Below are 72,089 nucleotides of genomic sequence, written 5' to 3'. Positions count from 1 at the left end.
GCGCGCGTGATGTGCGTCTGCGCTGAAATTCTAATCAGTTGCATATCTCATCGCTGCAAACCCATGGTGTAAATTTCACTTGATTCGGATGCTTCCTTCAGGGTGTTGCATTTACGGTGGCCAGCAGTGTACAAACGGAAGTGGCCAGAGGGGCAGCTTCCTATACCAACATGACAAGCGACGGACAGGACCATACTAAGGATAGAAACCTCTTTGCTTTTAGAAAGCGTAGCTACCTGTTCTGACGTTGGTTCTACTGTTGTCTAGCAGACAGGCTTGTCTGCTACCCTCAAGCATGCAACTAGAAATACATTTGCTCATTCATCCTCTCACAGAGAAGGGAAGGGGGATGACAGTATCTTATCATATACAGTATATAAAAGAAAGCGGATGTAGGTTCCGTATGAGACAGTGTGACATGAATTACATATAAACTGTGTTTTAAAGTGTAGTAGTGTGACAGATCGTTCTTGTTTATGTGTAAAAGTAACACGTTCCACTACTCAGTCTCCTCCCAGATAGTCAGAAACGCCACAGTAAATTTAGAAGAGGAATTTGTGCCGTAAATGACAACAGATTTAAGAAATTAAACATGAAAGGAATCCAACAGAGACCTTTCAGGGTGGTTGTAAAAATCACGTGTAATCAACGGAAGGAATCGCTCGGAGTTCCAAAGCGCTACCACCAGTTCAGCCAATACAATGGCTGTGTCCAGGGAGCTGAGAAGAATGGCTTACAATGATAGAGCAGCTCCTCATAAGCCATATGCTTCTGCAGTCAGTGCAAAGCAACGCTTGAGGTGATGCAAGGAGGGACGCCACCGGACAATTGATGATTGGAAACGAGTGATCTGGAGTGATGAATCACTATCTATCCTGTAAAAATCCAGTGGGACGGTTTGGGTTCACACGAATGCCTGGAGGACGTTACCTGCATTATTTGCAGTGCCAATAGTGAAGTATGGAGGAGTTCGTGTTATGATATGAGGTTGTAATTGGGGTATGGTCCTCTTATTCCACTTAAGAAAACGTTAAATAGGGAAGCATACGAGCACACTTTATAACATTGTGTACTGTGTACAGTAGTGGAACAATTCGGAGATGATGTCCCAGCATGGCAATACATCCTGTTATGAAGCAGCATGAATGAGACGATGATTTACGAGAATAGTATTTCTGAAATGGACTGGCCTGTCCAGAGTCCCAGTCTGTGCCCAGTGGAACATCTTTATGGTGAATCAGAACGTTGACATCGCTCCAGAATGCAGTGTCCACGTTCTCTTGTTTCCGCTCTTGAGGGACATTCAGAAACTCACTGTAAGAGTCCCCGTTAGAGTTCAAGCTGCCGTAAAGGTTGGTTCACCCCATAATATCTCCACTAATAGCACACTACGTACTTTGGATCAGATAGTATGTCACCATGTCGTAGTGACGTCGTTCAAACTAATCCTGAATTTAGTGGTGTTTCAGTATACTGCTGTCAACGGCCTTGCCGCAGTGGTAACACCGGTTGCCGTCAGATCATCGAAGTTAAGCGCTGGCGGGCTTGCCTAGCGTTTGGGTGGGTGACCGTCCAGATCTGCCAAGATCTGTTGGCAAGTGGGGTGCTCTCAGCCCTTATAAGGCCAATTGAGGAACTGCTTGTTTGAGGAACAGCGGCTCTGGTCACGAAAGCTGACAATGGCAGGGAGAGCAGTGTGCTGACCACATGTCCCTCCATGTCCGCATCTAGTGACGGCCATCAGTAGAAGATGACACGGATGTCGGTCGGTACCGTTGGGCCTTACGAGGCCTGTACGGCGGGAGTCAATGTACTGTTGTACCAGGACATTCCTACAGCTATACGCGGAGGAAAGGGGAACAGGAAAAATTATGGAGCCATCTTTTTACGAAGAAGCCAGGGAGCCAATCCATTTGCAAAAGCATTTGTCAAAGACCACCTAAAATCTACACTCATGCTGGCCTATGTGTCAAACTAGCAGTCTTCACTCTAGTACGTGGGTTCGGTGCTGCTCCCCCTTACCTCGTAGAGTAGCGATATAGCAAACTCTATGCGCTGAGCGCCTCACATCCCTGCAGGACTGCTATTAGTCTGTGCCTGAGAAATGAGTTAAGAAGACACACCGGCGTGCGAACTGCGCCTCCCGCAATGTCCGACATGACAGCAGACAGAGCAGACAGACAGACGACCCGGTTCCTCTTTCCCAGTCACAGCAATCTGAGGAGAATTTTTTAAGAGTCGGCGGCACACGCCCCGCTTCCGTGTGCCCGCCTAGCGGTAGTCCGGCCATCCCGTTGTGTAATTGGACACTTGGCCACAGCAAGGCGTAATCCAGCTGTTCGTGCTCCATTACTCACGCGGTTCCTCACATTAAGTTAAGCCGATCTCTTTTTACATCTTAAACCAGGTAAAACTGGTGTAGTGAATAACTATAACTTTAGTAGTGCAGCAACCTCCTACATTGCTCGTAGGAAATACTATGTTTAAATTTGGTTCCGCTACCACTGATACCATTGCTAAGCTCTAATTATAAGTATCCTGTGTCATTATCATATTAATGGTGGACCATGCAGTCTCTTTATTTATTTCTTTATTTATTAGCCGGCCGCTGTGACCGAGCGGTTCTAGTCGCTTCAGTCCGGAACCGCGCTGCTGCTACGGCCGCAGGTTCGAATCCTGCCTCGGACATGGATGTGTGTGATGTCTTTAGGTTAGTTAGGGGACTGATGACCTCAGATGTTCAGTCCCATAGTTCTTAGAGCCATTTGAAACATTTTTTATTTATTCTTCACAGTTACAGCCTATTATCTGAAAAGCCAAAATAGGCCATACAAATCACGTTTTCTTAGACAATAATGAATGTATGTATTAAGTATTTACTTCTAATTCTTAATTTTTTAAATGCTACCACTACTTCTACTATTCCAACTAGAATAAAACCTTTAACCCCTTACTCAACTACTTCACTTATTTTGGTGCATTTAATATGGACATGTTTTTTCCCACTACTGGATCCGCCCTCATGCTACACCTGTCAACAGCCATTGTCTTCTGAATTCCTTGGGCTCAGGCAGCAGGGTTTCCACTACAACCATCCTTTTCAGCAATCGCTGTTACGTCTTAAAGCCCACACTTCCACGATCACCTGCAACAACGCAATGTAAAATATTGAGAAACTTTTTCATTTGTTGGTCGCCGACCTCAGCTATTTTCTTTCCATTTGCAGCGTTTGTTATCTAGCCTTGATGGAAACTTGCTAACTTAGGATTGAATGCCTCGTGAAGCCTTCTTTGGCCTTTCTAGATACTGCGGCTCCAGTATTGTCCAAGAAGTGCCATGTCGACTCTCTCCTTAGTGCTGCTTTGGGATCCAACATCCTTAACATCGGACGCCGATTACCCGCCGCATTTTCGACAGTGCGCAGTCCCACAATGTGTGTTCTGGTGTGCTCACCCTGTTGCAGGCACACCTGTCATTCATTTGTCCCTTGATTTTGTGCAGATATGTTTGCATACGGCATATGGCCAGTCAGGTGATATATCAATCCACTCGACTCTGGATAAACTCGCATGTTCTCCTGCCTGTGTGTAATGTGTCCTATTCATTTTGCCACAGTAGTAATATGCAATTTGTCAGCTTTTTCGTATTTGGCCTCAGTTCCAAGTATCCTTTGTACTTTACCTCTTTTTAACCAGTAAGAGGCTCCACTTTTCCTCATTTTCAAACCCAGTGGGCATATTCCTAGAATTAAAAACGAAGCATCATTCAGGGTAGTGTGTTACGCGCCCGTAAATCTTAGTAGCACTCCTCGTTTAATTTTTCTCAGTAATGAGGCTGGCTTCACTAGCTGCAATGAGTCCAAACGCTCGTACCGTATCCTACGACTGATGCTAGTATAGATTGGTGGTATGATATGATTGTTTTCAAGGGAAACCGAATGCAGTGATTACAATTTTATTAATCATGTTTGTACCTTTTTTGCCTGCTTCCTCTATATGATGTGCAAAGTTACGACGTTCGTCCAGAAATACAAGTCGATATCTCGTTACTGCCCTTCTCCTAATCGTTACATCATTTAATTTTATTTTACGGTTTCTTTCTAGGTTCCCTTTCAGCAGGATTTTTTTGTTTTGTGAGGTGCTAGTGAGTTCGTGGAGGCCGCATTACATTTGTCTTCTTTAATTCTTCTGGCGTCATCACTTACAATGAACATCACGTCATCTGCAAATGCTACCACTCCGCGTTACCGCTGTCATGTAACTTCTGTGGCGTCTCTAGTTCAGATTGCAATTAATTTTCATGCCTTTTCTCCATGGACGTCTATCACCTTATCGGTTTTTAGAGTAAAACGATTTTAGCACGCCATTTGTAAGAAATGTTCGTACCAGTTGCATTTCTGTTCTATCTTTTCATTTACATCAGATATCTTTAATACATGACTAATTTTTTCATTACAATTTGTCTCTAAGGATATACCTATTCCATTAGCAATCTTCTCCTGTCTCCTGAAAGTCCAATTCTCACAAACATGTAACACCTTTTATATTAAGTTAGGTTTTCCTTCTTGGTTATAGTGCCAAACATCAGATAGAATTCAGTTACCTTACTTCTCAGATCATCTCGGTCCTGTGAAAAGAATACAGTTACATTTATACTGCTTTATTGTTTCTGCAACAATAAAATATGATAACATACATGTCGATACAACAGAGAATTATAAACGGAAAAGGTACTGTAATGACATGACATATTGGCAATGGTTTCTGAGGTGCTGCTGTTTGAATCTATCAGAAAACGCAAAAAGAGCAAGAAAAGGCCGTTTTTGAAGTCTCGACAAAGCCAACAAGGACGGCATTAACTCAGCTGGATAAACGTTGCAGAACGAATCGCTCGCAGACCGTTTAAGGCATTATGCTAGTAGTCACCTCGACTGACTTAAGAAAAACATGGGAAACGTAAATGATAACGGCCGGACGAGATTATGATAGCTGTTTCCTCAGAACAGATCACCTGTGAGTTAGCCTAGTTGGCCGCTGCTCCACCTCGCTTCGTGTCAAAAGCTGTAGCGGCACAACTCACTGAAAATGATCGGACCAGCTACTTGTCCAGCCACAGCTTCCACTTTGCAATACAGCACCTGTCTACATGAGCCTATAAATGCAATTAAATTGCTTGGGCCATAATTTAAAAGGGAAAGAACAACGAGTAACTGTCTCCTAATTTGCTGCCTGCGTCATTCCCATTCATTACAGCTTCAAATACGCTATTTGATCGCACGTGTCAGGATACTTATGAAAAGGCTTTAGTATGGGTTGTGACCATCAATTCCGCAATATATAGGGGTGTTCGGGTACCTCTGATTAGGTAGTGTGGTTCTCCCTTAGAAACCAATGCGTGAAGAGCAAATGTTTGTGCGCCATGTCCTATTAAGAATGGTCAGTTTTATAGCCTTTTAACACTCTGCATTTCTAGAGACACCATGCCATCACCACCAACCAGCAGTTTCACGACTATTCTTGAATAGATGCCTCCTCCAGACTTTTCCATGCACTATATTCATGCTATGCGCACCTATTCTCCTCCTATGAGTTGTCTAACGTCACCTGCCCACATTCCATGAGCTTATCGTTTCGGTTTTTTACGATGTCTTTGAGACCAGCATACAACTTGCTTGGTTCGTCTACTAATCATTCAGTGGGTTACATGTCAAATCAACGTCCATGCTTTGTTTCCTGTCTCTCCTGTAATCCCAAACATGCGTGTTTCATGTTATCTGTTGTGAAGCCATAGTGCACCTCTATCATGACGCCAATAGGGAGATCCCGAAACAGGTTGTGTTCTTTAAACTGAATAAATAGCACATCCGAACAACTGCCGCGTCATAATCTCCCTACTGAGACGCACCTCTCTCTTGATCTCTTAGCAACACTCCACCTTAGAGCGGTTTGCGCATTAAAACTTCGTGTTTCACACTTCATAAGTCAAAAATAGTAGTACACTCTGTAGGCTTTCCGTTCCAGGCAAATGAGAAGTTCATTTTACCAAATGTACTTCCTTTCGTGCTTCATCTGTAATGAACACAAAAACTCATTAACTGCTTCGTCGACTTCATTGTGATTTTTCCTATTTTCCTTTCAATGTTTTGGCTATACATGGTTGTAACCAACATATAGGAGATAAAGGACTGTTTCCTGGAAATGAGACAATGAACACCCCAGGAACATTGGATGTAACTGACGGTGAAACTAAACGCTGTAAGAGGTCTATTTCTTTCTTTCTTTTTTTCAGCGACACGATATTTAGTTCAACAGCTCCATTGTGAGTGAGGTCCAACAAGTTGTAGCACTCATTATCCTACCTCTACAGCTGTCTTTTTCAACCACAAAAATTTGGAATCGCCTTTTGGTGTCCAGACATCCTACTTCAAACCTGACGAAGGGACTTCCAGTTCCGATGTGTACATGTAATAACGTACCATTGGAAATTTATATGTCACGTACCAGACAAAGGAAGGAGAAAACGTTGAGATACGACCAGAGTTAACTTACGAAATAAATGCGTGTACTTTTTATCATGGTAACTAATCATATGACCAAACATTAATCTTCGATTTTTTGAACTTGTGCCGATTGTTGTGCTCTTGTTTATAATTATTACTGTAAGAGCAGGTACCTCGTGAGCGACTACTGGGGCACTCTGTGACATGCGCACAGAGGAGTTCATTGGGTCGGACGAGTTCCCGTTAGTCTTGCGGGGCTACACCAGGAACTATGGTCGCTGGGACATTAATCCAAAGGCTGCGGCCCGCCTGCTGCTCGCAGCTCGTGCACTCGATTTGGGGCTCCCAGCGACCTCCTTCAGGCCTTCCCCCGGGGCGTTCTCTGTTGCAATAAAACGTACGCTACATGTGGATCCGAATATAACGGCATTAATAATAAGTTACATGTCGAGAAAAGGTCACTGTGTACTTAGAAGGGTGGTAAATACGAAACTTATTGTAATTTTTAAATTAAAAAAGGAAAGCAAGCAGCAACTCAGATTAAAGTCTTTAGCATAATACTACAATAAAGTGAAGATTTACTTAGAGCGATGAATTCACGAAGGAAGAGTAAAAAAATAACATTTTAGCTTTTATCTCTGCTGCTGTCGGCGTTGTTTTGTCCCTCGTGTGTAATCTTCTTTCTCATAGGAGAATTCTTACTTTTATTCTTTCATAGTGCATTTTCGAATCTTGATGGTCATAATTAGCAACGTTCTCTGCTGCCTTTCTACATAACTTATGTGCCTACTATCTCAACAAAAATTTTGCTCTACATGAACACGGAACCAAATTCTACAGCTCCTATAGTTTTCAATCCTTATTTCCCCACCTACCAGCTCTATTAATTTCCTTTCATTTCTGTCACTTGTGCAGTGAGATTCGAATTAAAAAATACTGGCGGTAAGCAACACTCTGAATTTCTACTCTTCTTAAACCGCACTAGTTTTCCTTCATTTACGTCTTTCATTTCCCACCCATTTCACCTTACAGTGGCAAAGCGTTTCTCTAATTCCTAAACGAAACGATTACTATATATGTAGTAATAAAGGAGATAGATTGTTTGCAAAACGTCACATTCATTTGTTCAAAATCTTAAGTCTTCGACAGTTCTTCACCGATTTGTTTGAAATTTGAATACTGCCAGGCAGTATTTGTTTTCTTTTTTTTGCATTGTGTTAGATAATTACGTGTTTACATTGAGGTAGTATTCATTATTTTTTTCCGGTTTCACGGTCTCTGCTGGTTAATTGCAAAGTGCAGTGCAACAAAAACCTACCGTATAAGCTTCAGAATTGCACCACTACCAGTAAATTATCTACGAATTTTCTACTAAATAAATTCTGTGAACGAACAAAGGAGGGACAAAAGGAAAGAAACACAAAATAAAAACAGCATTTGCTTGGTTACAGCGAGAATAATAATACTGTAACTTCCACGTTTACAACAGATCATATTTACAAATGGTGGCCGAAAACTGAGTAGCCTAGCGGAGCGATGGGCAGCACTACCTCGTACTGGCGAGTATAGGATCGACTAGCCCAATCGCTGCATATGTGGCGAGGTACGTCATTTGGTGACTTAACATGTTCAACATTTGTTGTCCACTTTTGGGGTACATCCCAACATTTGTGCCCCCATGTGTCTTATATCAAACAGGAAAGTTGTATTAATTCCTTATCGGCTAATGATTAGAATACTAATACAAAATTTGTGTATGCAACACAGCTCAGTGACAGAGACGGTGTAAGTGGAGGTGGACAGATGGGAGGAAATGATTCCGCCTCGATAGCTGAGTGGTCAACTCGACGGAATGCCATGCAAAGGGGCGCGGGTTTTATTCCCGGCTGGGTTGGAGATTTTCTCCGCTCAGGGACTGGGTGTTGTGTTGTCTTCATCATCATCATCTCATCCCCACCGACGCGCAAGTCGCCGAAGTGGCGCCAACTCAAAAGACTTGCACCAGGAGACCGGTCTACCCGACGGAGGCCCTACCAAGGTAATAGTTCCGATGGCTGCAGTCTCTGACATACATGTATACATAGGAGTCTCTTTGCAGTTAGCCACACGACATTTCATTTCATGGGAGGAAATGGAGACAGCGGAAAGCTGGAGATGGACAGAGAGGGGGAGGGGGGGCAGGAGGAGACAGAAAGAGAAAGAAGAGAAGGTAGACATAGAAAAGAGGAGGAGGTGATGGACAGAGAGAGGGAGAAAGGGGGAAGGAGGTGCAGATGGACAAAGAGAGGGGGAGAGGAGATGGACAGAGACAGGGTGAGAGGAGGAGGTTAGGAAGTATATAAAATTGTAGAAATAATTCAAAAGCCAAGATCGCTTAAATACTGTTTACTGGATGACCGGTTTCAGCATACTAAAGGTGCCATCATTGGATCTGAATGTAGCTTAAAATTTATAAACCATTTGGATATAACGATACATGAGGCAGACCAGCTGATGGCACCTTTAGTGTGTTGAAACCGGTCATCCAGTAAACAGTATGTAAGCGGTCTTGGCTTTTGAATTATTTCTACATTAGAGTGGCCGCCCCACTACACACTATGTGTTCACTGCAGTATATGAAATTCCCATACATGTTAGAAACGTGTGCTTTTAACTGGAGAGAGCCACAGCAAGTTGTGTCCTGGAACAGCGAGTATATTTTTTTCTGTGCCCCAATACTAACCGTTATTTCAGAATTACTCGCCTAATACTTCTAACTTTTCTGAAACGAAATCAGCCATCATGCAGCTCCTATTCCATTTATTTTTAGTTTTACCGTGAAATATGTGCACCAGCAAATTAAAATGCAATATCAGACTGATCCTCAGAACTGTAGTAGTTATCTGTTTGTTTATGCATCGGTATGCGATGAGAAGGCTTTTAAGTTTGGCAAAGAAATATTGCAAGAAATGTGTATAAAACTTATTAATAGCTCACGAACTATGAAGAATCTACAGAAAAAAGTACCTTTGGGTAATAGTTGACACTCCGAACATTTCGCACGCGTCGAACATTTTATGAGTCCTCCTGTATTAAACTGGAGGTCTTTATGAAATTCGATTTGCATTGTCACGTTCTCACACTACTTTCTATTTCCACTTCCTTTAATTATTATCACTTCTGTTTTCCTTTTCATCTTATTTTTACTAATTCTTATTTTCATTTTCACAGAGATCTTTTCTGTATTCCTATTCCAAACGCAATAAGCCCTATCGTTAAGTCTTAGAGTATGAAGTCTTTACAGTTCACTTCTGTGCTTTCGTGATAAAAGTACTTCTTCAAAACACCGATCCTTAACAGTGGTGGTTGCAAGAGCATGTGAACACCCCAACTTTCGACACCTTGCAGATTTATTGGCTATTTTTCTTTGAATGCTGTTATACATAACATAGATGCTGCAATCTGAAAGATACGGCGCGTAGATCTACCGCGCTATTGCTCCTCTAGACACCATGAAACTTGGCATCAAGATTGCGAGCACACCTTCAGTTGTGCGCTCTTTAAGCAGCTTTTGCGTTTGCGTGATGTAATTGTCTTATCAGCCAAATACATACGGATTTGACAAACAACGTGCACAGTTCACGATGTGCACAGCTAGACCTTGTGACTCAACTAGAAGTTTACATCACTGAGGCAGACCTTTTTCCTCATCCGCTCGACATAAATCTTGCTAGATTACAGCACAGTCCTCAGTTATGCTAATTCACTCACTACATAGTAAAATTAGATCGGACGTCAGTATATGTTAAAGCTGTACTGACAATAAACCTATTTTGCAGATTTTGGAAGGAGTTACAATATGTCAGGATAGGAATTTTATCATACAGTAACCCATTTGAGATTACCTAAAGCACGTCATGCTTCTGAAATCGGTTGATCTTAAGGAGAATCAGGTTTATCTGTGCTGTAGGCCACCAATGTATACATGAAAATTCACGAAAAGCTGTATCACTGGTTTCTCTGATATTCACTTAAATGTGGGATCGACGACGGAGTGCTTTAGGCTGTTATGGATCTCACTGCCTCATTTGTATTCTAGCCAATTCACCATTTTGGTAGACATTACTACTCAAGTTCAATCACTTCCACAAACGGCACTTCTTATTTGGAACTGCTTGTTTACTGTGCTGGAATCGTCTTTTGTGTGCAGTGTAAACATGAACTATGTCACTCTTCAGGCTTTCCCGGCGAGATCTTGACATGTGGAATAATCGGGTCTACTGCCGGATGTTTGTGTCGCTCTGGCACAATATTTCGGCCACGTAACTCGTTGCCTTCTTCAGGTGTTACCTGAGACTGCCCTGTTGGAGGATCTTGTCCAGTATTTATGCCCAGAGGGCGCTGGGTGCTCTCTTTGCCGTCCGCGCCCGTCTGGCGCTGCTTGTAATGTGTTCTCTCTTCCCCGGTGTTCCCTCGGACGTCCGCGCCCGACTTGGGCGCCATCTGTGACAGCTCTCTGAGGCCTGTCCTGTGTCGGACGTTCCGTTCGCGGTCCGCGCCCGCCAGGTGCTGTCACTGTCACTGTCACTTATCCATACGGGTCTGGCTGGCTCTGAGCACTATGGGACTTAACATCTATGGTCATCAGTCCCCTAGAACTTAGAACTACTTAAACCTAACTAACCTAAGGACATCACACAACACCCAGCCATCACGAGGCAGAGAAAATCCCTGACCCCGCCGGGAATCGAACCCGGGAACCCGGGCGTGGGAAGCGAGAAGGCTACCGCACGACCACGAGATGCGGGCGGCCCATACGGGTCTGCCCTGACCCGTGTTGGGAACAGGCTAAGCATATACTGCTGTTCCTGCATAATCCTGTATCTGTGGAGTGGCTTCCTCACGGTCCAAATTGGCTTGAGGTGTTTGCTGGGGTGGAGTTGTCCTCACTCTGCCATGAGATATTAATCTCGTAACAGGTCAGGCCAACACATGGTTGGCCTGAGGTGAATAGGATGGCCCAAGTCCCTAATGAGCCTATTGTCGGACTGTACAGTCCGCTCATAGAAGACCCGCGCCGATTGTTTAAATCGGTCGCGGAGGAAGAGGATGCTGGTTTGGCGGTGTAGCCGAGAGGTCGAATAGAGCCTCGGTAGGCGCAGAGCGAGCTTGAGCGCCCTGTTCTGCACCCTCTGCAGCTTGTTGATGTGTGTGTCGGCTGCGTTGCCCCACACCACGGCCGCATATTCCAGCACTGGACGAACCAGTGCCAAGTACAGCGTGATGCCGTGGTGGAGAGGCAAGGCAGACGACGGGTTGAGCAGAGGGTACAGAACGCGTAGGCGTCCTATTGCTCTGCCCCTGACGTCCTCGAATGTGGACTTTCCACGTTAGCTTCTGATCGAGAATGACTCCCAGGTAATGGCCAGTCCTGCTCCATGGGATGGGGCTTCCAATGACGGTGACTGGCGGAAGATCTGGTGGCAGTGGGCTTCGGGTGAACACCACTGCCTGGCTCTTCGCCGCATTCTGTTTCAGGCGCCACTTTGTCGACCATGCACCAAGGACCTCACATCCACGCTGGAGCAGGCGGCACATCTCGACTGCCTTCATACTCCGCACAAATAGCGCTGTGTCGTCGGCGTAGAGTGCCAACTCCACCGGCGCCACGCGCGGAGTGTCGGCCGTGAATAAGGAGTAGAGCAGGGGGCCGAGAACGGACCCCTGCGGCACTCCAGCACGGATGGGTCGGTGCGTGGACGTCCCCTCGTCCAGGCGGACGTGGAAAGTCCTGTCGGCCAGATATGACCGGAGTAGGACCCCGTGCGACGTCGGGACCCCGTGCACAAAAAGGTTGTACACGAGGCCGTCGTTCCACACGGAGTCGAATGCCCTGGAGACGTCGAGGAACACCGCCTCAAGGTATTCCCGCGTCTCCAGGGCGTGCATGGCCTTTTCCACCAGCCGCATCAGCTGATGAACCATGAAGTGACCCCTCCGGAAGCCGAACTGCTCATCCGGTATCACTCCTTCTGCTGTCATGTGGCGAAGCAGGCGCCTGGCGTAGAGGCGCTCGAACACTTTGGAGAGGGCCGGTAGCAGACTGATGGGTCTGTAATTGGCAGCGTCCCGTGGGTCCTTGTTCGCTTTGGGGATGGCCACCACCTCTGCATGTTTCCACACAGAGGGGTAGATGCCCGAGCGAAGGACCTGGTTGAAGATACCCGCCAGCAGCGGATGGGCCCCTGCTTGAAGGTTCCTCAGCAGGTGGTTGGTGACCCCATAAGCGCCTCCGACCTTCCTAGTATTGAGCGCCTTCAGCTGTGAGGCCACCTATGCCTCGGAGATGGCTTCGATGACGTCCCCATCATCCCTTGCCTCCAGGAACACTGGGAGTTGCTCGGCTACCCACTGGACGTGGTCTTCATCCAGATTGTCGTCCACCGGGGTGAATGACGATTGGAACTGGTCCGCCAGGACACCTGCTTTTCCGTCTGGGCTGCAGACGATGTCTTGCCCAACCAGTATTGGTGATATGCGCTGTCGTCGGCGCAGGAACGACTTCACCGTGCGCCAGATGCTGCCGTCCTCTGGCCCGCCAGGTGCTGCTACTGAGGTTTTTACCCCTCCCTGGTGCTCCCACGGACGTCCGCGCCCTGCTCGTCCACCATATGTGGTCGTGGCAGTTGTTTGGGCCGGACTTGCATGTGGCGTTCCGTTCGTGGTCCGCGCCCGCTTGGCGCTGCTCCCGAGGTGTTGCCATTTCCCTGGTGCTCCGACGGACGTCCGCGCCCGCCTAGTCCACCATCTGCAGTTGTGACAGCTGTCTGAGGCCCGTCTCGCGTCGGGGGCTCTATTCGCGGTCCGCGCCCGCCTGGCGCAGAGCTCCCGACGCGAGACGGGCCTCAGACAGCTGTCACAACTGCAGATGGTGGACTAGGCGGGTGCGGACATCCGTCGGAGCACCAGGGAAATGGCAACACCTCGGGAGCAGCGCCAAGCGGGCGAGGACCACGAACGCAACGCCACATGCAGGTCCGGCCCCAAACAACTGCCACGACCACAGATGGTGGACGAGCCGGGCGCGGACGTCCGTAGGAGCACCAGCGAGGGGTAAAAAACCTCAGGAGCAGCACCTGGCGGGCGCGGACCGCGAACGGAACGCCCGACACAGGACAGGCCTCAGAGAGCTGCCACAGATGGCTCCCAAGTCGGGCGCGGACATCCGAGGAAACACCGGGGAAGAGACAACACATTACAAGCAGCGCCAGGCGGGCGCGGACGGCAAAGAGAGCACCCAGCGCCCTCTGGGCATAAATACTGGACAAGATCCTCCAACAGGGCAGTCTCAGGTAGCACCTGAAGAAGGCAACGAGTTACGTGGCCGAAATATTGTGCCAGAGCGGCACAAACATCCGGCAGTAGACTCACATGTCATGAACTATGTCGACTCTGTTTTAAATGCTAACAGAAAAGTAAAGCTGTGAGGACGGGTCGTGAGTCGTGCTTCGGTAGGTCATTCGATAGACCACTTGCCTGTGAAAGGCGAAGGTCCTGAGTTCGAATCTCAGTCCGGCACACAGCTTTAATTTGCCAGGAAGTTTCATATCAGCGCATACTCGGCTGCAGAGTGAAAATCTCGTTCTGGGAGTAGAAAAGTAAATTATCAGGAAAAGTTAGCAGCAAACGAACGAGTACCTCAGAGAAGAGATCCTTTGATTCAGAGAGTCACGAAGTCATATAAGTGTGACTACAAGCGAACATTTAACAAGGAAGTGTACAGTTAGCACAAGTTGTTGTGTGGGTGCAGTGTTAAGCCTATCTGATTTTCAGCCTGGAAGTAAATTTGTGAACTAATACAACTGTTAGAAAATTGAAAAGCGCGAAAACTCTCACATGCACAAAAATGCGAAATGGAGAGTTGCGAGAGTTTACACATTATTTTTTATTGTTCTAAAAAGTACTAAGTTATGTACAAAACAACAAAATCCCAGCACACTGGACTCGTATTCGGGAGGACGACGGTTCAATCCCGTCTCCGGCCATCCTGATTTAGGTTTTACGTGATTTCCCTAACTCGTTTCAGGCGAATGCCGAGATGGTTCCTTTGAAAGGGCACGGCCGATTTCCTTCCCAATCCTTCCCTAACCCGAGCTTGCGCTCCGTCTCTAATGACCTCGTTGTCGACGGGACGTTAAACACTAACCACCACCACCACCACAAAATCCCACAAAAGCAATTCTTTCTTTTGTCAGATAACCCATGTATCTTATTATTGTTATTGTTATTATTATTATTACTGTTGTTTTATTATTGGTAGTGGCTATAGGTGCATAAAATTGCTGATAAGCATGAGTGTTATATAGCAGATGCTATTAATTTTGCACTCTCAAGTTTAACACAATCTAAGAATTTGTGAATACCCAGAATGTAAACTGACAAGCGGCCACTGATCCTTAACCACCTCATACTCTCTGTAGAACCACTTTTAACTAGGAAGGAAGGAAAATTAGGATTTCATGTTCAGTCGACAACGGTCTGGCACTAGAATAGCCAAGAGCTGCAGCTCATAAATAACGTCTTGCTTAATGTATATGGGTTTGTTTCCAGTCGCAGATATGGTTTTCGTTGATCTCTACTTTTTCTGTTACACTCGTTCTTTTCATCATCAATTTATAATGCTTAAACTCTGAGCTCCAACAGTGGTATTGAGGCCTACACCAACTAGAACTGATGCCGTACTTCTACAGCATAAGAGTTTCCGTGTCGACTTTGAAGGCCTGTGGCAGCAAGGTAGATGCAGCCTAAGAGCTGCAAATGTGAAGTGAGAGCGAACTTCAAATCTCAAACTGTCAAATAGCTGCAAGGTCGTCGGACTTTGCTCCCTCCCGAGCTCATTTAGCTCTTATTTTCTATTAAAGCTTATTTTTATTTACAAAATACGTTTTTTGCCGTGTCTTGTAATCGTTCATTGCAAAGTTGATTTGCGGTAAAATAAATTTTGTTGTATAAATAAATGATCTAGCAACAAATTTACACGTGATGTTGTTATTCAAAAATGATATGTATGCAAACTCCACATCTGCTTCCAACTCAGGTTCAAATGGCTCTGAGCACTAAACATTCTTGGGGCTCAGTAGAATCTGGCAGGCAGTATTTGTTTTCTTTGTGTTTGCATTGTGTTAGACAATTACGTGTTTATGGCTCTGAGCACTATGGGACTTAACATCTGAGGTCATCAGTCCCCTAGAACTTAGAACTACTTAAATCTAACTAACCTAAGGACATCACACACATCCATGCCCGAGACAGGATTCGAACCTGCGACCGTAGCGGTCGCGCAGGTCCAGACTGTAGCGCCTAGAGCCACTCGGCCACTCCGGCCGGCTGTGCAGCATTCGATTCCGACTGGAATGACGATGAAACAGCTATGTTACAGCATCATTTATGGTAGTTACCGATGGACACTAAACGTGAAACGTCACGTTGTCTGTCAGCATAGCAACACAGTATTCAAATTAAAAAGAAACTAAGACTTAATTTATTCATTAACTTCCTGGTGTGACTGCTCCAACATTTAGGCTAATACGTGTATGATTTAGTATTACCGTCATTGGAGAAGTCGTTTTCTGTTGTACAAATTTGCTTTGGAAGCTAAACAAAAGAAAAAAATATTTTGTTTGTTCTTACCATATTTCATAAAAGAAGGTTGTATACCTGGAAGAATCCTGGAGATACTAAAAGGTATCAGATAGATTATATAATGGTAAGACAGAGATTTAGGAACCAGGTTTTAAATTGTAAGACATTTCCAGGGGCAGATGTGGATTCTGACCACAATCTACTGGTTATGAACTGCAGATTGAAACTTTCTGAAACTGCAAAAAGGTTGGAATCTCAGGAGATGGGACCTGGATAAACTGAAAGAACCAGAGGTTGTAGAGAGTTTCAGGGAGAGCATAAGGGAACAATTGACAGGAATGGGGGAAAGAAATACAGTAGAAGAAGAATGGGTAGCTATGAGAGATGAAGTAGTGAAGGCAGCAGACGATCAAGTAGGTAAAAAGGCGAGGGCTAATAGAAATCCTTGGGTAACAGAAGAAATATTGAATTTAATTGATGAAAGGAGAAAATATAAAAATGCAGTAAATGAAGCAGGCAAAATGGAATACAAACGTCTCAAAAATGAGATCGACAGGAAGTGCAAAATGGCTAAGCAGGGATGGCTAGAGGACAAATGTAAGGATGTAGTGGCTTGTCTCACTAGGGGTAAGATAGATACTGCCTACAGGAAAATTAAAGAGACCTTTGGAGAGAAGAGAACCACTTGTATGAATATCAAGAGCTCAGATGGCAACCCAGTTCTAAGCAAAGAAGGGAAGGCAGAAAGGTGGAAGGAGTATATAGAGGGTTTATACAAGGGCGATGTACTTGAGGACAATATTACGGAAATGGAAGAGGATGTAGATGAAGACGAAATGGGAGATAAGATACTGCGTGAAGAGTTTGACAGAGCACTGAAAGACCTGAGTCGAAACAAGGCCCCGGGAGTAGACAACATTCCATTAGAACTACTGATGCCCTTTGGAGAGCCAGTCCTGACAAAACTCTACCATCTGGTGAGCAAGATGTATGAGACAGGCGAAATACCCTCAGACTTCAAGAAGAATATAATAATTCCAATCCCAAGGAAAGCAGGTGCTGACAGATGTGAAAATTACCGAACTATCAGTTTAATAAGTCACAGCTGCAAAATACTAACGCGAATTCTTTACAGATGAATGGAAAAACTGGTAGAAGCGGACCTCGGGGAAGATCAGTTTGGATTCCGTAGAAATGTTGGAACACGTGAGGCAATACTAACCTTACGACTTATCTTAGCAGAAAGATTAAGAAAAGGCAAACCTACGTTTCTAGCATTTGTAGACTTAGAGAAAACTTTTGACAATGTTGACTGGAATACTCTCTTTCAAATTCTGAAGGTGGCAGGGGTAAAATACAGGGAGCGAAAGGCTATTTACAATTTGTACAGAAATCAGATGGCAGTTATAAGAGTCGAGGGTCATGAAAGGGAAGCAATGGTTGGGAAAGGAGTGAGACAGGGTTGTAGCCTCTCCCCGATGTTATTCAGTCTGTATATTGAGCAAGCAGTAAAGGAAACAAAAGAAAAATTCGGAGTAGGTATTAAAATTCACGGAGAAGAAGTAAAAACTTTGAGGTTCGCCGATGACATTGTAATTCTGTCAGAGACAGAAAAGGACTTGGAAGAGCAGTTGAACGGAATGGACAGTGTCTTGAAAGGAGGATATAAGATGAACATCAACAAAAGCAAAACGAGGATAATGGAATGCAGTCAAATTAAGTCGGGTGATGCTGAGGGAATTAGATTAGGAAATGAGACACTTAAAGTAGTAAAGGAGTTTTGCTATTTAGGGAGTAAAATAACTGATGATGGTCGAAGTAGAGAGGATATAAAATATAGACTGGCAATGGCAAGGAAATCGTTTCTGAAGAAGAGAAATTTGTTAACATCGAGTATAGATTTAAGTGTCAGGAAGTCGTTTCTGAATGTATTTGTATGGAGTGTAGCCATGTATGGAAGTGAAACATGGACGATAAATAGTTTGGACAAGAAGAGAATAGAAGCTTTCGAAATGTGGTGCTACAGAAGAATGCTGAAGATAAGGTGGGTAGATCACGTAACTAATGAGGAGGTATTGAATAGGATTGGGGAGAAGAGAAGTTTGTGGCACAACTTGACTAGAAGAAGGGATCGGTTGGTAGGACATGTTTTGAGGCATCAAGGGATCACAAATCTAGCATTGGAGGGCAGCATGGTGGGTAAAAATCGTAGAGGGAGACCGAGAGATGAATACACTAAGCAGATTCAGAAGGATGTAGGATGCAGTAGGTACTGGGAGATGAAGAAGCTTGCACAGGATAGAGTAGCATGGAGAGCTGAATCAAACCAGTCTCAGGACTGAAGACCACAACAACAACAACCATATTTCACTATGGCTAAAAAATACGGTCTCAAAGAAGCAAAGAGAAAATTTTGAAATTTCTTCAAAATACTTAAAATCAAAAGTTAGAAAAAAGATATTACAAAGATTTTTGACAAACCATAATAACCAACACTTTGTTCAATTCATTTTGTAGTTACTAAAATACAATTTTTTGAAATGTGTACGGCGCTGTAGATGTCATAAAAACTGGCTAGTTAGAAACGCCTTGGGGTGCCCACTTCTTTGAGATACTAAACAAACGAAAGAAACACGGCTGACTCCTGTAAAAAACCAGAAAAGAGCTTTGTCGCGGTCATGATAATTCAGCGGCAGGAATAATTGTCGGGATTCTTGAAAAACTAAAGCTGAGTCCTAGACTGGTACTTCCATCCCGAACTAAGTCTTTTATGCGGGATGCTCCGTAGCAGCGCAATAATTTGCGATAAATTTTCTCACAGGAATGCTAGTCCATCAACGTACACAAGAGGGCTTCTCTTGAGTTATTACAGAGAGCAACACAAGTTAACATGTGTGGGTGAGTATCGGAAATGTCAGATTAACCTAGTCGGTAAGAGCGTAGCACGCTAAAGATACAGCCATTGACCCGAGTCATAGTCAGATACACAGTTTTGGTCTATGAGGAAATTTCATGATGGCGTGCTCTCCGGTCATTATGAAATGTTTTTAGATGTGCATATCGATAAGAAAATAACCAGGGAAGAATACATTTTGAAAATCCTAAAAAATTCTTAGTTCAGCCAATTTGCACTTCTAATTATTGCGAATATAGGGAGAGAGAAATTAATATGTTGACATATTTTACGTATTTTCATTCAAAAATGTCATATCAATAATGTGCTGGGATAACTTATATTTGAGACAGAAAGTGTTCAATGATCAAAAACGGGCCGTAAGAATAATCTGTGGGGCTCAGCCACGATCATATTGTAGACATCTGTTGAAAGATTTGGGCATTTTGACTGCGGCGTCGCCGTGTGTTTATTTCCTCGTGAAATTTGTTCAAATGGTTCGAATGGCTCTAAGCACTATGGGACTATGGGACATCTGAGGTCATCAGTCCCCTAGACTTTTAGAACTACTTAAACCTAGCTAACCAAAGAACATCACACACATCCATGCCCGAGGCAGGATTCGAGCCTGCGACCGTAGCAGCAGCGCGGTTCCGGACTGAAGCGCCTAGAACCGCTCGGCCACAGCGGCCGGCCTGAAATAATCCACTACATTTCAATATCCCACTACATTTCAAAAGGAACAACGTTGTGTATGATTACAATTCTAGAAGAAAAATGGCATACATTAAGGTTGTCTTTAGCACAAAAAGGTTTGCACATAGTAACCACCAAAAGTTTTGTTCCCATACCCGATGATATAAAATGGCTGACAGACAGCAACGTTAAATTTGAAAGCAAACTTGACAACTCCTTCTATTTTGTACAAGAATTTCTATTTTTGTAGTGACTAAAAGGTGGTGATGGTGGTGGTGGTCAGCGTGCAGCCTTATTGACACAAAACGTGTAATGTTGCTGTAAAAGAACTAGTTCCACGTCGTTATCGTTAATCGTACAAATGATCCGTTGAAGATGAAACTGACTAACTAACGTATATACTATTCAGTCTGCAAACTGTTCGAGAAACCTGTAATTCTTCTTGACTCGCAAATGAAACTGCCAGGAACGCTCAGGTGCGCTTTCGTTAATGGTGAAGGCTAATCTGATAATTCGTCAGGTGTAAACTTGAAATATAAATTCATTGCCTCTTATCGAATGTCAGAGATTCTGTGCTGAAACATAGATAAGTGAAAGTGGAACATTTATTTACTTGGAACTGGATAAAGAACGCAGTCAGCCATACTTTTGTAGAAGGAAGCATCCCGTCATTTGCGTGAAGTCACACTGAACTCAAATTAGGATTGTCTTCCTCGACCAGTGAAATTCACGAACATGTCTAAAAATAAAATGTAAACTTATCGTTGCATTTCGCTCGTAATTCACTCTTTTTCCCCTCTGTTCGTTAGTCTCGAGGCGGACTTTCAGGAAGTTTTTTCAGAACGTAGTCTACATTTGGACCTTGCTAGGAAAAAAGAAGGCTAAACAGCGATACCGACGAGCTTTTAATAGACGTTCCTAACCAGCAGTGAAGATAACTTGGTTGCCATTTGTGAAGCCAGTTTGGAAAGGTCGCAGAGATAAGTAGGGTGAACCTGCGCTCGATTAGGACGTTTTGCCGAAAATAAAAGAGTAGTTTTGATAATTTTGACGAGTCCATCAAAGGAACATGCACCAACAATGTAGATTCATTTCTGGTCCTAGCGTCTGTTATCTTACAAGTAATTAATTTCATCATACTGGCATATATGTACTATGGCCGCTGTAAAATATCTGGAAGTGATTTAAGAAATGAGCATTGAAGCAGCTAGATTAAACAAAGGTTAACTGGTACGAATTCACGAGACAGACAAAGAAAGATGTATCAATCTGACACATCAGCAAACGAAGATAACGACTTCGAACATTTATTTCCTGAGAGGTTCGTATTTAGTGACTCTGAGTATTTCTTTAATTTTCTTGTTGAACAACCTTCTTTTTTTCCGAAACACCGAGAAGGTAGCAAGGCACTGGCTGGTATTCTGGAGGCGCCGGTTCAAATTCCCAGCCGCTCATCCACTTTAACCGAGCGGGATGGCGCATGGTTAGCACACTGGAATCGCATTCGGGAGGACGACGGTTCAATTCCGCGTCTGGCCATCCTGATTTAGGTTTTCCGTGATTTCCCTAAATCGCTCCAGGCAAATGCCAGGATGGTTGCCGGCCGGAGTGGCCTTGCGGTTCTAGGCGCTACAGTCTGGAGCCGAGAGACAGCTCGGGTCGCAGGTTCGAATGCCGCCTCGGACATGGATGTGTGTGATGTCCTTAGGTTAGTTAGGTTTAATTAGTTCTAAGTTCTAGGCGACTGATGACCTCAGAAGTTAAGTACCATAGTGCTCAGAGCCATTTGAACCAGCCGGGATGGTTCCTTTGAAAGGGCACGGACGATTTCCTTCCCCATCCTTCCCTAATCCAATGAGACCGATGATCTTGCAGTTTGGTCGCTTCCCCCAAACAACCCAAAACCCATCCACTTCTTTCAGATTTCCCCTAAACTGATTAAGACAAAATCCAGGACCATTTCTCTGAAATGGCACGGCCAGTTTATTTCCCGATCGTTCCTCAGTCCGAGCTTGCATTCCCTCTCAAAGGACGTTGTCGTCGGCGTGACATCCTAACTCCTTTTTGTTGCGTGGTATTCTTGCCCTTAAGTTTTTGAAAGGATGATGAGTAAAAGGTGTTTAAAAATTATTGATTATACTTAGATCATAATGAGGTTTAGATATTTATTTCCAATATTTTAAATAACTATTAGCTTTTAACAGTTATTATGCCAGTCTACTTAAAGAAGACAGTTTTTGATAAGTGTGTCCTACCGGTTTTAAAGTATGGTTGTGAAACTTGGACTTTAAGTGAATTTTTCAAAAGGAAACTTAGAACTGCTCAGAGAGCTATGGAAAGGTCAATGTTAGATCACACTAACAAAGATCGACAGAAAAATGAAGACATTCGAGCAATAACAGGAGTAAAAGATATTATAGAACGGGTTAAGACTCTAAAATGGCAGTGGGCAGGACATATTGCTCGAACGAAGGATGGAAGATGGACAAAATCAGTTTTAGAGTGCAGTTCCAGAGAAAAACGAAGACCACCAGGGAGATAACCTGATCGCTGGGATAAGGAACTTAGGAAAGTTGCGGGCTTCAACTGGCAGAAGACAGCAGCGGACAGAGATGCATGGAAAAACCTCTTAAACATGTATTTAATAACTTAAAGAGGCTACATCATGTATAGATTGAATTCACTGAACAATAAATAAATAGATACCTATCTACTGAAACACATACTGACTGTACTCTTTCTTCTTGCGTTCATGTTGAGAGGTGGCATGAGCCCCCTCTCATATTTCTATCTTACGATTTTCCTCTCAAATTGTATGCAGTGAAAAGTCGCTATTCCTTCACACGCGGACTTCCCACGCAGCGTCTCTCGTCACCCGGGTGGTCCGGTAACAGGCGGGCTCTGCTGATCTGGAAAGGGTTAAGCCGACGGGTGTGAGGAAGTCGAGTGAATGCTTTGCAGACGCCGACATTGTCAAAAGACACGCCCGGAGGGGTCTGAAGTAGCGGCTGGGCTAGAGGTTCCGTTACTTTGCAGAAACTTAGCGAAAACACTTTCTGGCGGGCTACCAGCGAGGTGTGGGAATGACTTGTGTACCCAGGCAGTTGTGGCGGGAAAATTCCCGCGCTTTCTGCAAAATAGTAACTGTGATTGGCTTGCTCAGGGCATAGCTCCGTGACGTAGCAAAATCAGTGCAGAAATTGGCGCCAAGAATCTCCATTGGTGGAATGGTAGTGCTCCGGCAATAGAGTAGAATTTTCCGCCGGTTTTCGAGTTGCTCATTGGAACGTTTAACCACGGGCACTGTCGTGGGGGCGGGAATGTTGTGTGTTCGGCCTGTACGGGTGCTCTAGGTTGTCGGCTCTCGCCTTTCGGTCGAGGACGTCGAAACAACCAGCCATCGCCTCCGGTACGCCAGATCGTGTTCTGGCAGTTAAGAAGACAGTTTGGTAATGTATGTCCGCAGCACCGGCAGACAGGGATTTTCCTAGGTGATAATCAGAGCTCAGCAGAGCGCGCCTGTTCGTGTTTTTCGAACTTTGTTCTGTCTTGAGTAGCAGCAATTAATGTTGGGTTAGCTGTGTGTCTCTCTTAAGATTTGAGTGGCAAGGAATTGGCTCCACATACCACTTCGTCATAAACCTCACAATCTAGTTTAGGGACAACTTCACCTTCACAGAGTTTGTTTGAGTATCCAATTTGAGCCAATTTGATGTATTATAAATGTTTCATGTGTTTTTGTTTATTATTTTGTGTTTAGTCTTAATAAATCATATTGTTATTTTGGACAGAACTTTCATTCTGTTAATCAGTAGAGCAACCCATCATTTCTCACTACGTTAATGAAACCTTCCTTTATTTAACTTATTTATCAAATTAAATTATTGCAGGTGCCAAACTCTTTTCTACTCCACTTGCAGGGTTGATTACAGTCAGTTCGCGTATATCTTTTAATCCATGTGCAACAGCAAAAGTCGGAGTTAGAATAGGGGGGGGGGGGCTTAGAGCATCATTTACATATGTAGATTCTAGAAGAATTCTGTGTTAAATACACTGCTTGCCCCGGCACCTCGAAATGTATTAGGTCTCTTTGGGGATATTTCAAACAACGCTGATAATTACAACAAAGCGAAGAAATGGCTGCGCTATGATGACAGTCTACAATGTTTTTGGCGACGTATAAAGAATGTTACGGATGTCATCAAGGCAGTTACTGTACACTGGAAGATGAGAGACAATGGTTCAATTTGCCATGTAGTACCAACTAATTTGTATCTCTGGACTGATTGTATCAGAGGGCTTCGATTTAGAGCACTAATGTACAGACATAAGCATAATCCATAAATGAAGGCGTTTTCTGAACAGAACATCAGAACAAATTACTGATCGTGTTAAGTGAAGGTAGAGGGGCGGTGAGGAAGGGGGGGGGGAAGGGGGGGAGGAAAGAAAAGGTAAGGAAAGGAAATGATGATATCAGCTGCATCTGGACTTTATGCGGAATCAGCAGCGACGAGTGAAAATGTGCGTCGGACCAGGACTCGAACCCAAGATCTCCTGCTTGCTAGACATGTGCATTAACCACTATACCAAGCGGACTCAATGTTAACAGAAATTTCGCGGAGTATCTCGGCACGTTCCTCGGCCGACTCACATTCCCACGTAGCGCCACCGCTTATCGGCAGTCACCGTCCATTTGCTCCGCGCTCGCTAATTTTAGTTCCCCGCTGGAGGTCTAACGTAAAAGTGCATCTGCTCCGATAGTTGTGTATCTGTAACCTATCAAGGCGTATCAATTATATGAATACGTGGTGTCTACTTTAATGTACATTTTCGAAAGAATAGATATTACGCATTCATACAAAATACTGATTAATCACAAGACGTTTAGCGCACAGTAGAATCCCGAACAGTATAGCGTGTCATTACTGAGTCTGCAACGTCAGGCCCTACATTGTGTGCATCTGTCAGCGTTTACTGTGAACGCTGCGAAGACGAACGAATACTCAATAGAGATTTCAGTTTCTCAAGAGGCCTGTGGGGTTCTCTGACTAGCTTCCTGTGACATCAGCAAACTGTTCTGAGTAATAGTTGATAAAATATGGAACGAGACGTCGTCGTTGGAAGACAGTATCATAAAATGAACTGAACTTGATGGATAAAGGAACAGGACCAGTGGTAATGTCCGTGCCTGAGACAAATCAGAACCGTATTTACAGCTCTGATAAATTGAAATGCCTAAATGTAATCATTTTAGATGTTGCTTAGAAACCGTAAAACAGTGATGCCCCTCATGAAATGCTGAAGTCAGTTTCTGGTGTGTTGAATGACGCAAGACGGAATAAATAATTTCCGACATTTTATTCGCTACTAGGGAAGAAAGTTGTGATGCACAGAGATCTGCAGCGCTACTCTTCAAGTAGGTAACCTTACGTGAAATTACATTTACATTTCATTTTATAGGCTTGGTACTGCATCAGGAGTTGGGTTTTTTAAAGGCAAATATTATGATGTAAAGTACGCTAGAGTGATTACTCTGTGAGATGATATGTTGATCCAAGTTACGATGTTGTGGAAATTGGTGGAAATAAAGCATAAAAACTAACGCCTATTATTACGTGGGAAACTAGGTCATTTGACCGTGTGCGTCTATCTGACTACCATATTTTGAAGTCTTATTCCTGAACTTTACTTTTGTGACGGTCCGAGTACGTTGGATGTTGTATTGCTTTCCAGTAGCTACAGTTTTGTAATTGGTAGTCTATCTCAGAAAAGACAAATCTATAATGAGAGGTGTAAGAGTTATTTTGTGTAACATTGTCTAAACTAGGCTTGTAACCCTCATCAAAACATTTCAGATCGTTTTATCCGGATCCGTCGATTCATGTTTAATTAATCGATCGTAATATACACTCCTGGAAATGGAAAAAAGAACACATTGACACCGGTGTGTCAGACCCACCATACTTGCTCCGGACACTGCGAGAGGGCTGTACAAGCAATGATCACACGCACGGCACAGCGGACACACCAGGAACCGCGGTGTTGGCCGTCGAATGGCGCTAGCTGCGCAGCATTTGTGCACCGCCGCCGTCGGTGTCAGCCAGTTTGCCGTGGCATACGGAACTCCATCGCAGTCTTTAACACTGGTAGCATGCGGCGACAGCGTGGACGTGAACCGTATGTGCAGTTGACAGACTTTGAGCGAGGGCGTATAGTGGGCATGCGGGAGGCCGGGTGGACGTACCGCCGAATTGCTCAACACGTGGGGCGTGAGGTCTCCACAGTACATCGATGTTGTCGCCAGTGGTCGGCGGAAGGTGCACGTGCCCGTCGACCTGGGACCGGACCGCAGCGACGCATGGATGCACGCCAAGACCGTAGGATCCTACGCAGTGCCGTAGGGGACCGCACCGCCACTTCCCAGCAAATTAGGGACACTGTTGCTCCTGGGGTATCGGCGAGGACCATTCGCAACCGTCTCCATGAAGCTGGGCTACGGTCCCGCACACCGTTAGGCCGTCTTCCGCTCACGCCCCAACATCGTGCAGGCCGCCTCCAGTGGTGTCGCGACAGGCGTGAATGGAGGGACGAATGGAGACGTGTCGTCTTCAGCGATGAGAGTCGCTTCTGCCTTGGTGCCAATGATGGTCGTATGCGTGTTTGGCGCCGTGCAGGTGAGCGCCACAATCAGGACTGCATACGACCGAGGCACACAGGGCCAACACCCGGCATCATGGTGTGGGGAGCGATCTCCTACACTGGCCGTACACCACTGGTGATCGTCGAGGGGACACCGAATAGTGCACGGTACATCCAAACCGTCATCGAACCCATCGTTCTACCATTCCTAGACCGGCAAGGGAACTTGCTGTTCCAACAGGACAATGCACGTCCGCATGTATCCCGTGCCACCCAACGTGCTCTAGAAGGTGTAAGTCAACTACCCTGGCCAGCAAGATCTCCGGATCTGTCCCCCATTGAGCATGTTTGGGACTGGATGAAGCGTCGTCTCACGCGGTCTGCACGTCCAGCACGAACGCTGGTCCAACTGAGGCGCCAGGTGGAAATGGCATGGCAAGCCGTTCCACAGGACTACATCCAGCATCTCTACGATCGTCTCCATGGGAGAATAGCAGCCTGCATTGCTGCGAAAGGTGGCTACACACTGTACTAGTGCCGACACTGTGCATGCTCTGTTGCCTGTGTCTATGTGCCTGTGGTTCTGTCAGTGTGATCATGTGATGTATCTGACCCCAGGAATGTGTCAATAAAGTTTCCCCTTCCTGGGACAATGAATTCACGGTGTTCTTATTTCAATTTCCAGGAGTGTAATTAAGTTGTGTAACCTGTCGCCTCTTCCCCCTCCCCCCCCCCCCCCCAATCACTTCGTCACCCTTCTCACAGTAGGCCGCTTATTTATTTAGAATCTAATTTATGATCCTGTGATGTTATCCTATTGCTTAGGGGGGGGGGGGGGCAGATGTTGGTGCTTATGTATAATTAAGTTTATTACGAAATTAATTAGCCTTATCGCTACCAAGATGGTCATCTCTGTATTTTATGTAATCGATATTTTTATCACTATAATTTATAGCCCAGAATGGCTGAAACACTGTCACTAACAGGCTGCCCAACGTAAGCCCGACATTATGACATTACAGATTATGTGGAAAAATGGCGAAAAATGAAAAAAAGTCAAGTGAGATGGTTTGTAAAGTACACTTCTGCTACATAATAATCATTTACTGCGGATGCGCAAGGTTCATTTAGCACATACCATTTGTTACATACCATTTACACTGGTGAGATGTACAAACAAATTACACTGACATTCCATGATTCCATGTTTAACAATTTACCGGAAGTCACACTACACCACCCGGTGTTGGAGGACGGAATGGAACAATTAAAACATCTTTATTATAGTCAAACAAAATGTGCGGTCCGTGCGGGTCCTGCTCACGTGGTGTATTCATAAACTGGCCCTCTCTTCGCACCACTGGCCGTCGCGTGAGGGACATTGGAGCAGTCTTATTTTGCGACCGAAAGTGCAATGACTGGACACAAGAGGGCCACTCTCGGTGCAGTGTATGCAGTCTCTTTTGTACACCCAGTACATCTTCTAAGTGTTCTGGTAATAAAAAGTGGTACTACTATGACGTATAGAATGAACATTAGTTTACATGAACTTCAACAATGATAGACGTGGAAGATGCAGGATATGCACAAAAAAACAACTCATTACCATCTCTAAACAGCGACCCCCTACTGAAAATCATATTACAGTCAGTCAAGCTGTGAGAAATGCAGAACTCAGGCATACTCATACATTAACGGACAACAGAAATAGATCAGCTGTCCTGTCGAAAAACCTGCATAGTCTTGATATAAGCAAAGTAAAAGCTGCAGCTGATCCCATTGTCCTAGCCGATGAACTGAATTCACAGGACCTACAACGACAATTGAACCACAAACGAAACAGACTCATTGATTGCTTCATGGGGGAAAACGACCGTGACCATGAAAAATTCTACTTAAGCATCTTACGCCATCAGAAAAGCCATTATGTGTATCAGATCAACATCTGCTGGGCACGATGGCATCACAGTCCAAATGCTGAAGCTTGTTACCGGTCTACTACTGCCCACTATAACAAATACCTTCAAACACTCCTTAACCACAAGTATTTTCCCTGAAATCTGGAAACAGGGACTAGTTAAACTGTTACCTAAAATGGATGCTGCCACAACACCCTCTGATTACCGAACTATTTGCATTCTTCTTGCACTGTCCAAGGCCTTGGAACGACTAGTCCACGATCTAACTGCAAATAACATATTGGACGAATACCAATCAGGCTTCTGTAAACATCGCAGAACAACATCTGCGTTAATAAAGGTAACAGATGACGCGAAACTTGCGATGAATGCAGAAGAGGCAACTATTATGTGCTTCTTATACTTCAGAAAAGTCATTAGCCACGTCGACTATGATATTTTACTTGCCCAACATAGCAGCCTAAATTTCTAGCCAAGTACGGTGCAATGATTTCGCTCATACTTGACCTCTCGCCATCATTGTTTCATGCCCGGAACCCAAGCGTTACCCGTTGGTCATTCTACACTCATTAGCCAGAAATATCGGGAATCCCTACCATCTTTAACTTTAAATGGGACAAATATCAATTCTGAACACGGCAGAAACACCTGTTCTCATAAACTCAAAATTCTCTCTGTCCAACTCCATCGTTTAGCCACATTGTCGAACTCCTTTTCAGTAACAGGAAAGCAACTTTGGAACAACCTCCTGCATTATATTAGCTAAATAACATGTCCAGCTTCAGTAGACATATAATGACATACATATACTAAAGCAACAGCAAGATTACCATTGTCCCTGTCCGCACTCGTTGCCCTTGTACACCCTTTTCCAACCAGATGTCCTCGTTTCCCAGTATTTTTAACCGATGTAGTCTTCTTAACTTCCCTTTTCATGGAACTCGTTGTGTCAAGAAACTTGTATTTTGTAGGTCTATAAATTCTTCTCTTATTTTCCACTATCATTATTGTTAATAACGTCACTTCGTCATTATTATTGTTATTAGGTTATTGTTATTATTATTATCACCACTACTAATGGCTGCAGCTGCGGTAGTAAAAGCACTGTTAGTAATCGTACTAACGTTGCTAGTTCATAGTCAGTTTAATTTACTCACACTGCCACTGTAGACACTCATATCATTTTAATACTAGTTGTCATACTAAAATTGTTATTTTCTTAGTAATTACGTTGTAATATACAGGGCGTTCCAAAAGGGTGTCGAATTCTTTGAGATGTGGTAGTACTCACCGAAAGTAGATAAATGAGTCCTATAAACATGGGTCCGGAAACGCATTCTTTTTGCGATGAACACGTTTACAGGTGGTGTTCAACGTGGCGTCTATCATGACAATGCAGTCCTCTACCCTCCGGCGTAAGGAATGACGCACCCTTTGAAGAATCCCCGTTTGTTGTTGTACCTGTTGACACGTATTGAAGACGCGGCCCTGTAGTTTCCGCAGATCACTGATTGGCGTAGACCAATTTTTTCAAGTGACTACATAAACAAAAGTCTAGGGGATTGAGGTGTGGGGAATGAAGAGGCCAAATGTGGGGGCCCCAACGACCAATTCAGCGGCCCTGGAATGTCTGCGTCAGATTGTGACGGAAGCTGAATTACAATTTGTGTTCGTTACTGCAGTGGCTCTGCCTCCAGGAAGGTAGGCAATATATTAATCAGAAAGTCTAGATAATGCGCCCCAGTTTACTTTTGTGGTAGCATGTATGGCCCTTCCTGAATTGCTTGAGTATTTATATCTGCCGGTACATGCCCGTTATGGAAATTCGCAACACTTTGCCTTATCGGTAAATAAAATCTTGGATGTGAACAATGGATATGCGGCACACTTCTGCAAACAGTCATTGACAGAACCGCCGTCTGCCATGGTGATCCTGTGGCCTTAGGCCCTGAACGAGCTGTAGATGATGTAGGTATAGGAAGTAACCTCCAGATATGAGAATGGGACACGCCTTCTGCTGCTGCTAATCGTCGCTTACTGATCCCAGGGGTTCCTTCCAACCGAACGTAGCACATACTTCTCTATGTCAAGTGTGCGGACTGTGTGGTCCTTCCACTGTTAGTCTTCCGAGGTGCAAGGATACCTGTGTTCCTCAGATGCTGGTAAAGCCCACCGAACAGATTATCATAGGGCACTTGCGCTGTGGTTATATTTCAGCGTAGGGGGCACAGACTCACAGGCTACATCCATTTGCTAAACCGTAGCAAATGTACTACACCGATTGTACGTACAAACACTGCAATAACAGTAAACATGTAAGTGAATCCACGTTTGTAAGAAGATAAAACACCATGACATGTTCTCAGCGTTGACAATACTGTGCAATAAGGCACACAAGCACGACGTAAAGTAACGTAGCTGCAACACGAGTGGAACCACACAACTGACTGCAGATCACCTATTGGTAAGTAGAGCACTGTGACTAAGAGATCATAATACCCAGTTGACACATTTGACGGAGAACCAATACAACGACTGTGCTAACATCCATAACCAAGCGTCATGCAGCCCTTCCTGTAAACACGTGTTTATCTCGGACCCACCTTTATTGGACTTATTTCTCTTATTTCGATGAGTACTACCACGTCTCAAAGTTTTTGTATATTGCATATACGAAACCCTCGTCCAATGTAAGAGGGCATGATGGTCATAATCAGATCATATTAAATAAATAAATAAAATAATACAATGTAGAAAACCCATATGCATTCAAAACAGCTTTCAGTCGTCTTTGAATGGACGAGTACCGGTCTTGTATGGTTTTCGAGCGAATCGTATATTATTTTTCCTTCAAAATAGGAGTAAGTTCAGGTAACGACCATGGAAGTGATAGGGATCACACAGCCTTCTCTCCTAGGGAGACCACAAAAGCTCAATAATAATGTGATATAGTGACTGTGTGTCGAGGAAAGATGCGTCAATTCATCCTCGTGCTCAGAAATCCAATCCTGAACGATGCGAGCCGTTTGGACAGGGCCCCTGTCATCTTGGAGCACAGCGTCACCATTCGGGAACAAACATTGCACCGTAGGATGCTCCTGCATAGTCAAAACGGTCACGTAGTCCTTACCACTAATGCGGCCCTGCAGAGTAACTATGAGACCCATGGGATACCAAGGTATGGATGCCCAAATCGTAGCCGAAACCCCACCATATTTCACTCTTGGGATGTAGACTCGAGTAGAAGTTCAGTTTGAAACAAGACTCATTCAACCAGATGACTTTTTTCCATTGCTCCATAGCCCACGTTTAATAGTTTCGGCGCTACGGTTTTCTGTTATGGGCCTTTGCATGGCTGATGTGTGGTTTTGGAATTCCAGCTCGTCTTATAATTCCCTGCTTATAGAGCCCCCTTCAAATTGTTTTGTTGCTGATAGGGTTAGTGAGTGCTACATTCAGTTCTGCAGTGACTTTTGTAGCTATCGTCCTCTTATTTTTCGCCACAATCCTCTTCAGTGACGATCACTCAACACACACTTTCGTCAACAGTGTGACTTAGCGGATGATGTTCTTCCGCTTTCACTGTATGTGGTATCAACTTTAACTCTTGAAAAACTAAACACTTCGGCTATCTTACTTATAGAGGACCCACTATTCGAGCAGCAACAATTTGTCCACGTTGGAATTCACTTAGTTCTGACATAATTCACTCACAACTACGGAGGACAATGTTATGATCATAGCTGACACATATCGATGACATTGCACAGGTGCCATTCATGTCAAATACAGCAGCACAACCTACCGGATTCGTTAGGATCTGCATCTGTGTTCAAGTATGCATTTCTCGTGGGGGTTACATTTTTTCCAACCTCTGTAAGTAGACTTTTTGGATATTTTGCATAGTTCGCACTGCATTAGAGATACACACTACGGATTCTACGGTAAAGTTAGCAGAATGCTGTATTATGATATACACTCAAAGAGTGCGGCTATTTTGTTGAAGTGAGATGCTCTACACGTAATTTCTGTATAATGTCTGGGTAGACCAAATCTCTATATAATAACTATGATTATATGGTGAACACTTCCTTTGTAAAAATCTTACCATATTGAAGACCCATTATTTTTTTGCCAAAATATAAAATTGTCGTACAAGAATCTGTGCAATACCAACAATTGTCAAAGTAGATAGCCTTCCACAAGGTTATTTATCAATGTAGACAGTCTTTAGCAAGTTCTAAGAAACACTATTCCCTACAAAATGCTGTTGTTAAGACATTCAGCCTCGTAGTAAACAGTTTCGTATAATCTGATAACAAATGCTTTGTGATGTGAGAATGGTACACCATTTCAATCCAGTTATAGCATATTGAAAAGAGTCAACCCAGTAATGACTGTAGACAGCAATGGGATGTATAGCATGCAGAATATCCGATTCAGTTACAACACAAACCCTCCGGAAGATAATAATTATATAAATCGTTGCCTTCGCCCGTATTTGAGAATCCTTTACAATTGCCACTGTAATAATATTACATTGATTCATAGACACACTTCGGAATTGCGGTATACAGAGGGAGTAACCGGAGTTTGCAACAGAAGCTGTAGGGATTCAATGTAAACACCAGATGTGTAGGAGGGAGGTGACACAACATGTGTGTACTTTAATAGATGCAAAATTCTAAGTTGTGCGTCAAATTACGTGTTCCGCAGGTCGAAAGAATGATGCTAACATCAACTGCCAAATGGTATTATGCTACAATATAGAAGGGGGAAGTCATCACATATCTATTCGTATTCTTTAATAAATGTACAACGTAAAAAATTTCCTCATATGAGGGAAGAACAAAGAACACCGAAATCTTTCTGTGCGAGCTCTGATTTCCCTTTTTCTATTATGAAGGCCATTTCTCCCTAGGTAGAAGGGAGTCAACAAAATATTTTCATATTGTTTTACTGATTATCATGACATGGCACTCTTTCCTTTGTATGTACAGGTGTTATTTATGCATGAGCAGGTTGCTTATCATAATACACAGGTATGATTACAGATCTCTGATAGCGAATGAAAAATTCATTTCACCTTTGTATCAAAGTATACAATGTTATCTCCATGTCTAAATTGTCTGTATTATTTTGTCAAAAATCTTGCCATAGATCTGCTAAAACCAGAATCAGAGTCATTCATGCATTATAATGACTCCCTTACTAGGATAACTTCTGGCATCAAGAGTTGGTTGGCATTACCTTTTCCTTTTTACTTTAGTTGTTCTGTACAGTTCCCCGTGGGTGACATCTTGTATCGAAAGATTATAAAGACTGTACTTTTCGTTCAAAAGTAGATGTTTTTGTGCATAGAGTAATACTATGTGTACAAAAATAACACACCTGTTGCTTGTCTTACTGATCGTTTAAAATGTTCTAATAAGTGTTTTCCTAACCAAAGAACAAATTATTAAGCTTATGTTTGTAACTCCATGGTGAAAGACCCTTAGTATTCAGTTGCAGTAGGAACTGAAAGCAGAACCGGAGGAGATACTTTGGCAGGTCAAGAAAAAAATTGAGAGAGTCGAAGCGGACCAAATTAAACTATGTGCAGAGATTAAGGAGCGTGAGAAAGCATTGCAGCATGATTTAGAAGTCATACAGCAGCAACAAACATAAAATAAGGAACAGATTGTGAAACGTAATGAATCAACTCTGGGATTAGAAAATGGGTTAGAGATGTTAAACTTGAATACCGTGAAAGGAAGTTTGAAGCTGAAGGACGAGTAGCGTAAGTTATCCGAAAATGTAAAGAAAGTAGTAATGACATGGAGCCTATTGGGGTGGTAGACTATGATAAGGTCAGGTCCCTGATTAAACTCAAGGAAGGCCATTGTGAAATCAAACAGCATCACTGTTGGCTCACGTGCTTATATATACACCGTTATCTCAAGTAGAGAGAAAACTAGGTTGTAGTAATGAACATGAGGGAAACATTAGAAGCAATAGGTGTCAAGAGGAAAGCTGTATAACTCTGGGATGAGTATAACGAATGTCTTTAATACTGTGTGCATTCTCTTCTAGGCCACACTAAACTCAAGTATCGTTTTTATAAAATGAGTTAATATTTTAATACATGCCATACTATTGTAATCGCTGATGGAAAGCTGACCAGGGTGGCCGAGCGGTTCTAAGTGCTACAGTCTGGAACCGTGCGACCTCTACGGTCGCAGGTTCGAATCCTGCCTCGGGCATGGATGTGTGTGATGTCCTTAGGTTAGTTAGGTTTAAGTAGTTCTAAGTTCTAGGGGACTGGTGACCTCAGAAGTTGAGTCCCATAGTGCTCAGAGCCATTTGGACCATTTTTCTGATGGAAAGAAAGCAGTTGAAGTGTTGACGAAAATAATTAATAGTCACTCAGTTATCCACTGTGCCATTACAATTTTTTTCTCCGATGTGTTTTTTGCGGAAGTTTCATTTAAAAAATTACACATACCGGGAAAGTACCAAAACTGTGAGAATTGCTTTAAGTGAGAAATTTTATAATTGGTTTTAAAATATTTCACCGAGATGCACTTGTAAAACAGTATTTTAACATTTCAAAGAACCAAATGTGGCATTAACTGAATGTGGGTGAAATATACACTCCTGGAAATTGAAATAAGAACACCGTGAATTCATTGTCCCAGGAAGGGGAAACTTTATTGACACATTCCTGGGGTCAGATACATCACATGATCACACTGACAGAACCACAGGCACATAGACACAGGCAACAGAGCATGCACAGTGTCGGCACTAGTACAGTGTATATCCACCTTTCGCAGCAATGCAGGCTGCTATTCTCCCATGGAGACGATCGTAGAGATGCTGGATGTAGTCCTGTGGAACGGCTTGCCATGCCATTTCCACCTGGCGCCTCAGTTGGACCAGCGTTCGTGCTGGACGTGCAGACCGCGTGAGACGACGCTTCATCCAGTCCCAAACATGCTCAATGGGGGACAGATCCGGAGATCTTGCTGGCCAGGGTAGTTGACTTACACCTTCTAGAGCACGTTGAGTGGCACGGGATACATGCGGACGTGCACTGTCCTGTTGGAACAGCAAGTTCCCTTGCCGGTCTAGGAATGGTAGAAGGATGGGTTCGATGACGGTTTGGATGTACCGTGCACTATTCAGTGTCCCCTCGACGATCACCAGTGGTGTACGGCCAGTGTAGGAGATCGCTCCACACACCATGATGCCGGGTGTTGGCCCTGTGTGCCTCGGTCGTATGCAGTCCTGATTGTGGCGCTCACCTGCACGGCGCCAAACACGCATACGACCATCATTGGCACCAAGGCAGAAGCGACTCTCATCGCTGAAGACGACACGTCTCCATTCGTCCCTCCATTCACGCCTGTCGCGACACCACTGGAGGCGGCCTGCACGATGTTGGGGCGTGAGCGGAAGACGGCCTAACGGTGTGCGGGACCGTAGCCCAGCTTCATGGAGACGGTTGCGAATGGTCCTCGCCGATACCCCAGGAGCAACAGTGTCCCTAATTTGCTGGGAAGTGGCGGTGCGGTCCCCTACGGCACTGCGTAGGATCCTACGGTCTTGGCGTGCATCCGTGCGTCGCTGCGGTCCGGTCCCAGGTCGACGGGCACGTGCACCTTCCGCCGACCACTGGCGACAACATCGATGTACTGTGGAGACCTCACGCCCCACGTGTTGAGCAATTCAGCGGTATGTCCACCCGGCCTCCCGCATGCCCACTATACGCCCTCGCTCAAAGTCCGTCAACTGCATATACGGTTCAGGTCCACGCTGTCGCGGCATGCTACCAGTGTTAAAGACTGCGATGGAGCTCCGTATGCCACGGCAAACTGGCTGACACTGACGGCGGCGGTGCACAAATGCTGCGCAGCTAGCGCCATTCGACGGCCAACACCGCGGTTCCTGGTGTGTCCGCTGTGCCGTGCGTGTGATCATTGCTTGTACAGCCCTCTCGCAGTGTCCGGAGCAAGTATGGGGGGTCTGACACACCGGTGTCAATGTGTTCTTTTTTCCATTTCCAGGAGTGTATTTATTCCGATTATAGGAAAGTAACCATAAGACATATTGGTATGGGAAATTTTTAATTTAAGATATAACTGAAACGCAAAACCAACGATTTGCAACATTTAGTTGAGTGCCCAGTGCGATCTATACTTCCTGGGTGTAGGTCTCTGATCTCGGAACAAGGAGCTTCGGCGGGCCTGCAGATTCTTGTCATTTGCGTAATCAGCTATGTCACAGTTAAGCAAAAGAATTTGCCAAGGTCTGTACGTGCTAGAGAATTCTTTACTTATTTCTGGCTATGGACTTTATATCAATATGTGATGCATAGGAGGATATGGGAGCAGAATCGAAAAGTATTTTCGGTCTGCGTTCTCCTGACGTTTCGTGGAAACCGTGTTGTAAGTAGACAAGAAACGATATAAGAGCATGTTTGGCCAGCATGTCCAGACAGCTGGAGTTCGATATGGAGATAGTACAGAGATCACTGGGGAGTGCCGAGTTTTGGTTGTCCGAGCAACGAACAGAATAAACCACGAATATTAAGACGGCTTCTTGTAAAGAATAAAGAAAAACGTATTTCATTTCTAAACACATTCTTTCTCAAATGAGGCGAATCTGCAAAGTTTTTCGTGATTAACGTTATACATCTACACCTACATCCACATTGGTACTCTGAAAATCACACTTAAGTACTTGGCAGAGAGTTTATCGAACCGCCTTCACAAAAATTCTTTATTATTCCACTCTCGAACAGTGCGCGGAAAAAACGAGAATCTGTATCTTTCTGAGAGAGCTCTGATTTCCCTTATTTTATTATGATGATCGTTTCTCCCCATGTAGGTCACCGCCAACAAAATATTTTCGCATTCGGGGAGTAAGTTGGTGATTGAAATTTCGTGAGAAGATTCCGCCGCAACGAGAAACGCCTTTCTTTTAATGATGTCCACCCCAAACCTGTATCAGGCCCGTGGCACTCTTTCCCCTATTTCTCGACAATACTAAACGTTTTGCTCTTCTTTGAACTTTCTCGAAGTACTCCGTTAATTCTACCTGCCAAAGATCCCTGACAGTGCAGCAGTGCTCCAAAAGAGGACGGGCAAGTATAGTGTAGGCAGTCTCTTTAGTTGATTTGTTACGTTTCTAAGTGTTCTGCCAATAAAGCGCAGTCTTTGGTTTGCATTCCCATAACATTTTCTACGTGTTCTTTCCAGTTTAAGTTGTTCGTAATAGTAATTCCTAGGTATTTAGGTGAATTTGCGCCCTTTTAGTTTTTATTGCTTTATCGTGTAACCGAAGTTTAACAGATTCTTTTTAGCACTCGTGTGGATGACCTTACACTTTTCAATTGCCCATTTTCGCCCCATACAGATATGTTTTTTAAATCGTTTTGCATTTGGGTTTGATTTTCTGATGACCTTTTTAGACGACAAACGACATCATCATCTGCAGACAACCAAGGCCGGCTGCTCAGATTGCCTCCTAAATCGTTTATATAAATAAGGAATAGCAGAGGGGCTATAATACTATATTGAGGAACGTCAGAAATTACTTCTATGGGAATGAAGTCTATCGCGACGGCACTTTTATGTAAAACATTCTCACGTCAATCCCGAATTGACGCGGCAAGAAAACCGAGAATGTTTTACGTAGAAATTACTTCTGATTTACTGGATGACTATCCGTCTGACAGGAAATCACGAATCCAGTCGGCCGGCCGGAGTGGCCGAGCGATTCTACGCGCTACAGAGTGGAACAGCGCAACTACTACGGTCGCAGGTTTGAATTCTGTCTCGGGCATGGATGTGTGTACTGTCCTTAGGTTAGTTAGGTTTAAGTAGTTCTAAGTTCTAGGGGACTGATGACCTTAGCAGTTAAGTCCCGTAGTGCTCAGAGCCATTTGAACCATTTTTGAACTAATCCAGTCGTATGACTGAGACGATATTCCATAAGCACGCAGTTTGATTACAAGCCGCTTGGAGGTACGGACAGAAAGAATTAAATATCAGAAGAAGTCGTAGTGAACGTGGAACAGCACACGGTCGATTCATACTCATTAAAGTTTAATGCGACTAGGGGGGACCTGTGTCACCACCCACTATCCCCGTAATCATGTAGCCAATCTCTCGTATAATAGCACATCTAAGAAAACCGCAACGTTCATCTTGCAGCAAACATGTCCCCGCAAATGTGTGTATGGGTACATTGTATTTTTTGACCAATCTCAGAAGGCTTTGCTTGTTTGCTTTCACTGTGCGTGAATTCCATTGACGTACAAATGTACTGACCATTGTCGTGGAGGGATGTGTTAAAGAGAGAATCTTTTTGATTTTCTACTGACACTTAGTGAGGTGGCACAGTGGTAGGGGAGTGGTTTCGTATTCGGCAGAACCTGATTGCATATCCTGTATAACAGTAGTGTATCAGTGTGATTACACTGCTGACTATTAAAACTACAGGACCATAAAGGCAATATACAACAAACAGCAAATTGGCAGGAAATGTGGTTCATGCTTAGACATAAAAAGATTAACATTTCAGCTCGGAATTTCTTGTAGTACATACATAAATGGAGACGAGGAACTTTTTACTGCAGGCGTTACCTGGTTTACGTACGAAGATTTTCCAGGTGATACGGCATGGAGGCCACGTGTCTCGGATGATTTGCTTGAGTCGTTGCTGCCTCGTCCGCAAAAGGTTTGCTCCCACAAAACTGTCGTTCGTTCACAAATAATCACGTGGAGACGCATGATCTGTTTAATGCTGCTCTGCCTCGTATTCGCTGGGCAGCATCTGTCATTCAAGATATGCCAGCCAGGACAATGTTGAGATGTCGGAGGAGTCGATTTATCACACTCTGCAACATCATGCTGACTTGTTCAATACGTATAACTCAATTTCCTCCTGTACTGATTGCTCCTGTGCCCGTAAGTAGACAATTTTAACACCGCATGGCCGTCATTACATATTCTCTTTCGGTCTGCGAACTCCAAGAATATATGTACGTAGTCAGTAAATCTCTGTGATTTTAAATGATGGTTCTCACTGAAAGTGATTTCACTGAAATGGAATTATTCTCTTTAACTTTCTGTTTAATCTTGCAACCGGCACTACATTTACTGCGTAATCTATACTATCTAGGATTTCTTGTTCGGAGACGTCTGTCATAATATTATGAAAATAATGTTTTGAACAAGGCTGTGATCAGCAACCGTAATTAATTACAATGTCACAAATTTCCAGCCAATCGGAAATTTACTGTTACTCACTTGTGTCCTATACCACTGTAGTGCCATTAGTGGCATGTTTATATATTGTTTTAAAATTTTGACTATATCTGTTATGTATTCAGGTGGAAAATGTTTTACTTGTGGTTTTAATGTTTTGACTAGAGCGATACGCTCAAATTTACTTTCAACATATGTGAGTATTTTTATGCAATTTAATTTGTAAAAATTAAATGTTTGTTCTAATGACTATCTGCTATTAATGTATCTTCCTGTGATATTGTTAAGTAAGGTTTCTTGCGAAGAAGGCGCCCCTAGTTGGCGTTGAAAACTAGCTAAAGAATTTTAAATTCTATATGCAACGGGTTGGCTGGAAATTTGTGACATTGTAATTACGAAAATACTTTATTTAGTGCGTTAAACCCATTAATGTATTCCACAAGATAATTCTTTGCGAACAGCAGGTTTCATACTAGACTTCTGGCTGTGAAACCAGAGCATTGGATTTTAACACAAACGGCGGGGATTACACTCGTGATTTTTGCAACAACAGTGTTTCCAATGTGTCATAATAATTTCCGAATCGACATGGCATGTAATTTTCCAACGTTCCTGTTGTCATTGTCCACAAAAACGTAAAAATGGCAGCACCTCAGATGATTTCTACCGGTTTACTGGGTTCGCATTTTGCTGCCGCTGTGTACTTACAGTTGTTTCTTGTGGACTACTCAGAAATACAGGAATTCTTTCCTATTGTCCACATTTTCTTCTATAGTGTTTTTTGTTTTTCGCATGTTCTTGTCCTCCTCAGCTACAAGGGTACTTGTGCAGCGGTAGGTTGTCGTCAATTATGGTTTGACTGCACAGCGATTCTGTTGTTTCGTGCACTGTGCCTGCATCTCATTCACGATATCTCACACTAATGAGATCTACAGCGTTTCTAACAGGTCTTACTAAGTCACTACTCACAGGAAGGTTTGAAAAATGTAACGTCTGCAGATCTCGTGCTTATTTCAGTATGAAATAGTGATAAGGATGCTAGTGAACTAAAAATGAGCGTAAGATTCGAAATTTACTAGCGCAAATATATAGTCCTTCATAAATTGCCTTTATTTCCGCCAATTTTTCATGGACATAAGTTCACAGATCTTGTAACGACTGTCTTCGTAGTTTGAGCTACAGGTTCCAACACAATAGTATACTGTGCCAATTATTAGTTCGCGTCACTTCAAATTCTGACTTACCGAGTCTTCCACATCCCTAGTCAGCTTGCGTGACAACCAAGAATTATTCATGAAATGTATTCACTGTTGCGAGCATGGACTACCATCAGCTGTATAATGGAATGTCGAGAACGAAAATTTGTGCCGGACAGGTACTCGAACCCGGATCTCCCGCTTATCACAGGCGGTCGCCTTACCATTTGGTCACCAGGGCACGACTCGCAGCCAGACCCAAACATGCATATGTCGTCAGACATGTATCTACATCTTGTACTCGTTCATCCATTATGTATATTCTCGTACAGGGCAGACATTTTACTTGAAAGTCGCTTATCCGGTGTCTGCAGATAAATATGCATGTATGCGTTTGAAGGAACTTTACACCGTAATTCGGAATAACACAGGCACTGCAATATCGTATTTATGTGCTGACACTGGCCACGCAACTTTCAAGTAAAATATCTCCCGTGTACAGGAATATACGAAATGGATGTATGAGTACAGGATGTAGACACAGGGTTGACGACATATGGAAGTTTTGATCTGGCCGTGAGTCGAGCTCAGGTTACCAACTGGCAAGGCGACCGTTCGCGATAAGGGGGAAATCCGGGTTCGAGTTCCTGTTCTGCACACATTTTCATTGTGTCATTCCATTACACGGATGATAATGGTCCACGTTCTCAACAGCGAATAGATTTCATTTGTTTCATAACGGCTGTAGTCGCCGCAGTGCCTGTTCCTTCGGACATACATGCACGTCCGAAGAACTTTGCACCATAATTCGAAATAACACAGGCAATGCAGTATCACAAGTATTATTCGCGATGTATGTTGTGTACCAGTCACTGCTACTTTGTCGCCATTAATCCACTGTCTCATAACCTCCGCAGTACCATTCACGCTGCTGACATTATCTTCGTTAGCTCTCCCAAACGCTGTTTTCAGAAGTCGATCTCATGTCTCGACCCAGCCTCTCTTCCTCCTCGTACATGGTATAGCGCCCAGACCCTGGGTCATTTCGTCCCACAGTTTCTTGTGATTTCCACGTATTTTCATGTATAATCTGGAAACTTTCTTGAGGGCTCCATGATCCTCTACCCCTTGCCGAAAACTGTCGAACGCTTCCTCCTTGCGTTGAATATTACCTGTATCAACTACTGGTGACTGCTGACTATTACGTCTTCTGCTCTGCGAACAGCACTCCCACTTCCACGTGCTGGCGCCGCAGTGCTCTTACTCCGAGGATAATCGGTAGCACGGCCATGGTCTGCACCTGTTCCATCCTCCTGATGCACTCGACCTGAGGTCCTCTGCTACTCTGCAACAGTCCGCCTTGCCTACACTACAACAATACATAACACGTATATCCAACAAACAAAACACTAAGAAAATAACATAAATATTCTTCTACCCTCTAGGTCTTAACGCATATGGGCCTTCTCTCCTCGACTTGTCCACATCTTCCAGCTCGTTCCTCTGCATCTTACGTTTCTATTTATTCTTTCGCCACAGTTCCAAAAATCCTGGAATAAACTCTGGACCCCCCAAAAAGGTTTCAGACGCCCAACACGTACAATCGTCGTCCTTGTAGGCAACTAGATCTTGACGTTTACTGGTGACATTGTTTCTTTAACCTAATATGGTCCCTGATACCTTGTAATGAATTTTTTCGTGTTCTCCTTCGGAGTGTAGGGGGATGACAACATGACCAACTGACCCACTTTTTACTGCAGCTTTTTTATTATGCAGCTCACTACTTCCTTTTGCTTCTCCAGTGTCTTCGCCGTAGCCCTGTGTACTCTACTCCATACTTCTCTTATCACCCTTGCGAATTCTTTAACAGATTCCCCTATTTTACCCTTCTTGAATCTTATTAGGTCGAACAAACCAATATTTGTCTGCTGTTTTGAGTTATATGATGCAACGACACGTATTAAACAGATTTTCCAATTGCTATGGTGTACGTCGACATATTACCCTAATACCTTCCCTGTCGTTGTATGGACCCTCGCGGTTCTTCAGTTCTTTTGCGGATGTAGGGGACTGGTTCTAAATTTCTTTACAGACAACACTCAAATTCTCATCAGCCCTTATCGTCTCAACTACTCCAAACTTTAGTATCCAGTTATTAAGTACCGCTTGTGCCACCATTACTGCCTGCTGGTTTGGCATAGTAACCATTTCTACATACCTCGAAAAATCATCTATAATTGTGAGCATATACTTATTTCCTAGAAAGGACCTAAGACAACTATCCCAAGTAACTGAAACAGTGCTAATGCTTCAGGTAGATTCTGTGATGTTACTCTGTTTCAACACAAATCAGTCCTCTGCACACACTGTATAAAATTTCGTATGTACTGATTCCCTTTGCCCTTCTATTCCTCCACCAGTATATCTGCTACTCTTCTATTGGTAGATCCACATCTACCATGACGTACTAACATGTGATTAAGTGTCTCCTTCAGTACAGTTCCTCTCAATTTTGCTGGCAGCACTACCAACGGCCTCAACTTAGTTTCCTTGCACGGCGATTCGTCATGTACACAAAACTGTGATTGCTTTTGAAACTGTTTACATTCGTCATCTGTCCTCTGCGCTGTTTCCATCTCCTTTAGTTGATTACTTTTTTACTTAACTCGTCCACATTTCCATGCTTTTACCGAGGTCTGTGCATCACTTCATAATCGAACTCACTCAATCGTTTCGTTCATCGTGTCAATTTAGTATATGGATCTTTCAACACCAGCAAAACGTTTCAACGCTGCATGGTCCGTTATGACTCGAAACGTCCTTCTATGGAGATAACACCTGAGGTAGATGCTTCCATAAATAAAAATCAACATTCATATTTCTGTCATGGTGCAGTTCTTTTGTTCTGAATTCATCTCCTTCGATGCATAGACTACTGCATGTTCCAGGCCCTCAACCTGTTTACTCAACACAAATCCAAGTGCATGGTTGGACACGTTGCATGAAAGAATAAACTCCTTCTTGAAATTAGGAAAGACCAAAACAGGATTTGCTGTCAAAACTTTTAGTTTCTCAAATGCGTGCTGACAATCCCACGTCCACGCAAGCTTTGAACCTTTCTTCAGTGATAGTGTAAATGGTCTGGCAATATCCGAACCTCCTATAGCAACTACTCTCACACTAATTCGTAACTCCAAGAACCGATTACAGTTCCTTGATTGACTCAGGGTACCGAGAATTTACGCACGAACTTCGCTAACCTGGAATCTGCCTTAAATTCATTTTACTAATTATGTGACCAAGATATGCCACTTTTTCTAACACACCTCAAGCGTACCTCCCTTAAGCACTTACTGTGCTGCTCCATGTCACTCACAAACACGATTATATGACCCAGATATACCGTACACTGGTTTTAAACCTCCTAGAATGCCATCCAACAATGTCTGAAACGTCGCATGTGCATTTTTCAAACCAAAAGACATCGTCGTGAATTAGTAATGTCCCCACAGTGAAGAAAACACTGTCTTCGGCCAATCTTCCAGAACCACTTCTAGCTGATGTGAACCACTTTCCACCATTTCCATAGGCACAGATAGTCTATAATTTCCGTAGTATTTGTCGGATGGTAGGTGTCTGTAACAGTCTTGGCATTCAGATGTCGATAATTGCAACAAAACCTGTATTTTTGTGATCCATCTACTGATTTTTTTGGCACAGTGACAATTCCTGCGCCTATCGAGCTATTATTTTCCACAATAATCCCATCATCCAGAACCAGCTGTGAATACCTCGGTACTCTACATGGCTTATGGTATACCAGTGGTCCACTCACGTGTGTATCCGGTGCTACATAAAATGCATCACTGGCAATAGCCTCCTTGTAAAAATAAAATAAATAAATAAATAAAATTTTAAAAAATAAAAAATTAATCTTTAAACTCCGAAGTACCTCCTCCATCTTCTTCTAATCATACCCCTTCAGGTGATTCAGATTTCCTCGTAATGCAGTTTCAATGGCATTTGCTGATTTCCCGTGGCCGACGACCCTTGTATCTCAGTCTCCGTCCTCCAGGTTACCCACGCTAGTGGCTAAAACCTCTTCGTTAACCTCAAATCTACGGTGCTAAATATTTACAGTGACGCTAAAATTATCTACGATTCCAGGTATCACTTTTTCCACATTCACCTCTTGCATGTATACAGTATTTCTTTTCACAAAATATCCTGCCAGACCGACTACTTCATTTGCTTCTAACGGTTCCACCATACAGATAATCCCTATAGATAAGTTGGATTCAAAGTTAATCCACAGCAACTTCCCGATATCCTTAGGTACGCAATCGTGTGAATCGACCTTTAGTGCAATTGTTTGCAGTTTAATTGGTTTGTCACCCATTATAGATTCCCCTTGCGACAGTCCTACACTGACAACAGCTTTGCCTAACTGACTCATTATTCCGTCAAGCTTCAGTGTCTGTTGCCCTCACTTATGAGTGGGAGGGGGAGGTGATGGACAGAAATATAGTGAGGAGGCGGTGGATAGAGAAAGGGTGTAAGAGGAGATGAACAAAGAGAGGGAGAAGTGGAGATGGATGGTGAGAGAAGGGGTGGGGGGGGGAGATATACAGACAGCGTGGGGAGGAGGTGAACGAAGGAAATGGGGGTGGACGAGATCGATGGAAAGAGAGGGATGGACAATGAGAGAGCATGTGGAAGAGACATACAGAGAGAGAGAGGCAGGAGATAGGCAAGAAAAAGGGGCAGGAGGAGAGGGAAGAGAGAGAGGGAGGAGGAGATGATCGCAATTGGGATGTGAGTTGGACAGACAGAGGGAAGAAAGGGATGAGCAGAGGAAGGGGGGCAGGAGATAGCAACAGAGTAAGGGGGAGGAGGAGATAAACAGAGAGAAGGGTTAAGAAGACGTGGACCACGAGAGGTGGGAGGAGTGGATGGACAAAGAGATGGGAAGGAGGAAATGAACATAGGAGGGAGAAGGAAGAGATGGACAAAGATGTGGGGAGTAGGAGATGGACAGGGAGGTGGAAGAAGGAGATGGTTGGAGAGAGAGGAGGAGATGATGGACAGAGAGAGTGGGAGAAGGCGATTGGTAGAGAGGGGGGAGAGTAGATGGAAAGGAGAGGGTGAAGGAGAACTGGACAGGGAGGGACCAGGACGAAATGGGCGGAGGTAGAAGAAATAGAAGTGTGGGGGAGAAAGGATAGAAAGAGAAGAGAAGGAGATGGACAGGGAGACAGGGAAGGAGAATATAAGCTGCTCCTCGTTTTGTTTGGGCTGTCTCGCTTATTTTGGCCGTCTGTATTTTAATAGGCAGTCGGATTGATGGTTTCGAGAGCGTGGAGGGTGAAGTTACTCCATAGATACACGTCCCAGTTCGAGAAATTTCTTAACCGCACGTCTCTTGGCACGTGGTCCCCTACCAATCCCATAACTTTAATCAAGACTCCCACCAAATACGAACAGGTTAAATGAAGTTCACACTGATTTCAAAGCACTCGGTTTATTGCATTTTAAAGAACTGCATTTTTTAACCAACAGCTGTAGAAATGAACCTTTATTGTTTATCAACTTCGGTCTCGCAGACCATCATACTAGGGAAAAAAAGGTAAAACATCAGATGGAAACCAGAAAAGAATAAACATTTACTTGCCAACTGATGCAGTTCTTTAAGTCAGTGACGGCTACTATAGAAGGTCATGTCACTAAAATATTAATACTGTATTTTAATCTCAAACATGATTATCTCAACGAGACGAATGACACTCGCTCTGTAACAGCACTTAACACTTTTTGATTCGAATTTGCTATTTCTCATACGTTGCTTACGGTCGTCCATAATGTAAAACCATTGCTCAGGTATCTAAATAATTTCAGTTCCAGACATTAATTCTTATTATTCGTGATGGCGTGTTGCGCAGACACTCACGATACTCTTTAAGTGGGCTCAGGCGGGATTGACCCATTTATGCACCAAAGCAAACGGCGTGTGCCAAGCTGAACTCTTCTGGTACAATGAGCCCCCCGGCAGCGACGCTTACTTTCCGAATTGAACATACCTATGGGGAGATTCGATCTCTCCAAGATGGTATAGATTTCTGTATGCTTATATCCCCTCACTAAATGTATAAAAAATTCCCAACAATTAAGGGAAGTATAAAAAATGTCCACCAATTTAATGTAAAGGAGAAGAAAAAAACAAAATTTCTCCAAATGTAATGGAAATATCCACGGAAATATAATCATGGATTGCTATGGCTCCCTCGTTTTCACATTAATCGTCTGAATGTCAGTATCTGAAATAAGCACAGTCATTGCATTCATCCAGCGCCATCAGTTTGCTATTCTCACACATTTTGTTTATAAATTAAATTAATTTTTTGAGAAAAAACATGATTTATACAATCTTATTAGTTTCAGCCCACTTCGAAATCCCTTGGAAATACTGCAAGAAAATAGCACATTAAACACATGCATCGAAATTCAAAAACAGACATCAATGAAATTAGCAAAGCTTACAAAAGGTTCTCATTAGTAATGAGGTATTTTAATTATATGCAAAGGCACTAGTCTGTTGCTTTCTAAGTAGCCTCCTTCAGTGTAACGGTTACGAAGTAAGTAGACACTGTGGACAAAATTAAATACGAAAAACATTTTTCGCTAAAACTCTGTATTGCTGGAAGCAAATACAAGAAAGAAACACCAATGACTTCGTGCACTCAGTAGCACCACTTTTCACTGAAGACTTCATGCACAGGGAGACTTGTGGTGTGGAGCCTGCGCACAGGCAAAGACTTCACTATTTGTGAGTTGCCACTTCACCTTCCTCGCATGTCGCTCGCCTCTCTGTGCGTCTCCACGTTGCGTAATGAGAGTGGCGATGGACTAGACTGCTCCGCCCAGCTGATGGAGGTCGCCGGCTGCACCTCGCTGCGACGTGTCTGGCTGCTGGCTCAAAGCCTCTCAGGTGACTGCTGCTCTCGGCTCGGCTGTCTCCGCTGCCACGGCCTTGTACAGCGCCCACTCGTCTTCTGTTCGCCCCGTGTAACAAAAGCTTCTGCTAGCATATACGACGATCGTTCAACAAGCAATGCAATACATTTTTTCCTCGGCCAATTTCGGTTCAAAAATGTGGAATTTGTTGTGAGATATCGTGGATCACTTCAGCCCCTATAGTTTCATGAAGTTCCGATTAGTGGCGCCTGTAACGGAGATGCGTTCCATGCACAGAGATTCTGAGATTCTTTTGGCGAAAAACCAATGCATCGTAGATATTCATAGACGTTTGCAGAATGTCTACGAAGACCTGACAGTGAACAAAATCACGGTAGTCGATGGGCTGTGCGTCTGTCATCGTCTCAGCAAGGTGGCGAGAACCTGTCCGATGTCCCGCTGCCGGCTCTTGTAATGTGGAACGTGCGGACACTCTCATTCGAGGGAATCGACGGATCACAAACACCTCGCTGCTCAACTGGACATATCTGTTGCTAATGTTGCACACTGTGCAGAATTGTTTGCTCGTCACGAGACTAATTGCGACAATTTTTTGTCGAACAGCAAGACGTTGGCTCCGACTTCGACCAGTAGCGTGGTACCATGGGGGCATACTGGCCCTTCCGGTGAAGTTGGATTGAATGGAAATTATCTTCAAAAACGCAGTTCTGTAGCACCAGTGGTCTACGGGTAGCATCTCCGATTAGTAATCAAAAGGTCCTCGGTCCCGCGTTCGAACCTCGTCACCGCTTAAATTTTGAATAAACATAGCCAGCATTGGCGGCCGAAGACTTCTGGCATAAGAAGTTACCCTCATTCTGCCAACTGCCTTGTCTAAGAGGACAGAGGAATGGGCGGAGGTCCGGCGGACTCTTACGGTTGGTGTGGGAATCTGCTCCTAAAGTGAAAGAACGATCAGTCATCGATGGCATGAAGATCCAGTAGGCAATGGAAACCACTGCATTACAAACACACAATTTGTATCCACAGGACATGTGGCCTGTAATTGAAAAAGTATCATGATGGTCTCTCCGTTGGCAAAAGTTTCCGGAATAATTCCCCATTCTGATCTCCGGAAGTGGACTACCAAGGGGGAGGTGAGAAGAAGAATGAATAACCAACGAAAGGATAACGTCCTACGAATCAGAGTGTGGAATGTCAGAAGTTTGAACGAGGTAGGGAAGCTAGAAAAATCTGAAAAAGGCAATCTAAAGGCTCAGTCTAGATGTAGTGGGTGTAAGTAAAGTGAAATTGAAATAAAACAAAGATTTCTGGTCAAATGAGTATAGGGTAACATCAGTATCAGCGGGAATAAGACTTACTATGAATAGGAAAGTAGGGCAGAGAGTGTGTTACTGCGAACAGTTCAGTGATAGGATTATTCTCATCAGAATCAACAGCAACACCGACAACGATTCTTCAGATATACATGCCGACGTCTCAAGCTCAAGATGCAGAAATAGATGAAGTGTATGAGAATACTGAACGGGTAATTCAATACATGAAGGGAGATAGAAATTTTATACTCATGGTGGACTTGAATGTGGTCGTAGGGCAAGGAATAGAAGAAAGGCATGCTGTGAAGAAGAATTCCGCTTACAGCTGATAAAAATGTGGTTTATTCAAATACTTTCGCAGCTTAAAGCCCCGTCGTCAGGTGGAACCTGCACGGTAAAAAGCAAAGTACTGGGTCACCACATTTTGTGGATATTAAAAATAATAAAGGAATGTCTAAAACATACTCACGACTTTGAAAGATCATAGGCATACCCAACGCTCCTAGTCAAATTTTGCTGTTCAGAGAATATCGTCAATACTACTGCAAGCGGAAGGTAAAGAAGACGTCCTATATTCTTTAAAATTTGACTGAATCTAAAAATACAAAAGAAAATATATTATATACAGCAGACGCTTAAAGTTTTTAAAAAAGGGCCCCCTTTTTAAGTACTTTTGGCACCCACTCACTATAAAATATTTTCTTTTCCTTTCTACACTACTGGCCATTAAATTGCTACACCAAGAAGAAATGCTGATGATAAACGGCTATTCATTGGGCAAATATATTATACTAGAATTGACATGTGATTACATTTTCACGCAATTTGGGTGCATAGATCCTGAGAAATCAGTACCCAGAACAACCACCTCTCGCCGTAATAACATCCTTGATACTCCTGGGCATTGAGTCAAACAGAGCTTGGATGGCGTGTACAGGTACAGCTGCCCATGCAGCTCCAACACTATTCCACAGTTCATCAAGAGTAGTGACTGGCATGTTGTGACGAGACAGTTGCTCGGCTACCATTGACCAGACGTTTTCAATTGGTGAGAGATCTGGAGAATGTGCTGGCCAGGGCAGCAGTCGAACATTTTCTGTGTCCAGAAAGGCGCGTATAGGACCTGCAACTTGCGGTAGTGCATTATTCTGGTGAAATGTAGGGTTTCGCAGGGATCGAATGGAGGGTAGAGCCATGGGTCGTAACACATATGAAATGTAACGTCCACTGTTCAAAGTGCTATCAGTGCGAACAGGAGGTGACCGAGATGTGTAACCAATGGCACCCTATACTATCACGCCGGGTGATACACCAGTATGGTGATGACGAATACACGCTTCCAATGTGCGTTCACCGCGATGTCGCGAAACACGGATGCGACCATTATGATGCTGTAAACAGAATCTGGATTCATCCGAAAAAATGACGTTTTGCCATTCGTGCACCAAGGTTCGTTGTTGAGTACACCATCGCAGGAGCTCCTGTCTGTGATGCAGCGTCAAGGGTAACCGCAGCCATGGTCTCCGAGCTGATAGTCCATGCTGCTGCAAACGTCGTCGACTGTTCGTGCAGATGATTGTTGTCTTGCAAATGTCTCCATCTGTTGACTCAATGACCGAGACGTCGCTGCATGATCCGTTACAGCCATGCGGATAAGATGCCTGTCATCTCGACTGCTAGTGATACGAGGCCGTTGGGATCCAGCACGGCGTTCCGTATTACCCTCCTGAACCCACCGATTCCATATTCTGCTAACAGTCATTGGATCTCGACCAACGCGAGCAGCAATGTCGCGATACGATAAACCGCAATCGCGATAGGCTACAATCCGACCTTTATCAAAGTCGGAAACGTGATGGTACGCATTTCTCCTCCTTACACGAGGCATCACAAGAACGTTTCACTAGGCAACGCCGGTCAGCTGCTGTTTGTGTATGAGAAATCGGTGGGAAACTTTCTTCATGTCAGCACGTTGGAGGTTTCACCACCGGCGCCAACCTTGTGTGAATGCTCTGAAAAGCTAATCATTTGCACATCACAGCATCTTCTTCCTGTTGGCTAAATGTCGCGTCTGTAGCAAGTCATCCTCGTAGTGTAGCAATTTTATTGGTCAGTAGTGTAGATGCAAGCAAATTTTAGCTATAAGCGTTTTTCTGACAAAGCTAATACCCAGTCTTCTACATCTTTACATATAATTACAAGTTTTTGGAAGATGATCAGAATAAACAAATGCTCTGCAAAAGAGCAGATGTAACCACTGTCACCTTTTTTTGCCAGCACTTTATACCTGACTTTAATAGCCCTTCCAGTCTTTTGTATAAAATAACTAGGACAACTATTGCATACCATTGTGTAGACGCCTGAGTTTGTAGTAACAGGGTTTTCTTCAATTTTTAGCCTGTGCAATAAATTTTCCTTCAAATTGTTGTTAGTGGAGAAAGAAATCTTACAGCCTTATATTGTTGTCAAAAGGCGGCTAATCCTGTGAGACATATTACCGTAAAATGATATAGAAATAAACTTGCTATTTGCCTCTTTACTACTCTCTTGTTTGTAATCGCCTAAAGTTGAAAATAATTTTGTCGTTTTGTTGCTAAGAATTTGGTCGACTATATCCTGTTCGTAGCCATTATTCCTTGCAGTAGTTTTAGTCAGGTTAAGTTTTATCCGTAAATTGTCGGGGGAAAGTGACATTCTTAAAGCGCGATTTATTGTGAAATGGAGAAAGGCTATTTTATGAGCCTGTGGGTGAAAAGAGTCTGTTGGAATACCATTGTCAGCTTATGTTGGCATGCGATGAATGTCAAAGTTAACACTGTTATTCTGTATGGATAAATTCAAATTGCGAAAATTTAACTCACTGTTCTCATTTTGAACTTCTTGAGTAAATATGAAGAAAGCAATCTTGTTGGCAGTGTTAAATTTTTTTATTATTTCCCAATGAGGCTTTCTACCTTTATTTATGCATCTCCGGATTGGCAGGTATTTGTTAGCGATGAGTACGTGGGATACCGTGCAAGAAGTATCCCAGCTGGTAAATGCCTCTTGTCAAAGCTTTAGCAAACTTAATTTTCTCATGAAGGATATTAACGGTGTTAAATAGCAATTCCGTTCTGGGTTAGTCCCATTGAATGCAAAAATTAAGTCATCAACATAATGGGTGTAAAACCGTATCATATTAGTTAACTATAATTTCGTCTTGAAGAATCCATCTTCTAGGGAGTTAGCAAAAATATCGGCTAGGATTCCATCTAAAGGGCTACCCATAGCTAAGCCAATTTTAAAATTCTCGAAACCTATGTCAAGAGTCCCAATCAATCTTTATTAGCAGCTGGTTGGCTGCTTCTTTCAGTCCCTCCCAGAATAAACACATAACACCGTTGGTTTTTTTTTTTTTTAAAAAATGGCGTATATTGATACGGTTTCTTCATGACAGTCATGTGCTGTTGGCATCGAAGTCTGAGATTCTATACGGGGCTCTTCATCCTTCTCTGCTATCACATTGTCGTCTTAAAGAGATGGGGCCCCTCCACGCCCGCACCAACGTGGTGACCAAACCAAAAGTTCTACTGTCACCTCCGTAAACATGTTAGTTATCTAGTAAGTGGATCACAGGATGCTGGGCTGTGATGTTGTCCGAGCGTCTGGGTAAGGCTACGCATTAACACGGTCCATCAAGTGATAGATAGTGGACGAAACGCGAGTGAGGGTAGCGATTTGAAGAACAGAGGGATCTCACTGTGTGGGGGATGTGTGGAGCTTGTTTGCATGCAGTGTACGGTACGGCTTCCCTGTGTGGTGCCAGTTATTCGGCAGTGTATTTCAGCTGGATATCCAGTAATGGCGTCTGATTAACAGGGGCTCGCCTGTGCCGTTATGTTTGCGTATGCTTGGCCATAGATGTTATGTCCTTACAAGTATGTCTTTTGGTCTTTTATGTTTCCATCTATGGTTGTGGTCGTAGTTCCCCAGATTCAGAATAAACGGGTTCTGCGAATGTCTGGAGTTTCTGTATAGTCTTGTGGTGAGTTTGTGGATTACCTCCGTGAGAGTCTCAAGTCGGTATTCCCGGTGAAGGTCCGCGATGCGTGTGTATCTTGGAGCATTGCTTATGATTTTGAGTACTTTGTTTTGTATGAGCTGCAGACGGCGCAGGCGTGTAGGCGCAGCGTATCCCCAGACAGGAGCTTCGTACGTCATCAGGGGTCGGATAAGTGTCATGTACATGGACCTCGACACCCTTCTGTTCAGTGTGCTACGCCTGTTGAGCATAGGACAGAGCTGTTTGAGCCTCGCGCTAGCTCGGTTGGTCATGTGATTGTCGGCTTGACACCTGTTTCCCAAAATGTCCTCAAGTGCTCCTTTCACGGCTCGCTAACTACCAAAGTTTCTACCGCACATACTCGAATTTCTGATTTTATTTCTTGTAATTGCTTATCTAATTATGTTTTCTTCCCTCATTATGGACTTCAAAGGCTTCATTATTTGGTCGAAATCTGTACTACTTCCTACTCTTGTCTTTGCCCTTTCCTGCGTATCCTTCCCATACTTACTATTCGGCGCGAGGTCAAATTTCCCACGCTTCGCTGCCCAATGTTGTTCTCAAAGGGGAGTTCTGTCGAGTTACCGATCGGATTCTCCTCCTCATCGGATCCGTTTCTCTTAGTAAAAATTGTTCCCTTTTCCCTACATTTATTTGACAATAGCCCTCATCTGACACATTCTCTAGCTGGGTCTTATCTACCAGTAATACTGACTCCATGTTCATTATTTTAAGCTTATTATTATTTTTCCTGAGTATTACACATCTCCTAGGAATACTTAAAATTCGGGAATACCACTTTATCGAATCACACAATTCTGAGTACACTATTTAGGCTATTGCAGCAATTATTATCGCTCGCATTCTGCAACACTGTAGACTATCTTCCTACAACAATGCACTTTTTGTTTAATGGCCTTTAGCAACTTGCAATATTTACATTAGTTGTTTTCCTGTACTGCTGACTGCTGTGTGCGGTGATGTGGCATCTGCTTGATCCATTAGCTCGCTCTGTGGTCCGGCTCCTTTTTTTTTCTTCTTCCTCGTTTGGATGTTCGTGGCGTATCTGAACACTCCTCATTCTTTTGTCATGTTCGCATCCGAAGTTTAAAACCGCTCACCACATTTCACGCGTCGAAAAATGCAAGCTCCTTGTAGCGTATTACTATCTTTACGATGTTTCTCATCGAGCCATATACGTTATCTCGCATTCTAGCTGCTTCTCTCATACAAATAATGATAAAAATTCAGAAATTCGGGGTCGCCGCCAGCCCAAGCCCTTCCTAATCATTTATAAGAAAACGGAGCTGGAAAATTTTTAGTTTAATTACTTTAATAATTTAATTACAAGTATGCAAATTTCTTTAAGTAGCCAGATAAATAGCACTCCATGTCGTGCATGAAGCAACTTGATTAATTCAGGATTGGAAATCGGAGTAAGTGGGTAAGATCAACACCACAGAATTTATCTTTCACGTAGAATATTTATTGTATCTAAGTATTTGGTTGCACATCCTAACTACGTATAACTGGTGCCTGACTAGAAATATTTAAGGACGAATTACGTGAGAATGTAACAGAACACAATTTAACTACAGCAAGAAGAAACACAGAAGACGAGGCTGGGAGACAATGATACTATCATCTCCTTTGCATTCATACCATAAAAATATCTCAGTGAGATTCGCATTACCGTTCTACGCATGTACTATTCTGGACAGATGTTTAACCAATGCACGAGGTTGTGCGATAATTATTCAACGTACTAACTGCGTCTGCTGCTTACAAACGGCCGAACTAGAGCACGTGGTGCATTCCGAATCAAACTGTTGTGCTGCTTTGTAGAAAGTACACGTAAGAACAGATATTTTTACAGAAATTAAAAGCACATTAAACAAGCAAACAGTTAAAATAAAGTCTATTGCGGTGCCGTGGTGGTCCAGAAGGGTCATTGATTACCAAACACGTGGCACAAAATCGACACACAAAGACAAAAGCAACTTCCACAAAATATAAGATTAAAAATCATTAAAAATCATACTCGCTTCGACACATTATTACACTCACGTACGGTTGAAGTGATCCTAACCAGCTTTTCCTAATCAAATTAACCATTTGAAATTATACTTCATCGTTGTTCAAAATGAACAAAGTAACTTCCACAATTTTAACTCATACACCCAAAAATCGCATATTTAAAGCAATATAATTATCGCACATTCGGAAAAAGTAACTCGCTTCACACGCTTCAGTTAAGTTGAAGTTCAAATGGGCTCTGAGCACTATGGGACTTACCATCGCAGGTCATCTGTCCCCTAGAACTTTGAACTACTTAAACCTAACTAACCTAAGGCCATCACACACATCCATGTCCGAGGCAGGATTCGAACCTGCGACCATCGCAGTCGCGCAGCTCCGGTCTGAAGCGCCTAGAACCGCTCGGCTTCTGCGGCCGGCGAAGTTCTTAAGTATTGCAACAGTTAAATATAACGAAGTCCTAACTCAACCTGCTTCCTATCACCTGAAACCTCCCTTAAGAGCTACGATCCGTACTCACCAAGCGTTAACCGAAGAGTGTCGCTTTCTCTTTCGAGATTTCCTAGCTCCCCGTGCAGCGGAAGCTACAAGAGGGGTAGCCCCCCGTCACCAACCTCACACACAAAAACAGCCTTCGACACAGCCTTCGACTAAGATAGGTAAACCTCTCTGTTCAGGTATTGGAAACCTAAGTTGGTCATCCTGTGCTCTCCTTCGAACGAGAAGCAACATCGTCTGCTCCCAGCAGACGTTGACCAACTCAGCGTTTCCCACAAAACAAAACCGAAACCCCACATTAAAACACAAATATATTTGAGTGCTCAGTCTTTCTGGAAGAGTTCATGAACTGAGCTAAAATCAGGTAGTAAAGTGAATAAGTTATGCCGAATTCGACAAGCGTCTTATGAAACGACTTCACAGAGACGTTTCATCTTTCTCCTTTTATTTAAGCTGACTCGCGTATATTTGCTGTCTGAATTTTAAAAGGCAATCGAACTTCATGTTTACGACAGCATGGAGGGCGGACTTGCTCCCAAGGCACACGCTCCAATTGGTGAAATTTCTTAATGGTGTGCTAGCTGGCTTGTGCCCCATCTACAATTCCTACAGTTTCAATCAGACTCACACTAAAGTACTATCATTAATATAACCAGGTTAAATGGAGTTCACACTGATTTACAGCACCCGGTTTGTCGCATTTCAATCATAAGCATAAGCAAGGTTATCCCTACGACCCTAAGCACACTCGCTCTGCAACCGCATTCATGCACTTAACGCGTTTTGGATCCAGTTTGCCATTGCTGATAGGTTTCTTTCGGTCGTCCATATTTGAAAATCACCCCACCATTATATATATATATATAACAATCCTTCTTCGAAATGGTTCAGTGATAGGTTTCATCTTATCAGAAGTGACAGCAAACCAATAGTTCAGGTATACTTGTATGCATGCCGACGCTAGAAGCACAAGATGAGGAGAGAGAGAAAGTATGTGAAGATACTAAATGGATGGTTCAGTACTTAAAGGGAGATGAAAGTCCAATAGTCATGGGGGACTGGAATGCGGTTGTAGCGGAAGAAGTAGAACAGAGGGTGGTTACAGGAGAATATGGGACCTGATCGTAGAAATGAGACAGGAGAAAGACTAGTTCAGCTGTGCAATTAATTTCAGTTAGTAATAGCGATTACTCTATCCAAAAATCACAAGAAGAGGAGGTATACTTGGAAAAGGCGGGAAGATTCCAGTTAGATTACATCATGACAGGCAGAGATTCTGAAATCAGAAACTTGATTGTAAGATGTGCTCAGACGCAGAATAGACTCCTATCACAGTCGAATAGTGATGAAGAGTAGGCTGAAGTTTAAGAGACTAGTCGGGAGAATCAATGCGCAAAGAAGTGGGATACGGAAGTACTAGGGAGTGAAAACATACGTTGAAATTCTTTGAGGTGATAGATACTGTGATAATGAATAGCTCAGTATGCAGAAGAGTTGAAGAATGGATATATTTAAATAACGTAATCACAGAAGTACGAAAAAAACCGTAGATACAAGGAAGGTAACTGCGAATAGACTATGGGCACCAGAAGAAATACTTCAGCTGGTTGATAAAAGAAGAAAGGACAAAGGTGGTCAAGGAAATTCCGGAATACAGAAATACAAATCACTTAGGAGTGAAGTAAACAGGAGGTGCAGAAAGTTAATGTGAAAAGGCTGCATGAAAAGTCTGAAGGAATCAAAAAAGACTGTCCGAATGAGAGAATAGGTGGAAATAGTACACTGAAAACCTCTATGGAGGCCGGCCGAAGTGGCCGTGCGGTTAAAGGCGCTGCAGTCTGGAACCGCAAGACCGCTACGGTCGCAGGTTCGAATCCTGCCTCGGGCATGGATATTTGTGATGTCCTTAAGTTAGTTAGGTTTAACTAGTTCTAAGTTCTAGGGGACTAATGACCTCAGCAGTTGAGTCCCATAGTGCTCAGAGCCATTTGAACCATTTGAACCTCTATGGAGGGGGGGGGGGGGGGGGAGGAGAGGGGGGACATGTCTGATGAAGTGAGATGAAGAAACAGTAGTCGGCAGGGAAGAGTTGAGGGTCCAGTATTACAGTCACAGTTTAAAAGAGCTTTGGACAAATTAAGGTCAAGTAACGCAGAAGAGATGGATAACATTCCATTGGAATTTCTAAAATCACTGGGGGAGTGGCAACTAACGACTATTCACGTTGATATGTAGAATGTGGAGAGTGGCAGTATACCATGAGACATCATCCATACGATTCCGATGATAGCAAGAGCCAAGTGGGAGATTATGGCACAATTAGCTTACTAGCTCATTCATCCAAGTTGCTGACGAGCATAAAGTATGGAAGAATGGAAAAGAAAATTGATGATGTGTTAGATGATGATGACCAGTTTTGCTTTCGGAAATGTAAAGTCACGAAGGAGGCAGTTCTGACGTAGCGGTTGATAATGGAAACGAGATTGAAGACAAATAAGACACGCTTATAGAATTTTTCGACCTGGAAAAAGCATTCGACAATGCGAAATGGCACAAGATGTTAGTAATTGTGAAAAAAATATGAGTAAGCTACAGGTAAATCTGTAAAAGAACTAAGGGGAAGTAATAAGAGTGGAAGAACAGGAACGAAGTGCTCTGTTTAAGAAGGCTGTAAGACAGGGATGTGGTCTTCAGCACTGTGCAAAAATGGGATTCCTCGTGAATAGAAGTGAGATAGTATAAAAAATAGGTCTTAATTTGTGTAAGAAATTTCTGAAAATGTGTGTTTGGAACACAACACTGTATGGAAAAGAAACACGGACTGTAGGAAAACCACAACATAGGAGAATCGAAGTATTTGAGATGTGGTGCTACAGACGAATGTTCAAAATTGGGTGGGCTGATGAGGTAAGGAATGAGAAGGTTCTGCGCAGAATCGGAGGGGAAAGAAATGTATGAAAAACACTGACAAGAAGAACCGAATGGATCATAGGACATGTATTAAGACATCAGCGGATAGCTTCCATGGCACTAGAGGGAGCTGTAGAGAGTAAAATCTGTATAGGAAGACAGAAACTGGAATAAATCCAGCAAATAACTGAGGACGCAGGTTGCAAGTGCTAGTCTTAGATGAAAAACGTCGTTACAGCTACTCGCCCTGGCGTCCGGCGCAATGGTTCTGCTGGAAGTTTCAATTCCAACTGAGCAATATTGTCTAATACAGTTTTTGATTCCCCTTTAGGATCATTGGATGTTACACCTTTCGTCCAAACTGTTCTGAGATAGATTTTACTTCTGGCTTTTAAGCGAGGTCAGCACAGTAACAACAGTGGCAAATATGATCTAACTATAAACAACAGATGGTTCATTAACAGTCGGTTAGGAGCAGCCAATGTTAAGTAGTGGACGTGCGGCGGTAGCACCTTCGACGCGTGGTCGCATGCCCCGATATGATTAAAGTGCAAAACACGGACAGTTATTTTTGAAAAAAAAAAGAAAATGACCGATGACGAGACTAGGTTTTATTAGTACGATCCCACCAATAACCGACAAAGAGCAGACATTCACATAAAAGGTCAACGCTTTGACGACATGATGGACAAATGGTACAAATGGCTCTGAGCACTATGCGACTTAACTTCTGAGGTCATCAGTCGCCTAGAACTTAGAACTACTTAAACCTAACTAACCCAAGGACATCACACACATCCATGCCCGATGCAGGATTCGAACCTGCGACCGTAGCGGTCGCTCGGTTCCAGACTGTAGCGCCTAGAACCGCACGGTGATGGACAAATGTGACGACATAATCAAACCATTGCGACGCACGAGTTAGACAACATACCAAAGAAGAACTGCTCTGCCAGTTAACAAGGTTGTATGGGCATTCAGAGCGTTGTGGTCAACTGTGTGTGCGTGTGGAAGGGGCGGGGGGGGGGGGGGGGAATAGGTAGAGGAACTATTTAAAATACAGGAAGCATTAAAACCACTATCTTCATGTTTCTGCATTTCTTATTAATTCAGTCTCAAAACCGTTTGGACTGATGTTGCATATTCTGAAAATTGTCTAACCGACAAAGAGCAGACATTCACATAAAAGGTCAACGCTTTGACGACATGATGGACAAATGTGACGACATAATCAAGCCATTGTGATGCACGAGTTAGACAACATACCAAAGAAGAACAGTTCTGCCAGTTAGCAAGGTTGTATGGGCATTCAGAGCGTTGTGGTCAACTGTGTGTGCGTGTGGAAGGGGCGGGGGGGGGGGGGGGAGAGGGGAGGAAATAGGTAGAGCAACTATTTAAAATACAAGAAGCATTAAAACCACTATCTTCATGTTTCTACATTTCTTATTAATCCAGTCTCAAAACTGTTTGGACTGATGTTGTATGTTCTGAAAATTGTCTGAAAAGGTGGATAGCAATTCAAATTTCAGAACATAATCAGTCCGTAACTCGCAGGCTCTGTCATTTCTACTCACACAGTCGAATAATTCAAATACATATTGTTTCAAAAAGTACGTAAAAACTGTAAAATCAGACCTCCTTGTTCACAACGTGCCGTTACACACAAACTTCCTGCCTCGCTTTCAGTGGTATACCGTCTCAGATCCATACTGACGTCAAAATAGGATTTACATCTACATCTACAAAGGGTACTCCGCAAATCAGACTTAAGTGCCTGGCAGAAGGTTCATTGAACTACCTTCACAATAATTCTCTATTATTCGAATCTCGAACAGCTTGCGGAAGAAACGAACACGTGTACCTTTCCGTGCGCGCTCTGATTTCCCTTTCTTTATTATGATGATCGTTTCTCCCTGTGTATGTCGGCGCCAATAAAATATTTTCGCATTCGGAGGAGTCAATTGGTGATTGAAATTTCGTGAGAAGATTCCACTCGGCTCTGTACCAGAGGTCCGCAATCGGTCCTGTCGACTATGTTGCAAATGGTCAGCTCTGCTTCATCTCACAAACAAGACTAGCAGCCTCTACCACTTCTGTTAGCCGCTCAAAACCAGAGAGAATCTCTTCCAATCCAAAGCGGTACACATCATTGGTACGGAGGTGACCCACCACTTGCAGTTGGTTGCACCCTGTGCTCTTCATGGCGTCCGAAAAGACCCGTTCAAAGTCTGTAATCACTCCACACGATATTCACGTGGAGAGCACATTGGCTTTCTTCCCCTCCTTGCCAGCCATGTCCCTAGGAGGCCTCATGACGCGCCTAACTGGAGCTCCCAGCTACCAACAATCCCACCCTCTGTGGTTGTCCAGATCTTGCAGGCTGAGAGGTTTCCTATTAAAGAGAACAAGCAACTGCATCTGGCTGAGGGACAGTGTCAAGACAGCAACTGGAACCTGTTTGCCAGACTAACCGGGGACGCCTTAATTGCGGCCCCCTGGGAAGTCTTTCACCGCCTGCCACGCCCTGAGGTGACCTCTCACTCGACCACGGATGACGGGTGAACCTCAGTGCGAGCAGTAACTGGGCTGGCCACCTGTGCGGACCGGTCGGCGGACTCAGACGGGCTGGACATTCGTTGTATCCCCATCGCCGGCCCATAACAGTAATGCCCATCCACTGCAGCTTAGAGCTGTGTAACTGAAGCCATCACAACCTGGAGCTGAGACCAAAGTGTCACCAAATTGGCTAGAATCTGCACGCAGCAATCATAGCCCCTATCCATACTAAAAATCTTGGAAAACTACACTACGCAGACAAACAAGGACTATCGACACGCTCTACGGAATTCTACTGTAGACATGGTGGAAAACGCAAGAACCGTGTCCAATAAATTAGATTAAAACGCAAAGATTAAAAAACTGAACTACCACAGCTCTCAGGCGAGACTAAATACACTCCTGGAAATTGAAATAAGAACACCGTGAATTCATTGTCCCAGGAAGGGGAAACTTTATTGACACATTCCTGGGGTCAGACACATCACATGATCACACTGACAGAACCACAGGCACATAGACACAGGCAACAGAGCATGCACAATGTCGGCACTAGTACAGTGTATATCCACCTTTCGCAGCAATGCAGGCTGCTATTCTCCCATGGAGACGATCGTAGAGATGCTGGATGTAGTCCTGTGGAACGGCTTGCCATGCCCTTTCCACCTGGCGCCTCAGTTGGACCAGCGTTCGTGCTGGACGTGCAGACCGCGTGAGACGACGCTTCATCCAGTCCCAAACATGCTCAATGGGGGACAGATCCGGAGATCTTGCTGGCCAGGGTAGTTGACTTACACCTTCTAGAGCACGTTGGGTGGCACGGGATACATGCGGACGTGCATTGTCCTGTTGGAACAGTAAGTTCCCTTGCCGGTCTAGGAATGGTAGAACGATGGGTTCGATGACGGTTTGGATGTACCGTGCACTATTCAGTGTCCCCTCGACGATCACCGGTGGTGTACGGCCAGTTTAGGAGATCGCTCCCCACACCATGATGCCGGGTGTTGGCCCTGTGTGCCTCGGTCGTATGCAGTCCTGATTGTGGCGCTCACCTGCACGGCGCCAAACACGCATACGACCATCATTGGCACCAAGGCAGAAGCGACTCTCATCGCTGAAGACGACACGTCTCCATTCGTCCCTCCATTCACGCCTGTCGCGACACCACTGGAGGCGGGCCGCACGATGTTGGGGCGTGAGCGGAAGACGGCCTAACGGTGTGCGGGACCGTAGCCGAGCTTCATTGAGACGGTTGCGAATGGTCCTCGCCGATACCCCAGGAGCAACAGTGTCCCTAATTTGCTGGAAAGTGGCGGTGCGGTCCCCTACGGCACTGCGTAGGATCCTACGGTCTTGGCGTGCATCCGTGCGTCGCTGCGGTCCGGTCCCAGGTCGACGGGCACGTGCACCTTCCGCCGACCACTGGCGACAACATCGATGTACTGTGGAGACCTCACGCCCCACGTGTTGAGCAATTCGGCGGTACGTCCACCCGGCCTCCCGCATGCCCACTATACGCCCTCGCTCTAAGTCCGTCAACTGCACATACGGTTCACGTCCACGCTGTCGCGGCATGCTACCAGTGTTAAAGACTGCGATGGAGCTCCGTATGCCACGGCAAACTGGCTGACACTGACGGCGGCGGTGCACAAATGCTGCGCAGCTAGCGCCATTCGACGGCCAACACTGCGGTTCCTGGTGTGTCCGCTGTGCCGTGCGTGTGATCATTGCTTGTACAGCCCTCTCGCAGTGTCCGGAGCAAGTATGGTGGGTCTGACACACCGGTGTCAATGTGTTCTTTTTTCCATTTCCAGGAGTGTAATTCTCTCCTGATAAGGAACTTGTAATATGTCGAAAAATCGGTTTACTTTCAGACACAAAGGAAAACGTGAGAACTGTGTCTGTTAAATATTAAATTAACAAGTAGAAATCCAATGCACACGGATGAAACTACACAATTCGCTCCTTGTGAGGGACTCCTAAAATGTCACAAAATCGGTTATTTCTTTGTTGCTGCATGTGTCTCAGATGGCTGCTGCTTCCTGACTGAGGAGACTACACACTAATGGAACTAGACACTAAAGGAACTATGCACAATTAAATTTATTGCACCTCTATTCTACATTTTCTGACAAAAATGTTAAGTCCCCAGAGTAAGAATCGAAAAGAAACTTCACGAATGAGAGGGTATGTGACGTTTTTTCAATAATTTGCAACATGTTGTCAAATTTGCAAAGAACTACATCTGCAACTGTATGATTATCCTATTCATTCTTTAGTGCCTAGCAGAGGGTTCATGGAACCACCTTAAAGCTATTTCCGCTCTCGAACAGAGCAGAGGTTCAAAAATGGTTCAAATGGCTCTGAGCACTATGGGACTTAACATTGGGGGTCATCAGTTCCCTAGAACTTAGAACTACTTAAATGTAACTAACCTAAGGACATCACACACATCCATGCCTGAGGCAGGATTCGAACCTGCGACCGTAGCAGGCGCGCGGTTCCGGACTGAAGCGCCTAGAACCGCTCGGCCACCGCGGCCGGCAGCGCACAGGAAAAATGAAGTCTTAACTCATTCTGTGCGAGCTATTATTTCTCTTATTCTATTACAATGATTATTTCTAGCTATGTAGGTGGCCACCAACAAAATATTTTCTTGTTCAGAGAAGAAAGTTGGTGATCTAAATTTCATGGGAAGATCCTGCCGCAACGAAAATCTCCTTTGTTTTAATAAACCCGCGTATCATATTCGTGACACTCTCACCGCTATTCTGCGGTAGAACGAATCGAGCCGCTCTTCTTTGAACTTATTCGATGTCCTCAGTCAAGTGTATCTGATGCAGACCCAATAGCGCACAGCAATACTCCAAAAGAGGACGGACAAGCATAGTGTAGGCAGTATCTTTAGTAGACCTGTTCCACATGCTAAGTGTTCTGACAATGAATCGCAGTCTTTGGTTCGATTTACCCACAACATTTTCTATGTGATAGTTCCAATTTAAGCTATTCGTAATCGTAATCCGTAAATAATTGGTTGTATTCACAGCCTTTAGATTTGTGTGATCTGTCGTGTGACCGAAATTTACGGATTCCTTTTAGTACTTATGTGGATGATTTCACTTTTTTTCCTAACTTAGAGTTAAATGCCACATTTCGCACCGTATAGGTATCTTGCCTTACTCATTTTGCAACTGCTTTTGATCATTTGACGAGTTTATAAAGCGATAAATGACAGCACCATCTGGAAAGATTCTAGAAGGCTGCTCAGATTGTCTCCTAAATCGTCTTTACTTTGTATAGACCAGGAATAGCTGAGGGTCTGTAAAACTTCCCTGGGAAACACCAGATATTAATTATTTGTTACTCGATGGCTTACCGTCAATTACTACGAACTGTGACCTTTCTGACAGGAAATCAGGAATCAAGTCGCACAACTGAGACGATTCTTCATACACTCCTGGAAATTGAAATAAGAACACCGTGAATTCATTGTCCCAGGAAGGGGAAACTTTATTGACACATTCCTGGGGTCAGATACATCACATGATCACACTGACAGAACCACAGGCACATAACCACAGGCAACAGAGCATGCACAATGTCGGCACTAGTACAGTGTATATCCACCTTTCGCAGCAATGCAGGCTGCTATTCTCCCATGGAGACGATCGTAGAGATGCTGGATGTAGTCCTGTGGAACGGCTTGCCATGCCATTTCCACCTGGCGCCTCAGTTGGACCAGCGTTCGTGCTGGACGTGCAGACCGCGTGAGACGACGCTTCATCCAGTCCCAAACATGCTCAATGGGGGACAGATCCGGAGATCTTGCTGGCCAGGGTAGTTGACTTACACCTTCTAGAGCACGTTGGGTGGCACAGGATACATGCGGACGTGCATTGTCCTGTTGGAACAGCAAGTTCCCTTGCCGGTCTAGGAATGGTAGAACGATGGGTTCGATGACGGTTTGGATGTACCGTGCACTATTCAGTGTCCCCTCGACGATCACCAGTGGTGTACGGCCAGTGTAGGAGATCGCTCCCCACACCATGATGCCGGGTGTTGGCCCTGTGTGCCTCGGTCGTATGCAGTCCTGATTGTGGCGCTCACCTGCACGGCGCCAAACACGCATACGACCATCATTGGCACCAAGGCAGAAGCGACTCTCATCGCTGAAGACGACACGTCTCCATTCGTCCCTCCATTCACACCTGTCGCGACACCACTGGAGGCGGGCTGCACGATGTTGGGGCGTGAGCGGAAGACGGCCTAACGGTGTGCGGGACCGTAGCCGAGCTTCATTGAGACGGTTGCGAATGGTCCTCGCCGATACCCCAGGAGCAACAGTGTCCCTAATTTGCTGGGAAGTGGCGGTGCGGTCCCCTACGGCACTGCGTAGGATCCTACGGTCTTGGCGTGCATCCGTGCTTCGCTGCGGTCCGGTCCCAGGTCGACGGGCACGTGCACCTTCCGCCGACCACTGGCGACAACATCGATGTACTGTGGAGACCTCACGCCCCACGTGTTGAGCAATTCGGCGGTACGTCCACCCGGCCTCCCGCATGCCCACTATACGCCCTCGCTCAAAGTCCGTCAACTGCACATACGGTTCACGTCCACGCTGTCGCGGCATGCTACCAGTGTTAAAGACTGCGATGGAGCTCCGTATGCCACGGCAAACTGGCTGACACTGACGGCGGCGGTGCACAAATGCTGCGCAGCTAACGCCATTCGACGGCCAACATCGCGGTTCCTGGTGTGTCCGCTGTGCCGTGCGTGTGATCATTGCTTGTACAGCCCTCTCGCAGTGTCCGGAGCAAGTATGGTGGGTCTGACACACCGGTGTCAATGTGTTCTTTTTTCCATTTCCAGGAGTGTAGGTTACGTTTGTGAGGAACGGTGTCAAAAGCCTTCGGGAAATCTAAACATCTGACATCAATTTGTCATACCCTGTGGATAGCACTGGTTATTTCGTAAGAATAAAGAGGTAGTTGTGTTTCAAGAGAACAATATTTTCTGAATCTGTGTTGGCGATTCGTCAATAAATCGTTTTATCTGAGATAATTCATAATGTTCAAACACAGTATATGTTTCAAAATTCCACTGCAAATTGACACAAGTGATTCAGGTAAGTAATTCAGCAGATTATTCATATTTCCATTCCTGAGTATTGGTGTGACCTGTGAAACTGTCAACTTTCCACTTTTTAGGTACGGATCTTTCGAAGAGCGAGCACTAGTAGATGACTGCTAAGTTTGGGGCTATGATATCAGCGTATTGTGAAAGAAACCTAATCGTATACAACCTGGACGGGTGGCCTAGCCTTTACTAAGTGTTTTATTGCTGCGCCGAGGATATCTACTTCTATGTTACTCATGTTGCAGTTGTTCTGAAATATTTACTTCGTCTTCTTTAGTGATGGAATTTCGGAAATCTGTGTTTAGTAGCTCTGCTTTAGTAGCACTGTCATCAGCAACATCACCATTGATATCGTGCAGTGGGGGTATTCACTTCATTTTGCCACTGGTGTACTTTCCATACGACCAGAATCTCCTTGAATTTCGTGCCAGATTTCGAGAGACAGTTCTGTTGTGGAAACTATTAAAAACATCTCGCACTGAATTTAGAGTTTCTGTAAAACTTCGCCAATCTTAGAGATTTTACATTCTTTTAATTTTTGGCATGATTTTTTTCGTTGCTTCTGCAACAGTGTTCTGACCTGTTTAGTGTACAATGGGGGATCAGTGCCATCGCTTATTACTTAATTAATTTTGCTTAATTCCTTTTATTCTGTTCAGTTTTGTTTCATTTTCTATTAAACTTGCTTGGTAAAAATCTTTTTCTTTGAATCTAAACCACATCTTTTCTATCCTTACACAGACTGAGTGGAAGACGTGGACACAGTCTCTAAGCAAGGGGTCAAGCGAATTTTTTTCTCCTTTTGTAAACAGGTATATTTTGCGTTTATTTTTGGTTGGTTTGGATGTTACGGTATTCGATCTTGCTACAATGACCTTGTGACTGCTAACCCCTGTACCCGCCATGATGATCCCTATTTACTCAGGATTATTTGTTGCTAAGAGGTCAAGTATGCTTCCGCAACCTTATACTTCGAGTGAGCTTCTGAACCAGTTGTTCAAAATAAGTTTCGGAGAACGCATTCAGTACGTTCTCGGGCTACGTTTTATACCTACCACAGAATCCAAACATGTATTTTCGCCAACATATCGAGGGTAGATTGAAGTCACCACCAACTTTAACTGCATGGTTGAGGTACCTATTTGAAATGAGACTCGAGGTTTGTTTGAAATATTTAGAAAATTTTATCATCTAAGTCGGGGGTTGGTAAAAGAAAACAATTAGTAATTTATTAACAATGTCGAGTATGAACTCTGCCTTTACTAAATCACAGGTACTACAAGTTAAGCTGCTTGTGACAGCAATAAACACTCCACCAACAACAGTATTTAATTTACCCTTTCTGAACATCGTTAGGTCCTCAGTAAAAATTTCAGCTGAACGTATCTCTGGCTTAAGCCAGATTTCAGTACCTATTTAACTTCAGTGTTTTCTATTAGCGCTTGAAGCACTGATTCTTTCCCAGTGTAGTTACGAAAATTTAAAACTGTAATATTAACTGAGAGCAATATTATGGAAATGGAAGAGGACGTAGATGAAGATGACATAGGAGGTATAATACTGCGTGAAGAATTTGACAGAGCACTGAAAGACCTAAGTCAAAAAAAAGGACCCGGGAGTAGACAACATTCCATTAGAGCTACTGATAACCTTGGGAGAGCCAGCCTTGACAAAACTCTACCATCTGGTGAGCAAGATGTATGAGACAGGCAAAATACCCTCAGTCTTCAAGAAGAATATACTAATTCCAGTCCCAAAAAAGCAGCTGTCGACAGGTGTGAAAATTACCGAACTATCAGTTTAATAAGTTATGGCTGCAAAATACTAACACAAATTTTTTACAGGCGAATGGAAAAACTGGTAGAAGCCGAACTCGGGAACATCAGTTTGGATTCCGTAGAAATGTTGGAACACGCCAGACAATACTGACCCTACGACTTATCTCAGAAGATTGATTAAGGAAAGGCAAAGCTACGTTTCTAGCATTTGTAGACTTGGAGAGAGCTTTTGACAGTGTTGATTGAATACTCACTTTAAAATTCTGGAGGTGGCAGGGGTGAAGCACAGGGAGCAAAAGGCTACTTACAGTTTATACAGAAACCAGATGGCAGTTATAAGAATCGAGGGGCTTGAAAGGGAAGCAGTGGTTGAGAAGGAAGTGAGACAGGTTTGTAGCCTATCCCCGATGTTATTCAATCTGTATGTAGAGCAAGCAGTAAACAAAACAAAAGAAAAATTTGAAGTAGGAATAAAATGCATGGAGAAGAAATAAAATCCTAGAGGTTTGCCCATGACAGTATAATTCCAGACCGGGAAGGACTGCTGAACGGAATGCACAGTGTCTTGAAAGGAGGATATAAGATAAACATGAATATAAGCAAAACGAGGATAATGGAATGTAGTCGAATAGTCGAATGGAAATCAGGTGATTCTGAGAGAATTAGATTAGGAAATGAGACTCTTAAAGTAGTAGATGAGTTTCGCTATTTGCGGAGCAAAATAAATGATGATGGTCGAAGTAGACAGGATATAAAATGTAGACTGGCTATGGAAAGGAAAGCGTTTCTGAAGAAGAGAAATCTGTATGGAGTGCAGCCACGTGTGAAAGTTAAACATTGACGATAAATAGTTTAGACATGAAGAAAATAGAAGCTTTCGAAATCTGGTGCTACACAAGAATTCTGAGGATTAGACAGATCACGTAACTTATGAGAAGGTACTGAATAGAACTGGGGATAAAAGGAAATTGTGGCACAACCTGACTAAAAGAAGGGACCGGTTGGTAGGACATGTTCTGAGGCATCAAGCGATCTCCAGCTTAGTATTGGAGGGGAGCGTGGAGGGTAAAAATTCTAGAGACAGGCCAAGAAATGTGTACACCAAGCAGATTCAGAAGGATGTAGGGTGCAGTAGTTACTCGGACATGAAGAAGCTTACACAGGACTCTTTTAGACTGACTGCGTTTCTGTAATTTTCCGAGACCCACTAACTTAAAAAAAAAAATAAACGACCAGTCCCCTCCAGACAAATCCCGCTACCCATGTAGCCTCTTCTGATTGTAGTGATCACCTGACCAACTAAGCGGAACCCGAAGAACCACCGCCCTGTCGTGCAAGTCGAGGAATCTGCGGACTACACGGTCGCAGAATTGTTTGAGCCCCTGATTCAGACCCCCCAATTGTCTCTGCACCAAACGTCTGCAGTCAGTCTTGCCAACAAATTTACAAATAAAGAGCCTCGCGTTCATCTCGCAAGCAAGACTGGCAATCTTTACCACTTCCACTAGCCTCCCGATACTAGAGAGGACCGACATGAGCCACCACCCAAAGGTGACTGCACTCTGTGTTCTTTATGGCATCCCGGAAGCGCTTATTCCACATCTGGAACGACTCCTCCGTGTATGCGCACAGATTGCACTTGGCATTCCTTCCCCTCCTTGACAGCCATGTCCCTAAGGGATGTCATTAAGTACATAACGTTGGAGTTCCCAACTACCAGTAACCCCACCTTCTATGACTCACTATATCTTTCTGGCCGAGAGGCGACCCCTGGAACAGAGCAAATGATTGCATCTGTTGCAGAATGTTTATTATACACAGATAGCACCTTTGTAAGACGTACTGGGGAGGCCCTTCAATCAGCCCGCCAGAAATTCTTTCACAGACTGTCACAGCGAACGACATCCCACTCGAGCACAGGTGAGATGTCAATCTCAGTGCGGGCAGCACCTGGCGTGACTACAGTATTAGACCAATAGGGGGTCACGTGGTATATGCTGAGCATTCGTTGGATTTTCACGTCCGGTCCCCCACAGTGATGCCCATTGGCAACAGCCTCAGTAGTCGTGAGAGAAGCCAGCAGCACTGCCTGGAGCTGTGAGCAAAAGGCCACCATCTCAGCTCTCACTGAAGACGTAAGTCAGCTTCACTACCCACAGTAAAGAACCGTACCCGATAAATACACAAACACACACGAAAATTAAGAGTTTAAACGAAAGAGCACAGAGGAAATTAAAAATAAGTGTCTTATTGTTAAGAGCTGCGTCAACTCACAAACGATACCATGTGCTTCAGTGCACTGCTGCAGGGATGGAACCTGTCATTCAACTGAAGGAAAGCAATATGAGCCCACTTATCAGTATGACATTGCACCTTTTCTGGCCTGGATGCATGTCCTGATTCAGTTGAGAAGTGTGTCATAAATCAGTTCTATCCTCTCCTGAAGCAAGCTGGCCCACAACTGTTGTAACTGGTCCTTGATATCCTGGATACTGGCGCTGGGATAGAGCTGACTTCCGAGCTCTTCCCACATCTATGAGGAACAGAGCTGATTTTACTAACCATTGGAGTACCTTAAAATCCCGCAGACAGTTCATAGTGACCTCACTTTATCTGGATGAGCATTGTTATACTGAAAAATCGCACCACGGTACGGTCGGATGGAAGTAACATACGACGACGCCGGATGTCCGGAATGTACCGCTATGTCATCGAGTTCCATCAGTCATTACCAGCCGTCACCTGAAGATATGCCTGAGGGCTCCCCTCACCATAATGTCGGAAGTAACACCGTTGTGCCTCTCCAAAACGTTGGAAGAATAGGACCTCTCCCCAGGTCGCCGCCATACCCACCGACAATAGTCATTTGGGGTAGTGCTGAGCTATGGTTCATTGCTGCACATATAGTGACGCCAATATCAGGGCTTCCAATCACGGTACCATTCCAAACGCAGCCATGTGTGTTGTTGAATTAATGGCAACCTATGCATCAGACAGTAATTCCCTAGTACGTTTACTGCTAGTCCCTGACTAATTGTGCAGTATGACGCACAATGGGGCACACATATGTCGCAGGAGTTTCGATGTGCTCGGTGCACAATACGGCGATCGTCCCTTGTGGTGGTCAGACGTAGTAGTCTGGAACCCTGACGACGAGTATATCAGTCCCCACATTCTCATGCAGGCCAAAGCTCTGGAAATTACACTATTCGAACAGCTGGCCTAATGAGGACTCGTCATGAAGCTCCTTTCAAACTCTCAGTTGCTGATAATGCTGTGTCACACGAGTATGCGGCACATCCGTGTCCTGCAATTTGATCACTCAACATCTGACGGTGTTCATGTCCGTAATATGCCCTACCAGGACTGGTAACAATTCTGAAAAGGAACAACACTAGTGTAGCTAGTGTTCTTTGGCGGCCCTTCTAATTGTGACAGAGAATTGCAATTCCAATCTTTTACATACCCGCCAATGTTGTATATGTGTTCGAAGCTACATTGACGTCTGACTATATTTTCTGAGTGCTTCACATGTCATGCAATTCCAATGAAGCAGAATAACGAGGATCTTTAATCGATAGTACTTTACTATACTAAGCCTGGATGACGAAGCTTCCGATTGCATTCGTTTTCAGTTATGCTTTACTTAAAATTGCAGGTGTCAAGCACAAGAGGCAAACCCATGAAATCCAAGTATTGTATGGAAATATTTATTTATATTTCACACTTTAATATGTTTTTCTGTTATAGTTTGGAACATTATTTTTATTTTGATAAAATGAAGGCGTTTATGCTATAAGTCCATATGTTCTATTTGACAGTAATGGCGCATATTTAGCACTTTACAATATTTTGGTTACGGAGTTACTCATAACATTCTATTATTATGGTCCCATTTTTCAACATAATCCCACAGACAAGAAAAAAAATCTGGAGTCATAAATGCATTCACAGAATAAGATGAATATTAAAATTTTGCTCAATACATCATTAATTAGAGAACTGCTTTTCAATATTGCTGTTTCCCATATTATGTAACTAAGCATTTACATAGCTATATGACTAGCTGCAGAAATGCCATCAATTATCATCAAGTTTCCAAACAATAACTTTTAAATGGAGATCG

The sequence above is a fragment of the Schistocerca piceifrons genome, chromosome 1 (assembly GCF_021461385.2).
Source record: "Schistocerca piceifrons isolate TAMUIC-IGC-003096 chromosome 1, iqSchPice1.1, whole genome shotgun sequence".
Classification (NCBI taxonomy): Eukaryota; Metazoa; Arthropoda; class Insecta; order Orthoptera; family Acrididae; genus Schistocerca; species Schistocerca piceifrons.
The sequence above is the reverse complement of the archived record's forward strand: the minus strand, read 5'-3'. Positions refer to the sequence as shown.